General features: G+C 47.9%; 4 protein-coding genes and 1 pseudogene across 4 annotated transcripts; 2 read left to right on the forward strand and 3 right to left on the reverse strand.

Annotated features, from left to right (window-relative positions):
- Nucleotides 1-9081: 9081 nt before the first annotated feature.
- LOC131289172 (uncharacterized) lies at nucleotides 9082-10474 on the forward strand (annotated as a pseudogene).
- A 121-nt stretch (nucleotides 10475-10595) lies between these two features.
- Nucleotides 10596-11758, reverse strand: LOC131286922 (charged multivesicular body protein 2a). Its single transcript, XM_058315933.1, has 2 exons — nucleotides 11125-11758; nucleotides 10596-11042 (listed from the first exon to the last, which is right to left on the reverse strand). The coding sequence occupies exons 1-2, from the start codon at nucleotides 11674-11676 to the stop codon at nucleotides 10890-10892; spliced, it is 705 nt and encodes a 234-aa protein (XP_058171916.1). The 5' UTR covers nucleotides 11677-11758; the 3' UTR covers nucleotides 10596-10889.
- Nucleotides 11759-11952: 194 nt separating this feature from the next.
- Nucleotides 11953-15027, forward strand: LOC131289300 (integrator complex subunit 4). The gene is made up of 4 exons (XM_058318527.1): nucleotides 11953-12003; nucleotides 12065-12822; nucleotides 12889-14494; nucleotides 14560-15027. The coding sequence occupies exons 1-4, from the start codon at nucleotides 11953-11955 to the stop codon at nucleotides 14968-14970; spliced, it is 2826 nt and encodes a 941-aa protein (XP_058174510.1). The 3' UTR covers nucleotides 14971-15027.
- Nucleotides 15028-15363: 336 nt separating this feature from the next.
- On the reverse strand, nucleotides 15364-38102 carry LOC131289299 (FERM, ARHGEF and pleckstrin domain-containing protein 2). Its single transcript, XM_058318526.1, has 14 exons — nucleotides 37797-38102; nucleotides 37276-37606; nucleotides 37070-37193; nucleotides 36762-37005; nucleotides 36525-36685; nucleotides 36387-36461; nucleotides 34930-35042; nucleotides 33976-34290; nucleotides 17395-17840; nucleotides 17126-17320; nucleotides 16310-17009; nucleotides 16080-16237; nucleotides 15747-16006; nucleotides 15364-15673 (listed from the first exon to the last, which is right to left on the reverse strand). The coding sequence occupies exons 1-14, from the start codon at nucleotides 37995-37997 to the stop codon at nucleotides 15577-15579; spliced, it is 3420 nt and encodes a 1139-aa protein (XP_058174509.1). The 5' UTR covers nucleotides 37998-38102; the 3' UTR covers nucleotides 15364-15576.
- A 6555-nt stretch (nucleotides 38103-44657) lies between these two features.
- Nucleotides 44658-47871, reverse strand: LOC131289174 (replication factor C subunit 1). Its single transcript, XM_058318383.1, has 2 exons — nucleotides 47863-47871; nucleotides 44658-47804 (listed from the first exon to the last, which is right to left on the reverse strand). Exons 1-2 carry the CDS (start codon nucleotides 47869-47871, stop codon nucleotides 44658-44660), a joined length of 3156 nt encoding a protein of 1051 aa, XP_058174366.1.
- Nucleotides 47872-71221: the final 23350 nt, after the last annotated feature.

Consider the following 71221-nt stretch of genomic DNA (forward strand, 5'->3'; position numbering starts at 1 on the left):
AACCGGACGGCATCAAGCCGAAGCAATAATAACGTGCCGAAAGAGAAAGAAATTTAATCCCGGAATGAGATTAGCTTGCCAATAGTTTTGCCAGCGCGCGCTTTCTTTTGAACTTTCTTTCGCCCTATGCGTGACCCTGACTGTACACCCGTATGTGTGACTTTGACATGGGGTTGGTTTTTGTTTGGTTTGTGAGTACACCCTTTTGCCTGACACCCCCGCCCTCGCTCGTGGTGCTCGTGAGGGAGTTTGTTGTTTCGGATTATGTCTAATTTCGTTCGGGGAAAATAAAACCCAAAGCGCCAAAGCACCTTTCCGTGCGTGCGTGCGTGACATGCAAGAAACGTGGGGAACTCCTCCTCCCGACCTGCGGTTGCCGACATTCCCAAAAGCCCCTAATTTTGAGTGCACAGGTCATTAGAGATGTTGGGATACGAAGCGCGAAGATCAATGATTTTCTATTTTCGACACACACTAAACAACCGGAACCAACTCGACAAAAGATATTGGATTATTTAAATAGGTCAAACATGAACAAGAAAAAGGCTCAACTTTAAACTAATTAACATTTAAAGCCTTTGTTGTTCATATCTCTTAATTAAAAGTCAGTAAGCTCATGTATTTAAAATAAGCGCATGTTGATAAGGTTATGCAAAAAGGGCTCAACACGAAAGCATTATGGAGTGAATAATCCAAGGATGAGACACACACGAATCGACATTAACGAGAAGTGACATAAAACAACCCTTGGAGAGATAAATGGTAGCGAAAAGAAATAAATAAGACGAGTCACGAAAGGCAAAATAATGGCCACCCCACGACGGTAGTCCTAGAATTATGCAGAATTTTATAAAAGAACAAAACCCAAGACCCTGAGTACACAAATGTCGTTGAAAAGTCAAGGAATTCTCATCGACGAACGGATGTATCCTTCAAGGAGAACAACCGAAGGGAGCTGCCAACTCACCATCGTCGGCCGAATCCTTCCCGCGTGAGAGATGCTGTTCTGATGCGGACTGAAATCTCCACCGTAACCTATTTCTTCGCAAAGCGCAAGGCCACCCGACCCAACATCGTGTGCGAAGAGATCTTGCTCCCAAGAACTTGTTGCGATCGGAGGAAAAACGAACAACCAAAGCGGAACTAGCTCAACCCGTTTGCGCGCTCCGGATGGTGTGACGATCCGGACGAGGTTGTCTGTTTACGTTTGGATTACCGACACTGTCGTCGCCTTGCTTTGCGTTCAGTTTTCCGACCATTTCCGCCGGCACTGAAGTCCATTGATTTCACCTTGAGTTCCCGCAAATAACCACAACAAAAAAAATGTACCTCAAGGCTAAACGCAACCTCAGGAATCCCTTCCGGAGTGGCCGGATTCCGGTTCAAGGCTTTCAAAACTACTTTAAGCGACATTAACCAGATTAGGAGCCTCGTAGTCGGGTGCTTTACTTGTTTTCCGGTGCACAATTAAGGCAACGGACCAACCCTGAATGCGCGACTTGCTTTTCATACATTGATCTCGCTATTCCATCGCACTTTACCTCCACGAGTACATTTTCCACCTATTTAGAGTACGAACATATCCGAGGCTATCAGGGAATCGAGAGCTTCAGTAGGTTTTTAATGAACATTGAAAATAAACCGCCGGGCAATCCACGATTACCGGCAAATTCTTTCCCATGGAGCCCACGACCATGGCGGCCTCGCGCAATAAAACGTTTCTTTATTTTGTAATAAAATTTTCCACTGTTCCCAGATGGAACCCGACACCGGCTGACCCATTTTCTAGTCATCCAGCGCCCCTCGCGATCGTTTCGCGGGCGTGTGTGTACCCGATGACCCCGGGTTTTGGTTTTTTCACCTAACTTCTGTGTGTTGATTTTGCCTCTGAGATTGCGACAAACGAAAAACTTGCGCCAAGCGACGAACCCTCCCGTTTTTACTCCGTTTTCGTAAGATTGTGCCTGTTTTCCGCGTCGCTTCAAATGCATTATGCTCGCCTTATGATGTGGTCGTACATTTGGCGTAGTTTCTTTTCTACACACCCTTTTCCTATCCCCTTCCGCACGACCTTCAACAATGGCGTTGTCCAAAAGGGAAGCCCAAACCGGGTGGGAAATGTAGGAGGATCTGAGAACTAGACTGAAACTCCCGGTGCGGAAAAGGGACGGTAGAAGGCGGGATAAGGTCTTCGGTGAGGACGGGAAAACACAAGAAGAAGCAGAACCGACGGACACACTGCCTGGTGCGAGTGATGATGAAGGATGAAGTCAATGAAAAAGCGGTGTCTGGATTCAATCCCTCCCCATCAACGGGCGTCATGACTTTCGTCTGCTTCCTCCATCCATCCCGATGGAATCCCCTTCCCTCTCCTTCTCCCTCGTTTCTACTGCCAACCACTAGTCATATTGGGCCTATTATCTTCGTGCTTTGAGCGACATAGATCGATGACGGAGCGATACTGGGCCGGCTTTTGAACGTGAAATTTAAGCTACGAATTCTTCATCCCCTGTCGGAATGGCCCCCCTTTTTCCACCGGTGACCTAGTGCTGGACTTGGTCTCTCCTCCCCCTCACTCCTCTGTCGAGTGGTGTTGTTTATGATCTCAACGCCGCTTAATTTCACCCAAATGAGTACCCTACAGCAGGCTCTTCAGCCCCCCGACAGCAACAATCGTAGCCTTTGGGGGGGTTGGTGGGCAGGGAAATCTTTCGGGCATCCAACTCTCACACCTACCCACGTACTCCTTGGTCACACACACACGAACGCTGCTGCTTTGTTTCACCGGCAGCTCAACGTTAGCCCATGGGCTGAAGCTTATCACACGGACTTGATCTATTTCCTTCGCTGACTTCCTCACTCTCTTTTCGTGAGCCACCTTCCCGTGTCGGTGTTTCTGGCGTCGCGTTTTTCCAAAGGGATCGCGAGGCGCGTCCCTTTACCCATCTCATCCACCCACGTGCAGGTTCGTCGCTTGTCCTACCGTCCGTTTTGGCGCAAGCTCGAGAAGGAACCACTCAGTCAGAAGGGATGATGGATGATGGTGGGGGTTTGGGGGAGGTGGCAAGTGGTGGCAATCCTCATTTCCATTTTCATGGTTTTAGATCATCGAAAGCACCCAACATAAAAACAACCCCCCAACCCCGTCTTGAGGGGGAGTAAGAGATGGAAAGGTAGGGGAAAGAAAGAGGTAGAGAGAGTGAGAACACCTATAGCGAAATGGAGTGCGAGTAGAGCCGAACGCTTGGGGAAGATGAAATTTACCTTGTCACGCCGTTGAGGTCGCATACGACGACTTCGAAGACGACGAAGACATTGAAGGGGAGGCTTTCCAGGGCGGGAAGTGGGACGAAACTGTGCATACTCACATTGAAAACTCGGACGGAAGCTTTCGTGAGGGAGCACACATGGAAAAAGGCGGCCACAAAGACGAACGCATGAAACGCACTTCTTCGTCGCCAAAAAGTGTTTCCTCCCAAGGGAAAGCCGGGGGAAGGCGGGTTTCAGGTCGCACGCGCACGTTATTTGAAACTAATTAAGATTCTTGCGAGTGAAAAGCAGCAACACACATACACACACATAAGAAAAAGGCCACAAAAACCTCACCTACGTGCGCCGGCGGGAGATAAACATGAAACAAACAACATAAAAAAATCTTCTCCCAAAGAACTCGGGGACACGAAACTCGAAACCACCCCGGCGATGGAGGGTTGTTAGGGGGAGGGACGTGCAAAATAACAACAAAAACGACCGAGCTAATCCTAAACCGCAGCAAGGAAGGATTGGTTCGAGGGTAAAAAAACTTGCCCAAAACAGATCAGACCCGAATTCCCTCACAACGGGAAACGCAAGCACGCAAAAGTGATGAAGCCGAAGGCCGGGCGGGAGCAATTCGCAAACTTGCCAGGCAAAATACTGGCGGGAAGCTAATACAGCAGAAAAAGGAACAAATCTGCAAACGACTTCGTCTACAACAATCTACACGGCGACAAATGGCGCGACACGCGTAACTGAAGCGAACGCCACGGATTGGCATTTGAACCAGAAAAGCCTTGACCAGCATGGGTCCCGGCGGGGTCAGAGGTGCGCTGGGCGGACAACCAGGGTGGAGTCAACCCTCCTCCCTCTCCACCGCACGGACACGGACGGAATGACATGCGAGGTGCGTCAAGGTTGGCTATCACGGTTCGAAAGAGGTGATATTTTGGTTTCATTTCGATTCATTTCGTGTTGAGCGATGATTTAAAATGTTGGTTCCTTTTTTTTCCTTTTTTCCCATTTGTATCATTTATTTGTTTGGTTGTGTTTTTCCTTCTGTTTTATACGATCATTTAATCCACATGCGAGTCTCGCACATTTTTCTCGCTCGACTGCCTGTTTTCAAGATTCGTTTTTAGTGTTTTCATCCGGTCCGCGCCTAGAAATATAAAAACACCTTGGCTTGGCTTGCGTTTAATTACCAATCGGAAGGAAACGTACCACCTTCGCCTTCGCTGTGCCATTTTATACAATGTACATATTTTCGTCCACCAACCTCTTCCGCCAGCACCGCCGGAGGCGCGTCCTTGTGACTTTATTACGCCCCGCCGTTCGGCCATGTGTTTGCGCACGAAAATTGTCCCCGAACCGTCTGTGAAAAATAGTGAAAGTCGGTTAAAAAGCCCAGGGTTGCACCAGCCGAACGAAGCAGGTATCGTTTTCCACGCCGGGGTGGAGGAAAATCGCTGGGGTGGCGTCCAGAGGAGCAGGATTCCTCGTGGAAACTAACAAACCGAAGACAGGAGAGAGAGAAAATGTAAGCAACCAACACATTTCGCATGCGGTCCCGTTAGGATCCGGCGCACATAGTTTGCATCATTCATTCGCCGTGGTGTGTTTTTCCTGTCCTCCTCGCGCATGAAAGCGAAAATATAATAGAACGCGCTTTGGCGCACGCTCGCGATCATCCTCGAACCGGTTCCGGAGAGGGTTCGGGCTGCAGAAAATGCGGCTTGACAAGAAAATCCGCTTTATCCACACACATTCATGCACACGCAAGCTGGCTAATGCTTACTACCTTTCTTCACCGATGCGCCCGAGGCGGAAAAACATCCGCGCAGCGATCGCGTCCAGTTTTGTAGCCCCGCGATGACTTTTGACCTCCTTTGACGAAGGAATGCGGTGGACGGGGTAGGGAGAAAGGATAGGGAAAACTGCCGCGCATAGGGATGCTGCTGCTGTTGCTTAACCCACTTCAAACCCTCTTTCGGGTTTGTCCAGCACGCACAATTCAAAACAAACGCCGATTGTGGCGCTTGGGAATGGTGATGATTGAGGTTGTGAGTTTATCATGGCTTAACAATAAATCTACAGATCCGGCAATAAACGGGAAAGAAAATATGGCCTTACTGGCGCGTATCCTGATATGGTCGAGCCGCGTCAATCGTCGCGAATTTGAAGGGCTTTGGGGAGAAAAGCCTAAGTCAGGTCTCCGGTTCGGTTTAAACAACTGCTGCCCATTCGTGGCGTCGTCCGCCGTCCTACTTTTTTCAAGTGAAACCAGGCGCCTTTGATGTTAAATCATATTTTTAATCAATCGTGACATTATTTTAAAAATCTTTATTGTGAAATGTTCAATAGTATTTTGCCATATTAAACCACCTTAAATCTGTTGGCATGCAAAATAAAAATGGCAAACCAAAGTATTTCCAGTAGGAAAGACTAATTCAAACATTCTGCGATTGAAAGTAAAGTACGTAATTATAAAGCATCTTAATGCTTTAAACATTCAAACTCACCTTGACGCGGGCACTTTGCATAAATGCTTCTTTAGACAACGCGTTCATCATGCGAGATCCTCATAACCATTTGCCCACCCACATTTACACTCACACACGCTCGGAAAACACGCACCGAAGGGCTTTTCGGTAATCATGCATTCCACTCCACGCTCGACGGCTGATGACACCCCCGGGCGCACCGAAAAGCGCTCCAATTTTCCACGAACACGGTTTCACTCCACTAAACTGGCGCCGGGAAAAACTGGCCCTCCCTCCCTGGTTCATTATTTGCCCACCAACATCATTATTATTCATACATTTGACCGAAACACTCCGAAAAGGCCCCTTAAGAGGGACGGAGGCTTATGCTGCCCAGTGCCGCTCCATTTAGCCAGCGATCGCCGATGAAATGTTCCGAAATGCCGAAACGAGAAACAATGTAAATTAACTAATTGAATTACATTCACCAGCACTTTTGTTGGTAGCTTTTATTATGTTGGTTTTAGGGTGAAGTTAGTAGTCACTTCTTAGTTGTCTTAATTGAATTGATTAGTTTAATTTAAATGGCCCATGCGAACGACTCAAAAATATTAACACACACGTTTCACAAATCACCAATCAATTCAACTTTGGTTATAAGTTTTCTTACTTGTCAAACAACTTGCGCTTGCAAACATTTGTTCCAAAAGGTTCCACTTAAACAAAAATCACACATTCACTTTGCGACTCTTTTGCAAATTTCTTAACTCCATTTCAACTCACAATTTCAACAAAAAGATCCCTTTTGGCTCCAGACACCAATTTCCCAAGGTGATAGACATCGCCGTCGGTCAAAGTGATGCCACCGATAACACACAATTCCGGTGACAATTATGCAGAGGGAGAAGGAACATTTTCTTATAATTGTCGTGAGAGTGAGTAAGCAATCACCATCCAAATTCAACTTCATCTTCTTGTGGATGAAAATGAGGAAAGCTTTCTCGCGCATTTTGCCTGTCTGCCATTTTATTTTAATATTTTTCGCAACAGGCGTGCGGAGAGAGAAGAGGTTGCCAAATTAAATTACATTCACGCGCAGTCGTAGCGTCAGAAAACACTTTATTTTTACATAAACATTCATGCAATTGACTCAGCGAGTGACGATTTTCTGGCTTTAACTGGTTTGTTAAACCTCTGCTTTAAAAGCTTCTCTCCTCAGAAAAGCGATTCTTTAAAGTTCCATTCCCAATCAAAGATGAGCACGGCTCGTAGGTTTTTGATAGGTTGGTGATTATATCGAGTGAGATTTTTGCGGATAATCGTTTCGACCAACATCTTCTTTTGCGAGGAACCGGATCTTCGAGGGGGCTTTAGGCCTTCCAACGTTAGTACCTCGAAGTAAAACGGTACGTTTGTTTAATTTGCGCCTTTTGGCAGCAAGAAGTTGTGCAGTTGATCGCTGTTTTATCACAACACACTTGCCGTTATCGTGCGATGCACTCATGCCGTTCCCGAACTACAAAATTCCCTGCTGTTTGGCGAACTTGCTGCCAACCTCAAAATCGTCCATTTCATCGACCGGTTCAACGCACTGGACGCCCGGCCGGTTTTTGGTTGGGGCAACCGAAAACCCGCCCGTGACAGTAATGACCAGTAAACATTACCTTTTTATTCCCGCCCGTCAAAATTAATCTCGGGATCAGCAGCGGCGAACGAAAACCCGGCCGATGAATCCGCCGAAAGTGGCCAGTCCGAAGCTCCGGATTGCAGTTCCGATCGGCGACCAGATGCGTTGTGGCGAGCCCAAAAGGCGCATTTCTGCTGCATCCACACGATCGAGTCATCAATGTGCGATCGTCAAACTCATTAAGCTGTGAGTGTGCGGAAAAACAAAAAAACCTCCCCAAACGAAATGGGGATGTCATTCAAAGCTTAACGAAGTGACAAGATCAGCGGACGTGTTGATGGTTTCGATTGGATGCACATTGCGCACATTGCTATGCACCAAGGGAGCATGCCAGGGAGGTACTGGTGAAGGGGGAGAGGGTGGTGGGGATGATCGAGCTGATCCCTCCAAAAAGTTCAACTAACCCATTCTGGTGGGTCGGCTCGGGACAACAACATTTTGCCATGATCGCATCGATTCTGGGGCATCGATAAAGAGAAGTAAGTGGTTAAATTAGTGGACAGTCGTTCTCGTGTGTGTGTTTTTATGTGTGTGTATGTAGTTCAAATTTAAATTTTTGTTTCTCATTTTTTGTTGCAAATGATCGTACCGTTGTTCGCAACAAAGTTGCTGCATTATTTTTAATTGAAGCTGTAATAATTGAACTGAAAGTTTTCATTATTATTTCTTATAATTGGTTCAATACCAATACCAAACCAATAGAAACGTCATAGAATCTTACAATAATTAATTGTTATAATTTTATGACTATCCTAGAATCAAAGACACATCTTTTACACAAAAATCGCAAAGGTAGCACTAAGTTACCATCATTGGTCGAACACATGCTGGTTTTTAGAAACGTAACACATCTAACACATGTCCTCATTGGTAATCTAACCAAAACCAAACCGGGAACAGTGGCTCTTGGCTTCCCTATATGGAATTCCCGTCGAAGACGAACATCAAGATGTCAGTTGACGAATTTAAAGATAGCCCAAGTGCCAACGCAGCGAAACGACCCAGCCGGGACCTGACCATACCGTTTATCATTTGAATGCCATTCGAGTGGACGTTAACCATCCTCCTGGGCTTTGCTTCGGTGCTACCGTAATTACTTGCCTTGTTTCACGTACGCAACGGCTACTCAAGATGGCCGTGCGGTCGGTACGTTTCAATGAAAGTAATCATTGTTTTACGATCAATAATTGCTCCTCACGTGTGCCCCTCCTTGAGATGCGGCGAGGAGAGATGATCGTCTCGAAGCCCGGCAGAAGTGAAAAAGGGAGGAAAAAGTTTACGTTTACAATCAAAATGTTAAATACTAATAAACAACAATAAACACCATCAAGAGGACGGCTAGATGACAACTAACAAATGATGTGTAAATTATCACCGTCTAAAACATTTATTACGCCAACTAACGACGAGTGTCCACCATGTGCCGATGTGCTTGAGTGCCGTTAGGTGTCTTTTTAGTTTTCTCTTCTTTTATTTTGCATCCCTTCTCGACAACGACGAAGACTGGTGTCGGTTAGAAACACTTTTCCTCTTCAGTTAGCCTACGTTAGGACGCAACCAAGCCGCCATCGAACAAATGGGTAATGTTTCATGGCAATACTAATCTCATCTCGTCTTTCTTTGGCAGCTTCTTCCATCCCACCCGCCCGCATAAAAATGTTAACGGATCCGAAAACGAGGTCCGCGCTCGGGCTGATGACCAGCGGAGAAAATGCCATCAAGTGGGAACTTATCGATCCACTCAATCCCATCGGCGGAGGTTGAGGTAGGGATGGAGGTGGCCATCACCCGTTAGATGATCGACTTTTGGCGGGATCGTTTGGAGTATCCCGGAGTAAGGCTGCACTTCATTATCCACTTCAGCTTGCATCAAGCAAACAACCCCCTGCAAGGATTCGATCAGGTAATCTCGTGGCTTAGGCTGAGGAAGCGATCTTTTGGATCATGCACGTCTGAAACGGTAACACAGTTAGGTCCAGTCTGGTGTTCGTACCTTACCCGATCTGGATAAATAGTTTCGTTTGCACAAATTGCACTTCTCCGTATATCCGTGGGTGTGGGTGTTGGACCCGTTATTTCCCAGGCTGACCTTCATGTTGAAGATGCCACCGAAGGAGCCCATGATGTTCCCAGGGACGTAAAATGGATGTGATCTACAGATGCTTCCTCTAAGAGCGATGATGTAGTGCAACAAGATATACGAAGCGATCGCTAGAACACAACCAGAAGGTTTCGACCTTCCATATTTTACATCTCGTTGAGGACACTTCGTTCGGCGTCTCCTTGAGCCTCGGAGTGTTATTGTTTTGTACCCAGTCGCATACAACTCTTGACCAACACTTCTCTCTAACCTTTAACAATCTCTTCATCGCTTCTCAGATTTGGGGACCTTCACGTACGGACGGGATGAACCAACGACTGCACTCTTAAGTCATTGGAATGACGCCCTAATGGCCAACGTACGACAGTCTTCCGCAGCCGGCAGCTTCCACGACCGCTGCAGACCCTCCTCCAGCACCGAACTCGGCCGATGGTCAGATCTACACCCTCACTGTGTTACACGAATCGCCGGAGCATGGAATTGTCTGGTCGAACGACACGAATGCACTCGAGTCGCCCGTTCCACTTGCGCCCGACATCAGCGACCCAAGTGCCACGTACGAATCGACGGTAGACTGCTTTAACTTCGATAGCACCAACTACGATCTGGCCGATTACTACGCCGCCAAGCCGCGAAGTACAAATACCCCATCTCCAGCAGCAGCAGCAACAGACCAACGTCTCGCTGATAGGATCCTCCCCGACGGGACATCTCCCTCAGCAGCAGCAACAGCAACATCAGCCTGCATCGGCCATCAGTCTACACGGTACGGTCGAAGGTCTCCTGAACGAGATACAACTGACGAGCTTTGGAGAACGGGGTCCTCTCGTCGGTTTGCAGACCGCAACACCGGGTCACAATTTGTACAACGAACCCTCGTCTTATCTGTACGACACCTTCACTGTACCCGAAGTCCTTAAGGACAGGCGCTCAATGTACGTGCATTAGATGACAATCCCAAATATAGTTGAAAAGAATTATATAAATACAATTTTCGGTCGATCACGACCACGATATCAATATTTTTTCCCTGTGTACGTTATTTTCATTGGAGCCATCGAAATTTACTTTATACTATTTGACAAAGATTGCCAAATGGTACGAATCGTTTATTTTCCATATTTACATCCATGCATTGTTTTTGTTCACAAATTCGAAGCATTAATAGTGTTACAACTTATAATTTAACGAAATAAAAACACACTCTCAAAAACTCGTCCTTTTCAAGCCTGAATAACGCGGATCCTCTTGCAAGCTTCATACAAATCATTGGACTCTGCTTGAGATAAGAAAAAAATAGTGGGTTTCAACACGCCAGGCATGCGAAGTATTAGGCAGCTGGTTCTCCTACGCTCTACGACTATTATTCTCTTCTGAGATTATCCAGGCGAGCCTGAAGATCTGCGTCGGCATCCGATACGGGTGATCCTGCACCGCCTCCACCGGTTCCGCCGGCCGCTCCAACGGCCGCTGCTTGAGGAGTTTTTGCTCCGGCTACCGACAACGAACCAGACGCCTAAGGAAAGGGAATAATAAAAAAGAAGGTTAAAATCCCGAACTAAAAAAGTTTCAAGCGAAGCCATCAACATGATAAGCACCTGAGGCAGCCCCGCCAGCTGATCGTTCAGCTGCAGGCCCAATTCGTCCAACACTTGCGACACAATGGCATCGGTTTCCTCCTCATCGCCTTCGTCCTCCATCGCATCATCCATGGCGTCGTTGATCATTTCTTCCTTCATGTCCATAATCTCCGACTGCTTTTCGAACTCGTGCAGGATCTTCTGTATCTGTGGCAGGTTCAGCTGGCGGTTCATGTTGGTCATCGCTTTCGTGACGCCCTTCATGGCTTCACCCATCGCGTTCTGTGATTTCAGTGTTTGAATTTTCAGCGAAACGGCCTGAATGTTGGCCTTCATCAGCATGAACTTCTTCACGTACCGACGCGTCCGGACGAGGTCTTTGGCCATGATTTTCACCGCGTCCATCTGGTTTTCCTTCGCCAGCTTCTTGATGTCGGCAATGATTTTCTTCTCCTGCTGTTCCATTTTCATCTTTTCCCGATCCAAATCTCGCATCGCTTTATTGAGCGCCCGCTGGTTCTTGCGCATCATCTCGTCCGGCGTCATTCGCTTTCCGAAAAGCCACTCCATGATTTATTCTTCTTGAATTCAACGAGAAAACTAGTGAAAAACACTACCAAACACTAATTCGCTGCGATGGTCCGTTCGTGGTGTTGTTTTTATAACTACTTTGTTGTGACTCGATGAGTCATACAAAAGGGATGCAATATCAGGTGACGTTCGTTTGACATTCAATGGTCGTGACGGCAAGCTGTCAAACGATAGCAAACCGGATCGTAAATAAACAAGCAGAATTGCGTTGTTTATTGCAAAATTGTTGGTTTTTTCCTCGTTTTTCGCAGATTTATGGCAGTGACAATGAAAAGATCCATCGCAGAAGTATCAATATCCATACCGGTAAGCATAAATAAATGAAGAATGAGCTCAGCATGTTAATGGAACGTCTCTTCTCCGATAGGATACTGGGACGATACTTCCCCAGATTCCAACTCACCGGCTTTACAAAAGGATTCGCCGAAATGCCTGTAATCCGAATGGAACACTTACGTCCATCCTGTCCTACGTGAACTTGCTAGAAGAAGCGTCGAGCAATGAGGCGCTGCAGATCTTGCTTAAAATTACCGACTCGATGCACTTCGACGAAAATGAGTTTCCGGAAGCGATCACCAAACTCGCCGAACACTTTCAGCGCGAACCGGAATCGGCCGTTCGGGTGAAGATTCTTTCGCTGTTCGCTGACCTGGCAACCGAAACCGGCATGGATGGTCAGCAGCTGATCGACGAGGTGATCAAGCTGCTGAAGACGGAAAAATCGGCCAAGGTGATTTCGCAGGGTTTGAACGTGCTGGAGAAAATCGGAAAATCGTTCACTCCTTCGGTGTCGTACATCAACAAGATGGTTTTCTTCGCCAAGGTGAAACTGTTCTCTGCCAGCCACAATGTCCAGCGACACGCGATCCTCTTGCTCGGGGTGTTTGTCCTCGTTTCCGACGCGGAAAAGGAAAGCCTGGAACTGATCGGAAAGTATACCGATTCTCCGGATGCTCGGGTTCGCGCACAGGCGTTCCGTTCGATGCTTACCCTCGGGCTGCGGGGTGTACACTTGCCGCCATCTCTCTATCCACGAGCGTGCGTTTCACTCACGGACGATTACGAGTGCGTTCGAAAGGAAGCATTAAATATGGTGTACGAGCTTGGAGTACGACATCCAGAGGAGTGAGTACAACAAGAGCTTTATCAGTAAGAACTTATCTTACTCCAGAGGTTTCGCTTTTGTTTCAGAATGATCAAAGTACAAGACTCTGAACAAGAGGTCCGGCTGATCGATGACGCATTCGGAAAGGTTTGCTCCGCAATCTGTGACCTCTCGATGAACATTCGCACCCAAGCGGCGGAACTGCTCGGTGGCATGACGATGGTAAGCGACGAGTTTCTCCACCAGACGCTGGACAAAAAGCTCATGAGCAACATGCGCAAGAAGCGGAGTCTACACGAACGCAGTGCGGCTCACTTTGCGAGCGGCGAATGGTCGAGCGGAAAAAAGTGGGCCGATGATGCCCCGAAGGAAGTCGTCAGTGCCGACTCGGTGTCGCTCATGGCGTCGGGTGCTTGCGGAGCGTTGGTGCAAGGTTTGGAGGACGAGTTTCTTGAGGTACGCACGGCTTCCGTTAACTCGATGTGTAAGCTCGCGCTGAGGAATCCTCTGTTTGCGGTAACGTCACTCGATTTTCTCGTCGATATGTTTAACGACGAAATCGAGGAAGTGCGCCTTCGAGCGATCTACAGCTTGACCGCCATTTCGAGGCATATTATTCTGCGCGAAGATCAGCTTGAGACGATGCTCAGCTCACTGGAGGACTACTCGGTGGAGGTCCGAGAGGGACTCCATCTGATGCTCGGCGCTTGCAAAGTGTCTACGAAGGCCTGTCTGACGCTCGTCGTTCAGAAGGTACTCGATGTCCTACTGAAGTACCCGGAAGATCGCCTTTCGACGTTTGGATGCATGCAGCGCGTTGGTCAGAAACACCCGGAGCTTTGTATGTCAATCACACCGCAACAACTGCAGGATCATCCATTCTTCGACAGTGCCGAACGTGATGTGGAAGATCCGGCGTACGTGTGTGTGCTGATCATGCTGTTCAATGCCGCCCAACACCTTCCCGCGATGCTGAGTCTCTTCCCAGAAACAACAATCAAACATTACGCATATCTGCGTGATACGATGCCAAACTTTGTCCCTCGGCTCGATATGGGAGGGGACGCGAAAGAACTCAACTTGACCGGCTCAACCGGATCGAGGCAGTTCCTCGAGACGCTGTTGAGTAACATACAGCGGGCGTATTCTGCACCTCAGGCACGACAGGCCCTTCTAAAAGCGGCCCAGGACGATCTCGATCGACTCGCCGAGATCGATCCCGCATTCTCTGGAACTGCTAACTTTACTTCGGTCTTTTTCGGAGCACAGTTGCAGATGGAACAACTTCAATTGGCCGCCACAGGGCTTTCGATAAAAGCCCCCATCAAGGAGTGTCTTTTGCAGCTGATCAAAAAGTGTCTCATGCTGCAAAACCTGTTCTCCAACCTGACCAACGACGATCAGCTGCTCGTGAAACAGATGTGCCTGCGAGCCAGTGCCCTCAATTTGGTGCTGATCGTGAAGGATCGCTCGCAGAGCGCCCTTGGACCGTGCCAGTTGCTCCTCCACATTGCGAGCGATACGAGTAGCTTTCTGCAGGAGAACACGAAACTCATTGCGGACACATTTACTACCGCCATTCTGATCAAGCTGGCCACCGTTGGCGATCCGAAGCCGGGTCGTGTGTACCGGGAAATCCTTCCCATCGTTCAAACGGCCGCACCTGTTGTTATTCCGCAGATTAATACTAATGTAAGTAACATGAAAGCACGCTTTTTCTTCTTCCATCACCGCCTACTTTTGCCTTCCATTTGCAGATCAAAATGTGCAAGGCACGCATTATTGAACCGACAGAATCGTCCTACAGCGCCGATAACGTGATCAAGGTAACGGCAGGGCTGATTGCGGCCGTACCCTTCGTGGCGGAGTTGGAGAACCTTCAGCAAAGCCAGCGGCAAGATCTGCGCCTCAAAATCAAGTATCCGGATCAGAACGTGCACATCATCGTGCCGCGTAAGCGTGACCTCAAGAAGGTTATGACGGAGGAGGGTGAAAGTGAATCGCAGTGGCGTCTCCGGACGAAGGTTTTGCTTTCGCACGGCGTATGGACGGAAGCCTCGACCGTCGAGATAACGATCTGCCTCGCGGTGAAACCAAACAACGAGCTGGAGCTTTGTAAACCGGTGAAGGTGCACTTTGCTCCCAAGCCGGTCAAGAGGGGATTGTAAGTGTGTAACGTTAAAACATTGTACCTAAAATAAAACTTCTTCTAAATATTGTAGATCTTTTAATAATATAGTTTTATTTCCACCGACGTGAACGTCGGTTCCTTCTTTTTCAACGCTGTTATTTTATTTTTTGCTAGTAACACGATCTCTCTTCCACCATCACTACTAGGCACACTCTTTTTTTTTTGCTTTAGTATTGTCCTTAGTGACGTAAAAATTGTTCCTACATGCAGCTCAAAGTAAACATAAAAAAATACATAAATATAACTTCGTCTCTTTGCAACAATAATGAATATTTCGTTCGGACACAGATGTTCCTTTCCTATGTTTTCGCGATGATCCCGGACGAATTTTGTGAAATCTTTCCGCAGGTCCGCATCCATTAGTTCTGCGCCGAAAAATGATCGGAGGGTAGTTCTGTCTCATGCCTGTCGAATCTGACTCGGTGTCTTTCCGTGCAGCGTTATATCAATTCAATGGTGTGTAAATTTGATCGATTTTATCAACCATCCAATAAAGAAAGTGGAAAGATTGTGAAATAAATGATTAATACAAAGTGAAATGCGAGTTGCAAATGGAAAGACGATGCGGTGATTCCCGGGGTGATTATTTGGATCCATTGTTGCTGTTGCTATTTGAGTTGAGTGTTGGTGAAGAACGTGCTTCTTGCACTTGCGTAGCGCTTCGCAACACTTCCATCCATCTGTAAGGGCGCAAAAGGCAAAGAGAGTTAAGTAAAACAATCCGAACACTACCTTAACCAACAAAATGATTACCGATTGTAAGTGTGCTCGCTTTCGGCGCGGAAGAAGTAGGTATGATTTTTAAACGACAGCTTAAAGACGTACTCCTTCTGTACCGCGTCCTGCATGCCGGGCGGACCAACGGTGTACCCTAGCAGGGGTAGGCTGGCGAGTGCCGCATCGTCCGAGTAGCTCTTGTAGAAGTACAAACAGAACGACGTCAGCACGACCCACAGTTTCTGCCAGCCGGAACTGTTCTTAAACTTGCGCAACAGATAACCGGAAATTTGATTCTAAAAAACAGAAAGAGGAAATTACGACGGTTTAGTTTGGGTTTACTCGTGTGTGGGTGAAATGTTAGCTTACCCTTCCCGACCGCAGATGATCGTCCAAGCAGATCGTAACGCCACGATGCCAGCACACGTGAAGGGCCGTGTTGTTACGCGACGACGCTGGCTTCGTAGGAACCTGAGGCACGAGGGCACTGTTGAGTCCGCAGGCTTCAAGATTCTCCTCGGAAGAAGCTGATGAAAAATAAATTCAAAAATTTGTCACTAGAGGGGCCGTTTTCGGGGGGCGTTTTCGTAAGCACTTACTGCACGTTTTGATCGATACGATTGGCAACTGGGTCTGTGGTTTGTATTTCAAACTGTTGGCCGCCTTCGTTAGCTCTTCCAGCCAGAGCGTCTTCTCGACCGTGGTGCCCGCACTCACGGTGATCGCCCGCTGGCCACCGAATATCACAAACGCATTGTGCTCCGCGTTCTCCGTCAGCAAGGCGCGCACCGGCACGTGCCCCAGCACCTTGAATGTTTGCGTTACCGGCGACTTGACGGCGTACAGCAGCATGTCGGAGAACAGGAAGAACATGCGTTGCTGCAGACCGCGTTTGGAATGCTTCAGCAGGCAGCCCTGCCGGATGAGCTTACGGTCGGGCTGCACCAACCCATCGAACCCATCGATGTCGCGCTGGATTTCGCACAGCAGGCTGTGATTCTCCGAGCCCGTTAACTCCCGCCGGATGACTTCCGTCGTGCGCGTTAACATCATGAGCGTGCCGTGGCAGTCGGTACGATCGAAGTGGTCCTCCCCGTAGTGTGTGAGCAATAGATCCAACAGTAGCTCGTAGTGCAACAATCTATGCAGCGGCTTGAGGATGAAGTAGCTAATGGGCAGGTAGCAAACCTTCTGCTGCTCAAAGTCTCGGTACGTTTGCTGAAACTTTTCATCATTGTCGTACAGATCGTTTAAGCGCTCCAGTATCTCACGATGACTCTCCACGTATTCATCATAGATCTGAAAGGAGAAAAAAAAACGTTTAGGGCAATTTGAATTTTGTACAGAGTTTATTTTATGGTAAATCAAAGCAACTCATGGGACCAGCCTACTAAGTCAGAGTAAAATATACTTACAGGCAAAACGACCATATTCTTCAACATAACATCACCGATCCGATGAGTTTCGTGACCACCACGACCCTCCCATAGCAATATTCGATGCTCGAGGTCCCTCAGGAAGACACTGTGATGTTCCAACATCGATTCAAAATACTGAAACAGTGGTTGAAGATTTTCTAAATCCTCCGGCGTGAGCTCCTCACGGAACCACTGTCAAAATGGGAACAAAAAAAAAAGTGTTAAGAAACCTACACACGTGACTTGGAAGTGGATGCTTCCTATACCGTATTAATGACGTCCAGGTCTTTCTTGTACGTCCGCTCTGTCATGAGCAGCTCCTTCGCGAGGAAGTACGCGCGATCGGTGGGCCACTTCTTCTTGCGCATCTCCTCGTCCATCGAACGAAGCGTCCCACTATTGCCATTGCCCATCATCATGCCGGCCGCCGTTGATGGCTGCTGTTGGTTCTGATAGTTGTTGTTGATCATGTTCTCGTCCACCGTGTGCAACGCACCACCAACACCACCACCAGCGCCATTGCTGTGGCCATTGTTGGTTCGGGCCCGAGCCTCCGCACTGGTGAGATCGTACGATCCCGTTTCTCCGCAGGCCAACGAGTTGTTGTTCGATTTGTCTGCCGTGCCGAGTGCCAGCTCGTATCGGTTTGGTGACTGCACGATCTCACTGCGTCGGTCCAACGAAACATTCCCGTTGATGCCATGGTAGTCGTCTAGAGAAAAGACAATTTCGGAAAAAAAAGATGTGTTAGCAAAATCCGTTCCTTAATAGCTTTTCAAACTACTACCAATAACGATTAACAGATAGAATATGCTAAGTAAAAATATATCGCTAAAAAGACAATGTATATATAATGCCGCGAATTTGCATATTTCATGCGCGAATTTAAAGCTCATGTAATTTTTCTTCAACTTAAATTACTTAACTAGTACAACATAAAAGTAGTGCAGAGTAATAACTAACGTTTTTAACTTACATACTAAGAATTTTATACTAGAAAAGCATGCGAAACATGTAGAAACTTAAACTAATCTAACTTGAACATGAATAAACACGCAACAGTCGTCGCTTACGATCGTTTGTTAACTTACACTGTGTCCTAGGGCTGAAGGGTAAGGCGCTTTATCAAAGAATTAACCCAAACCCAGAACGATTCAGAAAAAATATTGGTTGGATTAATTTTGCCTTTATTTTCACCGTTACTTATTCTTCGTGGAGGACACGCGGAATGAAATGAAAAGGATCTTTTCCTTTTTCTTTTGTCGTTGCACCTATGGCTAATAAATGTGGCTTTGGGCTCTAAAATGCACTAGGAAGTCTGCGTTGGTTACCCTTTTCTTTATTAGGGGGAGAACATTCTCGTTTGGTTGCTCGCTATTTTTCATGTTTCACTATTTGGTTAATGCATATTTCAGAGATTACCCATAATAGTTGACGTTATGAAGTGTTGGCGCTGGTGTGTTGGAGTGTGATTAATAAGTGTGATAAGTAAAGTTGGCAATTGTTTGGCTGACGTTTTTGCTTGGTTTCTTTTGTTTAACATGCGGGTCGACCCGTGTCTACTTTTACGATTCTGTTAATCCTTTCTCAACGTGCGTTTGTCCCCTTTTCCTTCTCCATTGCATGGCACAATCATTGCACTTTCGTTCTGACGACTCTTTTCCCTACGCTGTCCATCGCCCAAAACTGAGATCACCATTCTTCTTCATCGTGTTGTAACAGAAGGTTTCATGTGTGTTTGTATTTATGAGTTACTTGAGTTTCGTAAATGACTTCCTTCTTTTCACTACTTTGTTGATTTCCTTTCTTTTATCTATCCATAAATGCTTAAGTAAACAACATTGTATCTGCGATAATAAAGTATTTCTTCATGCGCTTATATATGCTTATATATGTTTCGTGTTTCACTGAACTGGAGCATTGTTGAATCAAATAATTTCAAAACGTTGAAAATTCGTTATAAAACACTACACACTTTTTATTCCCATCCCACTTTTAGCTTTATGCCATCCGGGTTCGTTTTACTATAACACTGTTCGCTGTTTTCCAGTTCTATGCTTTTTTTTCTATTTGTTTGCCACACGGTTCCCACCCTCCTTCACGCATTTGGCCACTTCGTTCTATTTGGCTGTTTTTAAAATATTTCTGCGATATATAATTATATGCCTCATGTATTACGAATATGTATGTTTGTTTGCTTGCTTTTGTGTTCATATAATTTAAACAGATTAATTTATATTATTTCTTTTCGTTTGTAACTAACACGAGGTGCTGCTTGTTATTCTTTCAACCATAAAACTCATTTCATAAGGCTCACAAGGACATGGACCAACTACTAACGAACTTAGCGCATCTTAATCGCTCAAACAACGAAATAATTCTAATTCGCTAACAACGATAGGATCACAGGTAGAAAGTATAAGTTTCCCAACACACGGACATGGACAAACAACACTTTATCATAGTTCTATTTTACCCCGTTTGTAAATTGGATAAATTAAATCATCTTATACGACGCTGGAGGAGAAATTTCTTCGTGCGCATCCTCGAGGGTTTTTGTTAAGAAAATTGCAACAGGAAACATTTGGGGAAGAAAACGTAAAGGCAAAGTAAATAACATTCCCGCTTGCGTTTGCGACGCTTTTCTCCTGTGCCCCTTTCGTGGCATTCGTTCAACGATTTATATAATATGTATGATGCATGCTTACAGATCTAAAACTGTTATTGATTAGAACATTATGCGCTCACCGCGCGCGCGCGCTCGTCTCGCACTAAACTATGCTAATCGGTTCACTGTCCGTATCGACTTCCTCGTTCTAGCGGACCATTCTCATCATCCCACGGTTGTTTTACCGGCACGCGAATAAATCTACAACCGAAATGCGTAAAGCGACGACATCGACAAAAAATCGTTATTCTCCTTTACTGCTTGTAACGGTGGTTGTTGCTTCTGTTCCGGACTACGGATTAAACTACGAATCCATTTCGGTATTTCGCCTAATAAATGCTGATTATTCCCATCAAGAAAGCCATGGAAAAGGGAGAGAAGAATTGTCTTTCCGGCCACTACAGTCTGGGATCTATGACGACGCACTAAAGAGTATGCCTACTAAGATATCGTAGAGTATTGGACTTGTTTGGTAGAAAAAGTAACATTCCGAAAAGGTACGTAAAAATTCACATAGGTCAAACCAACAGGTACGTATAACAATTTTACCCTCTTTTTTGTCTTTGTGCGAGCACAACACAATCGCGAACACGCGGATGAAAGTGAACATGAACATGAATAAGTGTATCAGAAAAATAATGCACTGCAATCTTCTTCTAAAATTAACTTTGGCCATAGAAAGTTGCTCAACGTTTGGCGTTCCGGATGTTAAATAGATGAATTTATAAGTATAGAATAGAAAAGGAGGATTTTTCTTAAAGATTTGGCATCCAAGGTGTGTGTAAAGGTAAGTTTGTGGAAATTTATTTCCACCAAGATTCGTTGCAGATGATGCACAGTTGCGATTTCGTTCGGCTCATTTTGACGGCACACTTTTAAACGGCATTGTCCTGCTCGTCTTCGTCCTCGTCCCCTTCGTCCGGACCATGGCCACCATCTTCCTCTTCCTCCTCCACGTAGATCGGAGGAGGGAGCGTTTTCAGATCGAACTCCACCGCCGAACCGTCGGCACTTTTCTCCGACTCGGTGTACGGCTCGTGGTGAGGAGGTGGTTGGTGTTGCAGTTCCATCTCGACGTACCGATGCCGATCCTGCTCCATACGCCGAGCGTATGAGCACGCCGACGACGACTCGTTCTCGTAGTCGGAGAGGAAATCCGGATAGGGAATTTCGACGTTTTTCTGATACCGCGAGCTACTGCCGGCGTTCGGGCCGGTTCGGTTGTATCCCGCCGCGAAGCTGTCCTCGCTGGAGTAGCACACATCGTCCGAGAGACCCGCCTTCGTCTCGGAGCAGCTGCCACTCTCGGGCGTATACTGTACGCCCTGGTACTCGAGGTCAGCCGGATCGTCCCGCTTGGTCTGCTTCAAGCGACGCTGGCGGGCCGGTTTGACCGGCGGCGAAGGAGTGTCCGATTTGTAAAGGTTCGGGTTGGTTATGTGACCGAGCCGATCGTACCGCGGGAAACCCATCTCGTCGACGTTCTCCGTCATATCGAGACCCTCGAATTTGTTCGAGTAGGAAGCGCTCGGGTACACTCCGGCTCCGTTCCGGCTCGGTGTTACCTCGTCCTCGTCCGCACGGTACGTTTCGTCCTCGTAGTCCTCCGGGAGCTGCTCAAGCTCCTCCTCGAAGTCCGGATAGCGGTGGTACTGTGCCTGATCCATCATCACCGCCTCCGAGGATCCCGATTCCATCTCCGGAAAGTATCCCTCCGAGCACTCCGAGCTCTCCTGATGCTCAAGCGGTCGATCGAGACGACTCTTCTTCAGCGGAACCGTCCGTTTCTTACGATATCCCCGCGATCGTAGCTTCGGATCTTGGGCGCGATGATCGAGCGAACTGTCGGTGTCGTTACCACTCGGTGGGCTCTTCGGGACAAAGTTTCGCGGAAGCGAGCTCTTCCGCGGGGGCTTCTGAACCGGTGGCGGCAGCTGACTCGGTTGAATCGGTGGCGACTCCGAGCTGAGGCTGCTGGAGTAGTACGGGGAGCATCGCACGAGCTTCTCCGGCCGCGGGAACATAGGCGACGAGTTGTCCGTGCTCGTCGCCTCGCTTGTGTGGGTCGTCGTGGACGAGCTGCCCAAACTTTCCTCGACAATCTTGTTCAAATCCGACGACACGAGATGCTCGTGGAACGACTGGCTGTGGCGCATCTTGGAAGTTTTGTACTCGCGGATCTGCGACTTCGAGAGTGTCTTATCGTCGTAGCTGTGATGCTTCACCAGCGGCTTTTCGGCCATCGGTGTGGGGCTGGAAGAGGGTAGCGAGTCCCCGCGGGGCGGTTTGTTTGGTGGAGGTACCGCAGGAGGCGCAGCGGCGGCCGTGAACGGTGTAAACTCCTGACTTTGATATCGTTCCGTCAGCTTCTCGTTCTGTCCGTACAGTTTCTCGGTGAACGTTGGTTCCGTATCGGAGATGTCCTGGCTCTGGTACCGCTTCGACATCATTTCCAACGATTTCCGCTTCGTCGCACCCGAATCGGGAGCGTCCCCTGATCCTCCAGGGTTCGGTTTACCCTGAGGCAATGGTTGCTGAGTTACGGGCATCCTTTTCGGTGACTTTTCGATCACATCCACAATCTTTGGGGGAAGTCTTGTCGGTCGATCGGGGATCACGTCCGGTTGGGTGATGGTCCGGGAGCTTTCTCCCTTCTCAACCGGTACAACAACGTTTCTGGAGCCGGCCGGCTTCAGGTGAACGCCTGGCAGCTCGGCCGAGGTTGTGCCACTCTTTTTAACTACCTTTGGTGGTTTCAGCGGGACATACTCGAAGGTGCGCGTCGTCGAGCCCGTGGGAGGTGGATGACGCTCTCCGGAGGACCCTTTCACACCGCCCGAAGAAGAAGTGGTCCCTTCCAGCTGCTTCATCGCTTCGACTTGTGCGATCAGCGTGTTGCTGCTGCTCGTCGACCACTCCGTGATCGTCTGGGCCATTTCGGTCAGCGTCAGTGTCGTCGTGTCGTCGCTCTTCGTGCCCGAGGAGAACTTGGTGTCCGTCTCGGAGTTGCTGAAGGGTTCGTAGCGCGGCCCACCGCCCCCATTCTCCGACACGTTCTCCAGCGAGAAGCGCTTCCCGTTGGCGGCATGGTGCGCGATCGCCTGGTTACCGGTGTTACTGCTGGAAAAACTACCCCCGCTCGTCTTCTCGTCCAGACTCTCGGTCGACTTGTGGACACTCGAGCTGATCGAGCTCTTGGTGTGGTTCGACTTTTCGCTCTTGGCATTGCCGGAGTGGTTCGAGACGGCCGACAGGCTGTCCGAGCCGGACAGGTTCGCGTACTGCCGCACCGTGTTCGTACCGGTCGACCACTCCGAAATGCTAAGACCAATCGAGGTGTCCTCCGAGTGCGAACTGTGCGTGCAGCGCTTCTGCTGCAGGCCCATCTTCACCGTCCCGTCCAGGTCCGTGCCGAACGAGCTCGTTTCCTCCTCCGAGTGGGAACTGTGGCTGCACTTCTTGCACGACTCGTTGCTCAATCGGCGCGGCTCCAGATTGCGCAACCGAACCGTTTCCTCCATGTACGTAGCGCAAGACGTCGACAGCATGTCATCGATCGAGGTGTCCGAGTTGTTCGATCCACGCGAAAACTTTTGACTGCCATACTCCATCCCTCCGCTTCCTCCTCCTCCTCCCCCGCCACTGCCTCCTGCACCGGACGACAAAGGTTTGCTATCATCGGGCGAGATCTCAATCTTCACCGTGCCCGGCCCAAACACTTCGTCGTTCATGAAGAAATCATCGTCGGTAATGGGGCTAAGGTTTTGCGGGGATTTCGTCGGTTGCGAAATAATCACCCGATCCGGATTCGACTCCTTCCCACCGAGCCCCGAAGCCGTTCCGGACGATCCGGCCGTTCGCTGACTGGAGCATATTTCGAATGTCGACTTGAGGCAGCTGGTCGGACCGAGGCTGCTACTCAAGCAGGTCGTATTCTCGTACGTAACGGCCGCTTCATATGCCTTGGTCTCTTGCATGGCCGACATCAGATAGGCCGTGCTTTCGTACGGCACCACCATCGAAAGGGAGGGAGACGATCCGGATTTGCCGGAAAGTGATGAACCGGAGCATGAGCCGGAACCGGGATCCGTCGACATGGTATAATCACGCTTCGGTGGTTCCGGTATGTCATCCCCTGCCACTTCCGCGTAGTCCGGATCGGAATCGTCGGATCCACCGGTCGTCGGTTCGGTAAACGATTCCACCATCACCTGCGTCGGATGCTGCGGTTCAATGACGCGGAACATCTGCACGTTCTCTACGATCGGGGCGTGTTCGAGCATGCTGGAGGAAGGTGGCGTGGGCCAGTTTTCGGACTCTTGCGATTGCCTTGCCATCGCCTGCTCCGTCCAGTATGGTCGCAATGGTGCAGGCATCGCCATTCCTCCACCTTCGCACCGTTCCCCTGGCGTGTTATCGTACGGAATGTCTGGGAGAGGCCAGTCCTCCGAATCTTGACTACCTCCGCCGGCCGAGAGGCACTGCAGATCGGGCTTACTTTCAACCGGTTTTATATCACCGCAACCCCCAGCTCCAGGGGGACCAGCGCCACCCTTAGCCCCATCGGTAACGCTCGATACCGTGAAGCGTCCGTTCTTCACGACGTTGCTCTGATAAATCTCGGAAAGCCGCTCGGCTGCGGCCGAATCACACGGAATGTCAGGCATTTCGGCAGACGTTCGCCGGTCCGCATCGGAGATATAGGCGGGGTTCGAGTTTGAATGGAGATCGGAACTGAGGCTTGCCTGGTGTTCGCTGGAAATGACCGACTCATCGTGGACGCTCAAATCCTCGAGGCTCGATTTTTCCGCCTCGGCCACCTCTTCACCGCTCGACTTCTCCGAGTTTGTCGAACGCTCCGAAATGCGGGACAGTGTACGACCGACACCGAAGCTCGCTCCGTACCCAAGCACGTCCACCGGGTTGATGGCGATCCCGAGCGTGGAAGTCATCTCCGGGTAGCCGAACGTCGTTGGGAAATCGCTCAACTCGTCCTGTATATCCGAGTCACTTTCCTTCTGCTCGTCCGGCGACAGTTCCTTCGTGTCCTGGGCGGCAATCTTCTGTATCTCGATCGTTTCCGTCGCCAGCTCGAAGCTCTCGTAACTCTCCTGCTCCGGCGGCAGCCAATTGTCCTCGACGCTCGAGCTACCGGAACTCTCGATCGGGTAGGGACGCCAGGTGGACAGCTGTTCCTTTTGCGACAAGTCCCCTTTCCTTTGCGCGGCGCCGAGCGATCCCGAGCTGCTCTCGGTCTCAAACGATCCCAGCGAGCCCTTCGATTCGAGACTCGATTTGGACTCGAGCGAACTCCGATCGCCTCCGTCGGCACTGAGTAGCTTCAGCGTGCCCGACTTCAACTCGGCCGTGGTTTGTTGCGTTTGCTTTTCGTTCGGTTGCGCCGTACGGCACACTTTCTTGTGGAGGAGAGTGGCACGAACGGGTTTCACCACCCTTGGTTTTGGTGTCGTTCCAGAACCACCGTTTCCTGCCCCTGCGGTGGTTGTTCCGGGAGTTTGTGCCACAACTGTATCCCCAGCGAAGCTGTTAAAACGTGAACCATTACCGCCACCGTTATCGGAGCTAGATTCACTTTCCTCTCGCTGCAAAAGTCTCGATATGCGATCTTCCGTCGTCTCAATGTCCAGCTCGGACCCGGATCCCAAATCGACCGGATACTGCTTCTCGAGCGTCGGCGAGACCTTCTTCACATTCGCCACCACATCCTCGTCGTACTCTTCCATCTTCAGCATGGCCTCACGCAACTCCCGGCACTTCATGTGATCCAGCGAGTCCATATCTTGCGATATCCCCAGCGGTCGCGAGATGGAACAACTTACGCTCGATTCCTCATCGAGCGAGCCCTTCCCGCGCGGTGTACTCGAATCGTGCCGTATCGGGCTGGTCTCATTCTCGCGGCTCGAACCCGTATCGGAACTGCGCGATCGTTCGATCGACAGGCGTAGGAAATCACCCCGTCGTTGCGATGCGTGCTTCCTATCCTCTTCCGGGTCCGGGGCGTGCACTCTTCCGAGTTTTTCCCGAATCGGAGACACCGCAGTGTCCGGTTTCTTGTCCGGTACTTGCGGCAAGGGATGATCGAACGCCGACGGTGACGATCGGTTAGAAGATGGCTGCGTCAGCGCATCAGCCAGCGGAACCACCTCCGATTCGGGCATGGTTAGATCCTTCACGTCTTCGAAGGTGCCTTGCGATTCGACACGATAACGAGGACCCTGCTGATGGTCATCCTGTTGCGTACTCCCTTCACCTTCCGTGCCGGTAAACTCTTCGCAAGCGATCGTAACCCACGACCCGGTTTCATCGCTTCCCATTCTCTCCATGCTCAACTTTCCCGCAAATTCCTTCTTGTCACGCACCACCACCACCTCCACCGGTAACTCTTCCACCAATGCGTCGTCCTCCTCTACAACGTCTTCCTCCTCGATCGAAGGCTCCTCGTACTCGATCGTTGGAACCCGCACCGGAGGCGGTAGGTAGCCACTGTCCTGAACATCAGCATCCTTCAATTCGCTCACCTCCGTGAGGGATTCTTCACTTCCGGTTCTCATCGCCGTAGATGCTTTCTTTGCAATCGGTTCCTCCTGCTTCGTCGTCTTTACACCTTTCTCCGATGTTTCGGCCTCATTGCTTGGAGTGCCCGTGTCGAACGTTTTCTCCTCCGATCGTCGTTTCATCAAGTCCAACGTACGCCGTTCGGAGATAATGTCCTGCATGTCCAGTTCACCGCCGAACTCCGACACTGGCTGCGACAGGGCACGTCTTTCCACCGGCTGTGGTTTGTCTTTCCGATCGTTATCGAGACTTTTGCCCTTATCAAACCTCGACGATCCCGACCGCGGATCGTCGATCGATTTGCTGTCACTGTCGGTGGTCGACTTGCGACCTCGCGTAGCTCCCCCCGGCTGCTGCTTGTTGTCCGCATCGGGTGAATCCACCTTCGAGGGAGAGTGTACGTCCACCTTCACCACCTCCTGCTTCCTCGACATCGCCCCCGTCCCCGATTGACCAACGATGACGCCCTCCGAGTCGGGCGAAGTGGCATCACCTCCTCCCCCACCGTACGACGATCCGCTGCTTTCCGTGTAGTTCTGATCCAGACTGCGCGTCTTGTACTCAATGTCCAGGTACTGCGGTTCGGACTTTTTCTCCAAACTCTTCGACTTTCCCTCCATCCGACCCTTGTGCACTACCGATCCCTCGATCTTTTGCTTCAGCTCCTGGCTGCGGCTCAACCGTGTCGGACTCTTGATGACGATGCTACTCTCGTCCGCCGAGCGATCCGAGTGATCATCGAACGACTTACTGCGATCATCGAAGCTGCGGCTCGCCTTGTCCAGCTTTTCCACGCTCTTCTGGTCCTCAAAGCTGCGGCTTATCTTGGCCAACCCACAGTCCAGCTTCCGGGGAGCCTTCGCAATAAACACGTGATCCTCCGGTTTCGATTTGATGTCGGCATCGATGATAATCTTGTCACCCTCCGTCTTTACCGAGATCTTATCCTCCGGAGCGGGAAACTGTGGCAGCTGATCCTTCACCGGGCTGAGCATGTTGATCGTCTGCTTCATCGCCGACTCGTACAGCTTCTGCTGGCGCTCCTTACGCCGGGCACGCTCCAGTTCGCTTTCCTCCGTTGACTTGCGCTCCCTGCTTCCCAGCCGCTTCAGTTCCATCTTCTCCAGCGACTTGGATTTCTCCTTCGCACTCGAACCCTTGCCCCTGCCCAGCGCTTCCTGGCTCTTCGTGCGCAGCATATCGTTCGGCGAGGGAGATTTCTTCGCATCGTCCGACGATCGGCGCTTCGGTTGGACGAGCTTCTCCGAACCTTTCGGGCTGGTGGACTTGCGCTGCGGTTTGATGGCCGCCCCACCGCCCGTAGGCGTTTGCGTGCCACTGTCCGTCTTCTGGCGCGCCTTGCCCGTACTTTCCACGCTGCTTGCCCGGCTGATGGCGGGAGACGTTTTTATCGAACTATTGCCCGAGCTGAACGGTTCGAACTTGTACTTCGGTATCTCGAGGATCAGCTGATGGCCACTCTTGAGCTTTGTCTTGGTCTTACGCTTTTCCTTAATCTTAACGCCTTGCAGTTCGATCTTTTCAATGTACTTCAACCGATCGAGCAACTCCAGCTCGTCCGCTTCGATCCGCACGTGCTTGCGTTCCTCTTCCGTCGTCGACGTCTGGCGCGAGATGGTCGGATCGCGCACGACGATCGCATCGCCGCACGAGTGCACCGAGTCCTCCTGGTCTTCCTCCTCGATCACGGACGCCTTCGGTTTCTGCTGCTGGTGCTGCTGCAGTGGTTTCACCTCAAGCACCTCCTCTTCCTCCTCGTACCCAACCGTGTCGTCTTTGGAAGAGAACGCATTCATCGGGGGCAGCTTATGGAGTGAGATGACCGGCGTATCGAGACTTTTCGCCCGTCGACCGGATGTCGGTGAATCGAGGGTGGCTTTTTGTCGCTGGAGCGATGCAAATGCCGACCCTTCACTTAGGTTGAGACGGGCGTGGGCAAATAAAATCGGAGCGTGCCCCTTCGAGCGCATCACGATCGATGAATCGATCAGCTCTTCAATCAACTTTGTCCGCGAAGGGGACAACTTGGTGCCCGTCGTTGTGCCGTCCGTTGTCTTCTTCCCGCCCGCGTCCGCCGCCGTCGGCTGTTGTTTCGATGACTTGGACGTGGAAAACCCCAAACTCATCCCATCCTTGCGGTCCTCCACCTCGGATGCCTTCAGTTCCCCAACCGACTCGATGATCGGTGACGGTATCTGCTCCTTCAGGTGGTACGCCTTGGTCGATTCAGCCTCAACCTTCGACGAAATCACCGTCGGTTGCTTTTTGCCCTCATCCTCCGAGCTCGGAATGGAGAACGATCGTTCGGAGATGCGCCGTAGCTCCGTGCTGGTAAGCTGTGTCGTTTCGAGCTTGACCGTATGGTACCGGCTCTCCAGCTCGGCCAACCGACGGCACTGCGGTGGTGAACCTTCGATCTCCGTCGAGCTCATCGTCTGACCGCGTGCCCATGCGTTCGATGCCATCTTGCTCGATTCGTGCTTCAGAATCGGTTCGATCTCTTTGCGCGACTGGGGTGGTGAGAACTCCAGCTTCGTCGGCATCGCTTCGGCCGAACCGAACACGTCGTCCGAGTCCAAACTCTCGTCGTCGGACGAAAAGGACGTGATGCGCGTCTTGGCGTTCCGTTTCTTACCACACTTGGTCTTGATCGGGGCGACCCGCGTCTTCACCACACGCTTCGTCGGTACGGACAGTGCTTCGTTGGCCTTCTTCTCCACGATCATGTACGGGAGGTCGACCGGTTTCGGTTCGAATTTTCGCTGCTGATGTTGTTGCAGTTGCTGATGCTGTTGTTGTTGGTGGTGGTGGGCGGCATTGCTATCGGTTTTCGAACTCGTAGCTGAATCACTCTCGATCTGGCTCAGCTTACTATTCAGTTGCTCCAACATCAACGGGTCCATTCGCTTGGTGATGTCACGCTTCGGACTTCCGGCCAGCTGAACGGTCTGGACCGTTTTATCCACCTCGAGCGTCACCGGATCGACCTTCGAGAGATCGATGTTCTGCGTGAAAAGAAAACCGCCAACCTGTTGTCCATCCATCCCTCCTACCCCATGGTCACCCCCCATCAGCTCCGTGTCATCTTTCACACGCAGTAAGTTTTCCTTCGAACCACCTTCTCCTGCTCCTTTCGACTCGTTCAACAGCATCTTGGGTGATTTGGGAGACTTCGGGGACTTCGGGGACTTGGGACTCTTCGGCTTGGGGTAGCTACGGTGGGGCGTCGGTTTTCCCTCGAGCATCGGCGAAGGGGCCGTCCCGTTCATGATGTGCCGCTTGTGCAGCACGTACGGAATATCATCCTTCAGTACGGTTTTGTACGACGAACGACGCTCCTGGAAATCCTTGAAGAAACTCTTCGGCATCTCGAACCCATTGCGCGGGAGCTCCACGACATCCGGGATTACGCCCATTTCGTACGACTGCGGTAGCTCAAAGTGGCTGCCGTGGGATTTGCACAACGGTGGCGCGCTTGGGATCTGCTTGTACAAATACTCCTCCTCGCTCGAATCGGCCGGCGTAAGATCGATCGATTTCTGATGCATCAGCGTATGACGGCGAGAGTTCGGCCCCAACCGGGGCCGATTGGCGAGCGAGTTGGGATCCGATTTCGTCCGCTCGACGGTCGCATGGGCGTACGGTGGAATGCCACCGATGGCCGAACCCGTCTCCAGTCCCACCATCTTCGGGGTGTACTCTTCAAAGTGCGTTTTCGCCATCAACTCTTCCTTGCGCGTCTTCTTCGGTAGAATGTGCGGTGACTCAATCTTCTGCTTGTCGAACTCCGAAAGCAGCTCCGGGGTCAGAGGATAGTCCGGGCTTACCGGCTTCGCCTTCGCCTCCACCATGATCGCGGTGGTGGGCGTTTCGTCGTTCAAGCTGCTGGTCAGCGATTCGATCTTCTCCTTATCGAAGCTGAAAATGTTCTCACTGTCGGACTTTTTGCGGAACGCACGCGACCGATCGATACGCTGGCTCTCCGTGATGGTCGTCGGTAAACCCTCGATCTCTTCCGGCCAAATGTGGGTCGTTTTGGGCGGTTGCTTTTCGATCGGCTTCGGTACGGCGGGAGGTAGGACCGGTGAGGGCGATTTGTACGCTGAATAGCCGACCGACCGGGAGCTTCTTTCCAGCTCCACATTCTGCAGACTGATCGAATGTACGTGGGATGTTTTGTTGCCACCGGTGCCGCTTCCTCCAACACCACCACCACCGCCGTTCGAGGGTTTTGTTTGGGCGCTCGGAAACGTCGACGAGTAGATTTGATTGTCGTAGAAACTGGCCGACGTCGATGAGATGCCATTCTTGGTGATCACAAACTCATCGTCCATGTCATCGTCCGGAATCGTGTTTCGCCCACCGATCTGCTCGTCCGAGTGGCTTACCTTAGCCCGCGAGTAAATCTCATCCGACATCTCACCCCCATCGATGTCCAGCCCCTGCTGTTGTTGTTGCTGCTGCTGCAACTCACTGGCGTCGTAGTAGTCGCTTTTGGAATCCTGGCTCGAGTTACGGGAACTGCTATCGAACCGCTTCGACAAGTATTTCGCCTTCTTGCTCGTCGTCGTCGGCATTTCGTAGTTCTTCGTTAGCAGAATATCCATGCCACCGAACGATTCCTTCGATGAGTCTTGGCTGGATGCGCGCGAATTAAACCCTGATCCGGACTTGCTCTTCAGCGTCTCACGGGATTTCTTGTTGCTATCGGTGTGGTATACGCTGTCCTTCGATTTCTTGCTCGAGTCGCTACTCTTCGACAGTTTCGACTCGTAGTAATCGCTTCGCGACTCCGGACTGGACGTCCGCGACGATCCGCCCATGGACATTTTGATCTTTTTGTAGAAATTCCCATCCGATTTGACGCACAACTTCTCACGCGGAAGGTCGCGGGGATCTTCCATGAGGAACATATCGTCCAGGTCGTCCATGTCCGGGGCGCTCTTGCTCTTCGCCTCCAGGCTCGAGCAGTACTTGGAGAGCCGCGAAACGTGATGCACATGATGGTGATCGTGTTGTTGCTGCTGTTGCTGATCAGGCATGCTCTCGTCATCGGTCGGAATATAATTGCCTGAGTCGAGCGAGCAGGAGCGGGTGTGTGCTTCCGAGTTGCTCTTAAACTTGTAGTACAATTCGTCGTCCGACTTTTCCAGCAACTCGTAGCTATCGTGCGACAGATCGTCCTGCGACCCGTACTCATAGTTGGAGTAGAAGTTCTGATTCGTCTGCCGACGGTAGCTCGTATGATCGATCGTGTTGTACGTCGTGCCGGGATAGCTGGACGAGTACACCTTCCCCTCGTTGGCCAGAAACTCCTGGCTCACCTCCACCGAGTAGTTGGACTTCTGAACGTACATCGAGTGGCGCGAATCGTCATACCTCGTCACCGGGCTATCGATGCGATCGGACGTAAGAAACTCTCGCTCCATCAGCGAGAAGTCAGCCCGTCCCGTCGAGTCGTACCCATAGTCACACAGTTCCTTGCAGGAGCTACTTCTCAGCCACGCTTCCTTCGAAACGGCACCGACTCCTCCACGCTGACGCTGGTAGTTCATGTACTCTTCCTCCTCGAAGTCATCTTCATAGTTTTTGTACTGCACCGTCGAGTAGATGTTCGCGTTCGAAAGCTCATACTCCAACCGCTCCGAGGACGTCTTCTTACTATTCATCGGATCATCCGGATCTCCACCGGGACCACCGCCTTTCAGCAGCGACGAATAGTGCAGATAATCACTGGTCACCTTCGACGAACTTGGAAGGTTCGTCAGCGAATGATGCCCAATGAAATTATGATCGCTTACACCTCCTCCTGACCCACCGGTTCCACTAACCAGTCCTCCACCGCCACCGCCCCCACCACCACCGCTACCGCTATAGTTCGAGTCGATGGATTCAATCTTCGACAGCTGCGAATTGCGTGGCAGCGAGTGAGACGTTCGGGGATGTATCGGCGGCGGGTTGGACGACGAGTAGCGCTCATCGTCATCCGTCAGACCGTTTTTGTGCGTGATCGTCGTGGCGAGGGAGTGCGAATTCGGCGAGTGGGAGTAGTGCTGCTGGCTGTGGCTGAAGTAATCCGACGTGTCCGAGTACCGATTGTTGCCACAGTACTCGTCAAAGTGAGCCGAACGATTGTACATCTCACCGGCGCTGACCTGGGAGTTCAACGTGCCCGAGCTCGATTCGTTCAACTTGCTCGCCACGTTCGTGCTTATGTTCGTATGACTATTGTAGTTTCTTATGCTATCATCTATGAATTCGTCACTAAAATGTTTACCGGGGTAATGAGTATTTGTCTTGAAACTTGCAACCTGAACCTGAATGTGTTGTTGTTGCTGTTGCTGTTGTTGTTGGCGCTGTTTGTTCAGCTTACTTTTCCTATCCACTGTCGCGTACAGTTCGTCACTCGGAACGGACGGCTTTGGGGCATCCCCACCAACGGGCCCACCGCCGGTGCCGGAAGTCATCGCTTTGATCTGCGTCGCCGTCGCGTAACGGATATCAATTTCATCCTCATCGTCATCTTCATCGTCCTCCAGGTACGGGCGACGGATCGCATTCTCGTCCTCGACCTCATCCATTATCTCATCTTCCTCCTCTTCCTCGCCCACCTCGTCGGCATCCTCGTCCTGCCCCCCTTCTCCAGCGCGAGAACCGTCCGTGCCCGTACCACCGGTACCGGGCAGCTTCCGACGATGACGGTAGAGATCATTGATATCCGAGTAGATGACATTGTCCGGCACCTCGTCCGACAGATCCGTCCCGGTGCTAACCGACTTAGACATCGAATAGGTACTCGTATTGCTATAACGGGCTAGTGTGGCACTGTGGGATTGAGAGCTGCTGGCTCCCAGCCCCGTTGAGCCCGCCAGCGCCGCCGTTGATGCCGACGCCGCCCCCGGGAGGAGCGCCGAAGAGCGCCTGGTGCGAGTGTCCAGCGGCAATAAAACACTCTCCCGGCTGGTGGAGGAGACCGTTGTCTCCCCCATAGAACTGCTGCGATCCCCCGGTTGGCCCAGCGGCCCGGCTGAGGCCCGACGCTGCTGCTGCTGCTGCTGCTGCTGCTGCTGTTGCTGCTGCAGCAGCTGCTGTGGCTGCGTGGTAAATCTGTGGCTGCGATGAGTGTATTTGGGGGACATAGTGGCATAGTGGCGGTTGCTCAGACCTATGGGGAGTGGTGTGTGGGGGGGGGGGGGGGGTACGGGTTCACGGATGGAAACACGGATTCGATTACGATCAACATTCTAGCGTCCCACCAAAAACGAAAACGTTATCAAAACACTAGAAAAACTTAACAAAACCGAAGAGAGTTTCCAACGGAAAAAAAAATCGGCAGCTCGAATTGCTCGTCCGCTTCACATCCTGTCGCTAAAATAACTAAAAATCGGTTCACTTAACAACTAAAATTGGTAAATGGTACTTCGCGCATCATGTTGAAGAACATGTCCTCCCTTAAACCCAACAAAACAAACTTGTTCCAACGATCGAAATACAACACAAACAAAAGCAAATAGAAGTAACGAAACATACGAATACGTCGGCATCGGCATTTCCGGCGAACCGGACACCAGAGCGTACTCACCGGAACTGTGACCGTCTTGACGTGCACGAGCCCGATCGGCTTCGCGCGCATGGCTGCTGCTGTTGCTGTTGAGGTATGGCGAACTCCAGGTGCCCCCCGGGGACGCAGATTGGCTCGAGTCCTGGACCGAGGCCTCCATTCCCATTTGCTGGGTATAGCTCTTCGTCGGATAGGTCTCCACCTGGGCTTCCGTGAGCTGAGAACGACTGTGGCCGGTAGGACTGCTGGGTAGGTGATCCACCTCCATATCCACTTGCCTCCTCGTCTGAGAAGGCGTCCTCAAGACGTTGCTCTGACTGCGACGCTCCCATTCCGCTGGAAATGCAAAGTACCAACGTTACACATACACGCTTGCGATCGTTCGTTTCTGTGTTCCTCTCGAATACACAGTCGTGCAGACAGCTATAAAACCTTATCCTATCACCCGGATCTGTTTTCGTGTAATTTGTTCCTCTCTTAAGCTATGGAAATTATATGTTTCTTTTATTTCAACCAAACTAGATGCACACGTCTAAACAACAGGACTGTAAATTATAGAACAAACATTCTAAAACTGAACAGCATTTTTTATAAACGATGTATCTCGCCTTGAGCAAACGATATGTTTAATCGTGCATGAAACCATACTCAATTGAAACTGTACACAAACATCTAATGTTGAATTGGACACGGAACTTAAACTGTACTTGGATATTGAACAGCAAAACATTCATCAATCAACTGAACAAAGTTAACAGATCATGAAAGAAGTAAAACCTATCGCTAAAAACAATATCGAAAACCGTAACTAAATATTTTCACAGCCACAGTGAATTTGTGTAACAAGAACAATAGTGACACGAAAGAAAAAAAACAACACAATAGCAACAAATGAGAACCAGGAAAACGAGGAGGTGGATTAAAGGTCAAAATGAGATCTCGAAAGAAAATAAAAATAATAGAAATAATACAAACCGGTTTCGATCGGAAGTAAAGGATGAGCCGAGATGCTTTGATTCACATTACATGAAGTGCGTGATTGACTTCTGTTACTTGAATGTAGAGGACCCTGCCGAAAAGACTGAGACCTGTTTGTGATTATAAAACAGAGAGATAGAGAGAATTAAAGTAGAGGGAGGCATCGTGGGAAAGGACTCGCAGCGGTTCTTTGCCAGCTTCTGCTGCCTGCTTATGCTACACCTTATATACGAAACGAAATAAAAAAAAAGCTCACACACACACACAGAATTAAAAGCCACTTGGCCAGTAAATCTCGCTCGCAAACCGAAACAAACGCATTTGTTTTCATTAAAACGAAATTTACCAACGAAACGTTCATTTCACGAAATGATTTGTTTGAGGTGAATGTTTGTTTGCTTATGAAAAGCTGATACATCCTTTAAATTAACAGTCTTAAGATGGACAAACATGAATGAAATGATTTCGATCAAAGAAAATATGTATATGAGAAAACGTGGAAAATGTGTGTGAGTAAACAGAGCATAAGAAACTAAATCAAAACTGATTGACTCTCTTCTCTCTTTTTGATTGTCATTGGAAATATTTTCATATAAATTGCACAAGTGCAAAACGAGCGAAAAAGATTCACAAAATCGAACTCCGAGCATTCAAGGAGCAGTGAGCAAATCTGTACCCTGGCAATATGGGGGGAAAAAATGTTAAAAATCGTAAACCAACCGGTTTGGGTAAATCAATAAACTTTTACTAAAATAATGTTACCAAAATTAAAACCAACACAAAATTATACAAAATTGAAAGTAATTTATATCTAAAAAAAATCAATCACCGTTGCCAAATTCTACATGACCCATTGTACAGGTGACTTTATGGACAGAATCTATACTTTCAAGGAGTGGTATGGAACAACATCGTTCGAGTATTGTTGGGAAACTACAATTGGCAAAATCTACATTCCGTTCGAGGCACTCACGGAGAATTGGGTACAGCTCGAGCAAACAGAGTATGGAACGAATGAAAACAAAAACAAAAGTGCATCTACTTATATTCGCGATGAAATTTCTCATGAAACTCTCTAGGTTGGTAAGAGAGGCCCCATTTGAAGATGGGGCCCCTTAGAATGGGAAGAGTCAGGAAATAAGTACGATAAGAGAAAGCAAAACATTCAACGCAAAACGCAAGATGTAATGAAATGATTTTTTGAAGGGAAAATATTCTACTCGATGGAAAATCAATGCGAAAGAAAATCAACCATGGTGTATGATTTACTTGTATGATCGTAATTAAGTATGGTTGAAAACAAAGTCCTAAAATACTCCGATCTTTCATATAAACCATAAGCAGGATTTTGTTGTGTTGTAAAACATGTTTCAAATGACCTAAACCAAAAGAACTCAAGCACTGAAAAGCAATGGAATTTACAAAACGTTCATTCACCCACGAGCGATCCTTACCTTTGAAATGTTTGACGCTTCACATAATTATCCCGTACGAATTCTATTATTTGTTTCTGTGTTTTGCCGCTGTACCTGTAAAAGTAAAACATAGTTTTATTGACTTCCATACTTCTACTTATCTCTAATTCAACTTACCTAAAGGAACTTCCCCTGGACAGTACTCGCGCTTTCCTGCGCTGTATGTTTTGCACCGCCGTGCAACGGAAGAATCCATGGTTTTCGACGCATTTCTTCCAGAAGTTCTTACACTCATTGCGACCCTCGAAGAAGAATTCAACCGTATCTTTATGGTAAACCTGTAAATGATGGAGATATTTTAATGGTTAACACATAGAACTCAAGAAATCTGGAAAAGTAAATAATTCAACCAACATAGTTTTCCGGATGCAGTTTGATGAGGAAACGCTTGCGTTTGAAGGAAATTTTACGAATCTTTGCCCAGGAGAAGGTATTAATTCGTGTTATGCCTTGAAACACGGCAATACCCATGTGAGCGACGGCCAGATTCAACGGGACACCGTCGTGGTCTTTAGCTGGATGCATCTTCATGCCGTACAGCTCGCAGCGACGGGCCGTTTCCAGCAAATTGAGATCCGCTTCAGCTGGCGATTGTCCTCTGTGGGAGAGGGAAAAGGCAGGTTAGTAAGTTTTCAGTCGCTTGCCGACACGCTGACACATACACATGCTTCTTGTGATTCTCCATGATTCTCCGCTGCATCGTATGATCTTGCTGCGGTACAAACCGGTACGACGACAGATAGGTATGGTCCGGATAATCCTCAGCTGCGTAGTCGCCACAAGAAGCTACAATGGAGCAAGAATAAACAAGCTGTGAATGCCATCGACAATTGAATTGAGAAGCGATTCCCCTCCCCTCCCCCCGTACCCTGTACGATGTAGCTAGCCATGAGGGCCGCCGTGTTGTCGTTGCATTGCAAGCTGCCCGTGGCAAGATCGCGCTTCACCTGCAGACAGAACAGATAGCGCGTGTACTCTTCCTCCAGCTGCAGCGGGTCGGGAGTGTAAAACTTCACGCAAAAGCGCAGCACAGGTTCGACGAGCGACAGGCCGACCTGCCGGTTGAGCGGTTTCTCCAGATCCAACCAGTACTTGGTTCCGGACGGGGCTTCCTGGTACTCTAGCCCGAAGTAATCTGCCTCCAGCAGGTTCAGCTGCCGACAGACTTGCTCGAACAGAACTTTTCCAGTTGCTTTCGCCTGTGAACGATCGATAAGCATAATTAAATTCGTTGCACAACTGAACTAGAGCACAATTGTAAGGCGAACACGTGGAAAAGTCACGTGGTCCAATGATTACTAGATTGCTTGAAGCGATTGAAATTATTTGTAGCACTCATTTATCTGCATCATTACGCGCAATTGGTCCCGCGTTCCTTCTTCTACCTACCTGAACCTGAAACATGGTGACGGAGTCGTCCAACATTTGGATGCGTACGGCCAGCTTCTTACCGCCGCGCGAATGCGAGGCCGTCACCGTACCATCCACGCCGGATGGTGTGCTCAGCGAGTGGATCATTCTCGTGCCGGATAATGTGCCGACCCCGGAGCTTCCACCGCCGGCCGATGGACCCATCGAATCTAGAGACATTTTCGGTGTTTTATTCGTTTTCCTTTCCGCTGCTCGGCTTGCAGCACTGATTTAGTTACGGTTGTCTAGTTTTGTTCGTGCCACTCGTGTCGTCTCACTGTTGTTCGTTGTGGTAATTTTTGACACTGACTTCATTCACACCACTGACCACCAATCGCGTCACGTCTACACCAAGCAGCATTAAGCAAACACCGTCACCGACTTTGCCTCGCTCTTAGCTCCACAACACGCCGCGATCTTGATCACGGTAAACAAACACAGCCGATCGTTGTCGTCGTCGTCGTCGTCAATACATCGTCGTGTCGTGATTGTAGCAAAAGTTGCAGATGTTTGTTACGCAAACTTTAACCAAACAGCAGCAAACTGATCTCTCACCGCCCTCGTGTGGATAACTCGGAACTAAACCGTAATCTCGCTCAGAACAGATGATCGTTGGTAATTCACAAGCAACTCAATCAAACGAGTGATAATAAAAATGGTCAAACACGGTAAAACCTCTCATACGACAACGGAATAAAATATGGGGTTGCTGTATGATTAATTACAGCAACTCAAATAACGATATACGACTTGGTATTACATAAAAAACACTAAACATAACACTACGTTCAAAACATATTGCTACAGGAGGTCGTTCGTTCAGCTCAATCACGGCTTGCTTCGATTCACGGCTGGGAATGATTTCCTTCCAAACCGTACGTTGACGTTCTGCTGCCGTCGACGCTTTTGGTTGATACTGACTCTGATAGTGATGTGTGATCTTTGCTTGATATTTCTCATAACGTAACACGCATGGTTGTATGTTATATGTACACGGCAACTTCCAGTGCGACGAGTTACTGGGAAGCCATTCGGTGATGATGATGTTTTAGCCAGTTTCGGTTGCGTTTTGCTTGTTCATCGCGTCGGCTTTTCATAGGTTTTTATCGTTTATATTGCCCTGTAAGAAGAGATGTAGAAATATTCTATTAAAAAGATAATCATATTTATACACTACAGTTCAAGTACGATTTAATGACATATTTTACGATCATTGTTAACATGATCAATATATTTTTGATGTTGATTGATGAACTAAATTTTTCATAATATTATGTCAAATCAACCGAACAAACCATTTGGGTTCATGAGAAACCTTCTGATGCCTGCTGGTAATTGATATCAATTAAAGTGGATCAATTATCAACGATCTTTATCTGCTTTTTTTTCATCCCCCTTAATCGATCCCTTCGTTGGTATTCTTTCCCTTTTCCCGATGTCTGATGCACAAATGATGATTTATACCCAACTAGAAGCTCGACATTGCTCACTCTCTCTCTCTCTCGTCGTAAGGGAATGCGCCATTCCATTTTTCAAATTTATCACATATCAAACAATAAACCACCCGCGCCCTGTTCAATCGAAAGCTTTGACCCACAAAGTGCATCCATGCCTGACGCGATGCATTCCAGCTTAAGGCACACCACCATCATGACACATTGTCGCTGAACATTTCAGCGCACCCAAGAGTTCGCAAAAAAAAGATGATTTCCGTCGTGTACAAAGAGCGAGTAATGCTCGGCAAACTCATCACGAGTGGATGAATTTTTAAAATAGATGTCCGCCGAAACCTTCCCGGTGGAAGTAAACGAGTACAAGGAAGGGGTTGGAAGATTTATCGTCGCATCAGCACAGCACATTGCTCTTTCCAGCAAACGATTTCCAACATCCATTACACCATAAAGTAAATGAGTAATACAGTTCCACACACCGAACCATCGGAGGCAAAGCGACCCGGAGGACGCAAAGGCGCGACGACGCATCGAAGCGCGAAGATGGTGAGTAAATAAACATACCGGTTTCCGTGGCTGGTGAAAAACACTGATCATACGCAACGAATGCCCTCTCCACGATCGCGCGCGGTGCCGGGAACGCCAACGGGACGACGCACCCCGAATAGGCGTAGGATCGCGATCCCGGTGCCATTTATAGCTTCCCGCAGAACGATGGTGGTGCCAGAGAAAGGGTTCTTGGTGTTTTTCTCTATGCAAGAATTATGTGACTTCTTGTAGTAAGTTCTTTTTTCCTCCCTTAGTGGGCATGACTCATATGGGGAAATTGTCTTTGTGTGTCCAGTTACGCCGTTCTGTTCGATTTGATGTCGACTTTTCACCACAAAAGGGCCAACAAGAATCCATAAAATGATGCAGGGCATAGCAACGTAAAGCAGCAGCAATCCGCAACGGAACCGAGTGACACGAATGTAATCGTGCAAATTGTGTGGCAAGAGTCGTCCGTCGTCGTCGTCGTCGTTGTCTTTGTCGTCTTCTTCAAGATGGCTGTGACGAAAGAGGAAATGCACCTCCGCCGAAACATCCTCCCACGTCCATCCGGCTCCCCCCTCCCACCCCTATTCGCCCACATTAAAACAACAAATCGCTAAACCGGTGAAACCGGAGGCCTTGTGAGGGGTTTCGTAGGGTTTCTGGTTCTGGTCGCGTATACTCTCGCGGATACCGGAGAAGGCCGTCTTTGTGGTGATGAAGGTATTCCCTGCTCATAACGGAAAAGCAAGCGTACAAAACCCCATTAGCACAAACACACAAACATTAGCCACGTTCTGGCCGTTGGTCGGGGATCGTCGTCGCTGAAACCAAAAAGGAACAGAAGGAAAACCCGATTCAAACCCGTGTGTATACGACCAACGGCAGTGTGGTTTGAATGTGGCCGCGCGAGTCGAGTGAAAAGCCGCACCGGTATGAAAAGAGTTTTCCTTTTTCAAGCGGCCCGGCCACGCTCACAAAGGGGAACCCGTTTTCCTCGTTCTCGTTCGATTTGCGGAGCTGCTTTATTCTGCCGCAGTTGGGGGAGAAAAAAAATGGGAAAAACAAATCGTACCGCCGTACGACACATGGCGAATAAGTTCGTCCGACTGATGTTTCGTTATGCTCCAGTTGTGGGCTGAAGAATGTCCGTGATGAGGAAACGGGCATGGAGCGTGCATTACCAGAATTTCGTCTTCAAATATTCAGTAAGTCTTTTACAGACGCTCGTCCCGTTGGTCTCCGCCATCAATCATAGGAAGGGAAAACTGTCTCTCTTTCTCGCTCGCCCTTTTTGCTCCTTTTTCTTCACCCGGGTCTTCCGGTTGTTGGCCCGACTTTTTCCCTGCAGCAGACATACACCAGAGACCCATAAAACATAAACATAATGGTACTAAAATAAGCTACGCCTTTCCCTGGGAAAACTCCGAGCCTGGCGATCGATTCTGCTTCTCCGTTTAGGAGGGGCTATGCTGGTCAAAGAACCTGGCGTACGATGCTGGCCATAATGTAGTCCCAGGAAGAAGGCTCCGGGGTTACTAATGACGTGTTTGCATAGCTTACACAATGGTTCTTCATAATCTAGCGGCCGCCCTTTGGGGACGAAAAGTTAGCGAACGTGCTCTAAGATCGACCGTTTCATACACATTTTGACTACCCATACCATTTTCGTGTCCGAGTGGTTCATCTAGTAGCCCACTAGTGTTTGTGGCAAAACTATCGACTAATCTGAACTGTAGAAGGTAACGATAACAAGTTCTTCTTCCTTATCCTTTGTACAGTGTTAACAGCAGGCAGTGCCCCCCTTGGTCTCCATAAGTAAACGACGGGCATTGGCATTGAGAGCATCGGTCCGTCAGATGATAGTTTGTTGGTGCAAATTGCAAACACAATTGGCTCATCAATTTGCAAACCGAAGCAAATTTATCAGCACTTGCACGCTCCGGCTCTATTTCCATGGTGCGGTGGTTAGTGTCAATGTCTTCTTCAGGTGGTGTGTGTCGTTAGCATGATTACTTTCGAGCGATCCGATTTCACGCCAGCCGAAAACTTAAATTGACCCACCAAGGGTTGGCGTCTCTGCTGGAAGGATAAAAATATCAACCGTTGTTTCGGTAAATTGGACCGGAATCACATTTGTTGTGCGCCAAGATGATGCTGGAAAACTTCATCCTCCGTAGAATTCCAAACGGACCACACCATCCCAGGCGCAGGAAGAAACTAGGTCAAACCTCCAACCCTAGCTCCAATTTATTATTTACAACTCCGATGAACTCCAGCGCTCCTCCCCAACGGTGTTGTCTCCCACCGTCGACCTCGGGAGTTGCTTCGTCTTCGTGTGTGGTGACCTCCACCACCCCGTGCGGAATGTGGGCGATAACGCGTTCGGCGTCGTTGTAATTTCACGCCGTGCTTCCACTAGCGCCTAATCAAACTACATTTGAATAAGAAATGAGGCGGCCGAATAGTGTAATAACTTGCTCACCAGAACCTTGTGTACTAATGAAGACAAACTTAATTTCGGAACGAGTTTCTCCTTAGCGCGGTGTCAAAGGACGAATGAAAACGGGCGGGTCGCCCCATGCGGATGGTGAACGACCTGGGGCGACCTGGTACTTTTTGCTCCAGAAAATTTCATACCACTCCACCGTGCCCCTCAAGCCCATCGTCGGTCTTCCGTTCCGTCGGTCGCTCGTGAGCTCGTGTTTTCGTCTGCGCACGCACTTTCAAGAAGATGCTCGCGAATGGGTGTGGAATTTGGGCAGGATATCCGTTTGATTATTCATCGTTCCTGTAGCCAGCTCGGGGTGGGTTTTATAAACCCCATTAAAATCGTGCCACAGTTTTTTTTTGTTTTTCCACTGATGCTCAAATATCTTCCGACCCAGCCTTGGTCTTTGCTTGCTTGCTGTTCACTAATTCACACTGCAGAGGTGCAATCAAACGCTTTCGGAATCACGTACACGTACGGTGGTGTTTGTCGCACCCATACTCAAGTGCTTTCGTAGTATCCTGACGTGACACACTTTCGGCGAGGACGAACCGAATGAAATGGTCTGGTCGGGTAGTCGAGTTTCCTTGTTGTCCTATCCCGCACATGGCATTCCACCACTACTCAACCCCACGTCGCGCCCGACGACGTTCGGATAGGTTCGGGAATATCTAGGCTAGGGGTCAACAGTCAACTTGACGACGCTGGGACACGGGCAAGGGCGGGTAAGGATGTCGTTGCCGTTGGTTGCCCAGCGATTCTTCCGCCGTTCCGATTTGCTCGATTTTGTTTGCCTAGGAAAATTACTAGGTCATCCAAGTTGGCACTTTAGAATTTTCATTTCCCTATGCGAGACACGTACCGCAGAACTGCAAGTGCTTCAACATCTGGTTGGGAGCGTTTCACTTCCCCTAGGGGGAATGTTAGCGATTGAAATTTAATTTGCTTTGCTAATCATCATTATCATTATCACCATCTTACGAACGGTCAAACCTAATAGTTCCAGTGCGGGGTCACCTTTCGTAACGTCTTATTGCACTCACTCTGGGAACAAACACTTCGCCAGGTAGCCTGGTTCATCATTTTTATCACCATTAAGCCTTCCGCAGCCCATCCCGGGTGGCTCGGTGATATGTTTATCGAATTAAAATCACTACAAAAACCGTATGGTTCGCGGTCGCTATCTTCTTCCCCAGCGATAACGGTGCGCGGTGGTTTGACGTCGTCACTAAACTGTCCCTCCGCCCGTCTTTTTACATCATTCCCTGCCAAGCCCAAAACGATGGGATGTTTTCCTCTGGGACCGACTGAACCACCCCAGGAGCTGTGCAAAACTTCATTTTTCACAAAGAACTTTTCACACCGGACCGTTTCGCGAGGGCATAAACAATTCAACGCAGCCTATTTGTTGTAAATAATTGAAAACATGTAACATACATGTTTTTTTCACTCCCCTCATGCGTGTCAGTGATCTTTGTTTTCTTATTCTCGCTACCGAAAAGCGCACCAAAATAGACATTCCGCTTACATTACATGTTTTCTCGATTGAATCCACATTAACACACTTTTCACAGCACAAATCGTGTCGGAAAGACAGGAACTTACATTTTGCAAGCACTTTCTCTGCGGATCACGACGCGATTTTCATCTTTTCACGCCCAAAATGGCCCGTAGATTGAAGTGTTCAGGGCACTAGACAGAATTAGTGTTGGCAGCATCGGGATTCGGAAGATTCAAAGAATCGATCCCTACACGGATTCCAAAGATTCGAATCCCATTTGACGGATTCTAAAGACTTGATTCGATTGGGATTCGAATCAGATTTGATTTGTTTGGGATTCGAATCAAATGTGATTTGTGTGAGATTCGATTCAGATATGATTGGTTGGATATGAATCAGATGTGATTGGTTTGGGACCAGATTTGATTCGGTGTTAACTTGATCCGAACCTAATTGAAGTTGATGTGAATGTGAATATCTTAGGTTCGAGAAAAATTCATGAACCTATTTTTATCAAAGAAATGCAGCACAATGTCTATTACCTGAGGTTATCCCGCACTATTGCTACATCGTCTCGCGACTGTTTGATGGGTTGGGATTCGGATTTGGGGATTCGATTTACCCACCACTAGAACGAAGCTGCAGCGCGCGAAACTGACATCAACAAGCTTCAAGAACCTTGGCCACAACTTGAAATACTGACTAAAAACGTTAATTAAAATTAACAAAAATAAAATATTCAACAAATAACTACAAAATTACCTAATAGGAGGAATACATTACAAATTATTTTCAAGCCTTGTTCGCCTTGTATTTGCCAACTTTTATTCCGAAAATTAGATTCAAATTTAACAACCGGAAGGATTTCACTTTTTCTTTCCCTTTGCAGGAGCACTTGCTTTTGAAGTACCAGCTTTAGTGGATCCGCCGGCGGCAGGCTTTTTCTTAATTTTAATGAAAGCATTATCGTCCAGTTTGTCCTCTTTTTCCTCTTCGTCCGACTCGACCTGCTGAGGCGCTGCATCCTGTTCACCATCCATGTACAATCCGTCCATTTCATCCTGCCCGGCGTCGTGCGTCTTCTTCTTCACCGTCGCCATGGCGGAGTACGAGTACGGAGCAATGACTTTATTGTACGCCCTCGTGAGGGCCGCCTTAACCTTTCCATCCACCGAATCCATTGGGCTCTTGTTCTTCGGCCACGTACTGAGCTCCACCAGTGAATCGATGTCTTCCCTCAGCAAGCGATATTCTTTGATCACTTCCAGCGAATCGTTGACTCCTTCTGCTCCGCGCCGTTGAAGCGGCTGTACGATCGACCTCAGCAGATGCGGTGCATAGTCCAGCCGAATGGCAAGCCTCGATCCGGACGTAGCTACCCTCGTATGGTCGTGAATCTCCTGTGCCAACCGCTTGCGTTTGGTTGATTTCGAGTTTTTACCTAACCATCCGGGGAAGTTTATCTGCCCGGTAAAATGGCCTTCCATAAACTCTCCGGGCATCACCGAACTGTACATGGCCTGCACGGGCAGCAATGTCCACGCCATGTTCGAACGAATTCTTCGATCAACCATGTCACCCCTGCTTAAACTATCCGCCGTAAGCGCAATCCGATCCAGCCACTCGGTCCGGGGAGCTTTCGGTTGTACTTTCAAATAGTTCTCCTGAACAAACAGCGGCGCAATGTTGTAATCGTGAAAGAATAGGTCGGCTTTATCGTTCAGCGTCATGGTCTTGTGATCTTCGGCGGAAAACACCTTTCTTATCACATCCCACGGACCAATCTTAATGTCCTTCTTGGAGGAGTCCGCTTGCTTCTTGGCCGAGTCGACCGACATCGATGCTGCCATCGACTTACCAGCACTGTACAACGCCAGATGGTTCAACGTTTGCCGTACATCACCTCCAGTGCCGGTGATAATCTCCTCCAGCACACCCGGACTCAGTTTGAGCCCTTCCTTGAAACAAACCGACATCATGGCGCCCTTTATTTGCTCCACGCGAGGGCGGTTAAAGCGGAGATCGAAGCAATAGTTCACCAACGATCGGATCTTCGGATGGTTCCGATCGTTACACATGCAAATGACCGGAATGTGGCTGTCTTTAATCAACGCGATCAGCTCCTGCATTCCGCCCCGATCCTCGTTACCCGCCATCCCGTCCACTTCGTCCATCAACAGCACGTGTTTGCTGGAAACTTTATCGCTCTTGCCACCAAAGTACCCGGCCAGTGATTTGGTGTTCAGAAGCTCGGACACTTCCTCCTTCAGCAACCTCTTGCTGCGAGTATCGGAGGCATTAAACTCTACCGTGTCGAATCCCAACTCCCGGCAAACCAACGTGGCCGTCGTTGTCTTTCCAACACCGGGCGGTCCCGAGAGAAGCGCGGCCTTAAATGCAGCCCCAGAATCATTCTTGGCCCAAGGGTTCGGTTTAGCGTGCTTTTTCGTACCATCATTGTTCTTGTACCAGGTCGAAAGCCAAGTGGTCAACTTTTGTACGTTACTGCTTGCGCCCAGCTGCCCAATGATCTGTTTCGTGCTCGTCGGCTTATACTTATCCACCCAAGCCATATTATCCACACTTTGAATATCTTTCTGGTAGTCGGTCATTTCTCGTTTGACATTGGCAATTTCAACATCCGGTTCCTTGCGAGGGGACGGTTTCTTCTCGGGTTGCTTCACTTGCTTCGTAGGTGATTTTTCCACCTTTACCTTAACGGAGGCAGCTTCCGATTTTCCTGCATCGCCTTTGGGCTTACTTGGGGAGCGTGCATTAGATGGCTTTTCTACCTTTACTTTCTTCACTTCCTTCTCCTCCCGGGGCGACTCCTTGCGCTTCTTCTCGATGCCACTTTCAGATTCACTGGAAACCTTCTTTGGCTCCGGAGTTTTCTTCTGGCCCGACTTTTCACGAATCAAGTTAAGCAGCCCGTCTTCGGTCAACGTGGTTATTCCTAGATCTTCCGCTTGAGCAATCTTTTTTGGACCGGCATCGTCTCCGATAACCATGTGGGTAACCTTCTTAGATACGGCTCCCACCACCTTGCCGCCCAAATCTTTTATCACCTGCGCACATTCATCCCGCTCCATCGATTCCAGGACGCCCGTTATGACAAACTGTAAGCCCACGAGGCAGTTTGGCTTTCCTTCGGGAATTTCCTTCGAGCCCGGATTGGCCGGTCCTTGACGGTTTTTGAACTTCTGGTACAGAATCGCCGACATTCGCTTACGCTCGTGACGTTCCTCGTCGGTCAACACGGAATCGTTCGGATCTTTGACGGATTCGTTGAGATTCTTTTTGCTCTTGCTTGATTCACTTTTGGGAGTGGCCGTTGGTTCAATCGTTCTCTTTTTTTCCGGTGTGACATGCTTCTTCTTAGGCTCATCTTCTTGACTGGATTCCCGCTTGACAACTTTCTTTTCAATCGGAGACGTTTTCGGCTTATCGGATGCCTCCGGAATGACATACGTTTTCTTGGGTTCGTCTTCTCGACTGGATTCCCGCTTGACAACCTTCTTTTCAATCGGAGACGTTTTCGGCTTTTCCGGTGTCTTGTCGTTCCCATTCCTATCTTTCCTTTGGGACTTTTTCTCCGGCTGTGGAGTGACCGGGATCACATCCTCCTCTTCCGCTTCCGCCTGTTCAATAGCCACCGGTTCCAAGGTTTTCTTCTTCGGTATCTTCGGTAGTTCCACGCGTTTCACCGGTGCCGAGCTGAACACATCGGTCACATTTACCGGCTTCAGTTTTTCGAGCTTGGGCCTGACCTCGACGGGTTTCTTCTTTACCGGAGTTTTCTCATCATCCGAGTCGATCACACGTCGTTTCTTTGCAGCTGCCGTTGTTGATGGTGGTGCTTCTTTGTCGCTTCGTTTGATTGGACGTTCAGTTTCCTCTTCGTCGTCGCTGATGATAACAGCCTTTCGCTTCGCATTGGGCGTCTTGGCCGGTTCCGGCGCCTTCGAAGGCTTCGCGGCCGATCCGCCGCGGCCAAAAAACGATCGAATATCCTGTGAAAACAAGAAGTCATTAAGGAAACGACACCACCTTGCCAAACATTCTACGCACCATTGACATGTTCCTGCTCGGTTAAACACACGGAAATAGTTTGATTTATAGTACACTTTCTGAAAGATATTGGTAAATTAAAAAAATGTAGACTATTTCACACTTTAAATTCACAAAAACGCGGCTGCTATGCAAGAATATTTAGTTTGTTGACGACTGGGAAAATTTCGCGCGATTGAAAGCATTCGTATGACAGCGCTCGTTTGACAGCAGCTGTCAAAATGCTGAAGCCTCTTCCACACATTGGCAAATCGATTCGCATGACATTTGTTAATTCTTTTGAATTTTACTATAAAGAATTTTAAATAATTATAACATTTTTTTCCATAATTTATTATTTAACAGTTTTTATAACTAGCATTTTGTCTATACGTTGGCAATTGTGAAGCCATTGAACTTAATAGGTGTATTCAATTTCGAAATTTCGGACGTCACAAAAAAAAAAAAAGTTTTTGTAGTACAATTCAAAAAAGTATAGAGTTGGATCAATATTTTGATGAGTGAATCGCTAGGCTTTTTTCTACCGAACATTAGCACTAAACCATAAGCATAACCCAAAAAATCAAAGAGAAGTAGAAGCACAGATATTCCCGAAAAGCAATACGTTTGATGATTCGGTAGGTCCTGCCTAAAACATCCTGCTTATGAGAGATTTCGTTAGCGACTTGCATTAGCTGTGTGTGTATGTACTTGGTAGGTTTTTCCCTAGATAAAAAAGACAAACAAAAATTGATCGAACATTTATCTTCCATCCGTGGAAGACTTTCGAGATGGCGCCAGCGATTATGCGGGATGCGTGAACACAAAAACCAAATCAATCACAAACCGAGAAATGGGAAACATCTTACATGAAAAAAAAAAAAAATGATCGATACCATTCGATAATTTATTGGAAACAATTTTATAAATTTAAAGAATGCATAAGTCGCACATTCAGAGCGCCGGAGATGCGCACGGAAAGGGATCCCAATCGTTCATGTTTTATTCATAATCTCCTCCGGTGTGTGTGTTTTTTTTATCTATACCAAATCTTGAAGTAAAGCGAAATTTATTCAATGAAATTAGTTCTAATTATATTTCTTCAACCAACTCATAAGAAGCTTCATTTCATGTGAAAAAAAGGTTATGGAAGATAAAAATTACGCTGAAATGTTAATAATTGCATCAATAACTATGGATAAGATGTTAAAAATTTAATTGAAGCGATTCAAACTGCATAGTGTCTTTTTGTAGCTCGCAACAGTTGGCATGAAGTGGATCCGATGTTTTACGATAAAAAGCTCGTGTTTGAATCTTCTGCATTCCCACCGATCGCAACCGAGCTTTGCAAGCTCGAGGACGTACAGATGTTGCACATTAATATTTTTTATTTATTTTATGATCGTCCACAACTTCAACTCGATCACCCATCAATCAATGGGTTGGGACTCTAGAGACGAACCGATTTTTTAATGCTCCTTTGGTCGGTGGTAGTGCTTCCTATCTTCTCGCACGATCATCAGCCTTTAGACTGGCCCGCATGACAAACTGGCTGACGGAACAAGATTGGCAGCCAAAAATCAACCAGAACCAATCCGAACCAGACGGTCGGCGGGGAAATGGGAACTTGGGACAAAAACAGATCCACATACAGCCCCGGTGACATTTCGCGGTGGGCAGTCGGAGATATCTTTGAAGATAATCGAATTATAAGTCAGTTCATAAATTATTTCGTCTGCCAGTCTGCGCCGGTCGGCGTCGGTCCCGAAGCAGGGATTCGTTTGACTAACGGAGGACCCACGGAGACGCGGTGACATTATAATTGATATTCGGTCCAGTCGCAGATGCCAAATTATGATTTATTTATTGGCCACCATATCGAGCACGATCGAGTTTTGCTTGCGAAAGTAACGTAATGAAAAGATGCTTTCGATTTCTTTCGCGAGCCTATTTCTAGGTGAACCCTTTTCCAACCAATCTGACGCCCATTTGTCTAGCGCAAAAGCTATTTTATTTCGACCTCTTGAGTCCCGTTAGGCTTCAAATGCGTTCTTCAAATAGGCGAGAGCTTAGAAAACCAAACGAATAGTTCAGACAAGTTGAAATAAAAATAAACAACACACTAAAACGGTGCCGGGTCCTTGCTCCAGGTAGATATCGCTGGGCCACGGGCATTCCCAATGGGTAAATCACCGTGACCTTTCCCGTGAGCACCTTTTTGATGTTTCCCTTTTTTATTTCTACTCTTCCACATCTAACTGGGCAAAAGGATAACCAATAAAAAAATCAAACGATGAAACGAAACAAACAACCTAAACGCTCGGGCGCGTCCGTGAGCATAAGACCTTTAAAAAGTCATATATTACAATTTAACAAAATTAGCTATGCATTCAGTTGTGATTTCCGACCAGCCCCTCTGTTAGGGGATGCACTTGGATATTGGGTCTCTTGTTTAGCCTAGCCTTTTAACTGCGACCTTGCGTTGGCATTCGGATGCACCCGGGCGAAGAGTTAAAAAAGGCGATCGTATTTGCAAACCGAAGGAGTTTAGAGAGATTCCTTCGGGCAGGACCAATAACCAAAAAAAAAAAAGGAAGGATGACAAAGACCGTCACGAGACGGCAACGGCGAACGTCTGGAGCATAAATAAAACGATGGTCATTAATAATAAAATAAATATTGAAATACACGTTACACCTAATTCGTTGAGCTCACCCTCGTCACGGGCAAAAAGGCTATATATCGACCACACGGTATCGACCGGTCTAGATCTAATCCGTTTCCCGCACCCCCGCCTCCGTCCCTGTCCTGGGGAACTTTATCTCTCGGCTATCCGGAGATTCTAATCTATCCCGCACGCTATCACCTTGCCGACGCCGGCCTTGGGAGAAGAAGATCGAGAACACCACCTTTCAGATGCCATCCTTTTGATTCGGTGCTTTTATTCCGATTCGATTGCTTCTCTTCGTTAGCTCTTCGGACGGGTAGTAACGTTTTCTTCGCCTCTTCTTGCTAACCCTGAATACCAAGGGAGAAGATCGATTTAATTTTATTATCACTCACCTTTCGTCCGCGCACGGAAAGGATTTATCCGCTCGAGACGGAGCCGCGACGAAGTTGGATAAATTTATAAAATCCTTCCAGGAAAATTAGCTGCCCGTGGTCCGTCTACGCGTCGGTCACTCTGCTCTTTGACTCTTTCGCCGGCGATCGTGACGTACGCTTTCGTACTTCCCGAATGTAGGTTAGGAGGCTTCTTGGGAGGTAGCAGAAGAAGAAAGGGCCCCGGGGGCTACTTGTGGGTGCAGAAGCCAAACATCCAAACAGCCTCGGGGCTACGATTGCGATCATAATTCCAACGGACATTCTCGTGCTCGCTCGGGATCGGAAAACGGTTTGTGTTCGTGTGTTTTTTTTTCGGATTGTTGTTTGATTGAGGAGCTCGTCATCTGATTAGAGAGCTCCATGACGTGACGTTGGATGAACAATTTGTTTTAAAACACCAACCGAGATGCGATTGGGAGGTAAGAATGTCCGATTAGTTGAGTAGATGGAGGTGCCAAGATTGGTGGCAAATTTGTTGGTTGGGTTTTCGAAAACAGAGCAGTTCCCTTTGGATAAATTGAATCAGATAATCAGAACATTTTAGACGTTTGCGCGAACTTTTACAATGACATGAATTCTGCCCACCATAATCGGCTGACCCACGTACAATAACCCACTGGTACACTGAGTTCCTGCTGGTGCAACAGACAATGCAGATGCAGCTCATTGGAAAGGATAATAGTGAACATAACAAGCTTTCGCCATCCTTCATGCTATTGTACAATTTGTTAAAAATGTGAGTTTCTTCCAGTGCTTTTTTTAATGAATAAATTCGACGCCGAACGTAGTGAAGGACGGTGTCGGGTAGAATATCAGCCGACAATCAATCGCCTATCGCCTCTCAAAACGACCCCCCAAAATCACCACCAACCGTCTATTGTAACGCGAGATGCAATAAAAATCATGTGTGTGCACATGGGAAGCAGAAATGAAGCAAAAAATAAAATATGAAAAAACCTGGACATAAAAATGGAAGAGGTGAAAAAAATGAGAAAAACAGCACTTGCAAAAACAAAACGAATACATGTCGGAATGATAACAACACATTTTAAAATATTTAATTACGACAACAGTCACCACCAGTCGAGCCGAAGGGGCCAATCCGTTCCGGTGGCATGTAAATGGATAAATAATACTCCAATCAGTGCAGGGGTAGGGTAACGAGGGCAGGTGGGCAGGAAGCAAATTGAATTATATCAAACAGATTTTTACACTGGATGTTATCGAGTTGGTCTGATTTTTTACCTACTCTCTCTCTCTCATGAGCCTATCTTTTATAATGCTGTCGATTGTGTTCCTGATTGGGGTCGGCATGTTTTCGGTTGGTGTTTTCACTTTGCATGTCATAGTTTTATGTTTTTTGTTTGGTTGTTTTTTTTTCACATGATGCTCCATCGATTGAAAACTGGCTCTTTTTTCCTTTCCTATCGCTCCGGGAAAACCCCATTGTCAGTTGATCGAAAATCAAAAACATGATTTTTAATACGATTGCACCGATGGGAGGGCCTCGTGGTTGGGAATGTAATTGCAATTGCATTCAATTGCCACTCAATGTTGACACAGGCAAAAAAACTACTTTTTATCCTATTTTGGTTTCGATTGTCAGGTCGTTTAAAAATGATTGGCAAATGGATGAAAAACTAATTGACTCATCTAGAAAAAAAAAGAGATAAACTAATGGATTGTTGATTTAAAAAGGAAACAAAAAATGTAACGAAATTGACACTGGATCTTTTTATGCTGATATTTCTTGAACAGATTATGTGAACACGTGCCGGGCTGAGCTGAACGAACGTGCCATTCGGTGGCAGGTAATAAGCAAACGAAATCTGTGCCAACCACGACATGCCTGAGGATGAGTGAAAATGTAATTACCATCCGGGCAGATTCCGCATTTCCCTTTCGGTGGCTGCTTCTGATGGAGGATGCGCGTGATAAATAAATATTTTAATAAATGTAAGCAACGAAGGATTAAGTTTCCACCGTCAGCCCTGTGCGTGCAAACAGGGATCTCGGTGGCAAGGATTTCCGTATGCACGTGCCGAGCGGACGTGTTCGCGTGGTTCGCGTTTGTGGAATAGCGATGAAAAGTTTGTCACATTTGGCCGCACCGTGCGCACCACGATTGACTTTCGAAACTCATAAATTTCGTCAACAGCAATCGAAGGAAAGCGAGTGAGACCGAATAAAAAAGGAGCGCATAAAGGACGATCGGTTTGTCGATGCGGCCGGAAAAGGATAAAGTGGGCAAGAAGTGTGCCTTCCGAAATGTTTTACGTCCGAAGTGAGGGGGCGAGCGCGAAAATAAAGGGAGCGAGGGTGCAAGGATGCTACTTTATGATTCATAACGATGAACGCGCCAGTTATGAATCTCTTCCTGTTTCCGTCCCCGGTCGGACAAGGAAACCAGGCGACAAGGACAGGACGGACGCATTTTTCCCTCTTCGTTTTCCCGCCAGTGACACGAGTTTCCCGCAGCCCTTCAGCGGTTTCCCGGAAAAGCGGGTGCCCGTTGTTTGAATTGGAGTTTAATGATGCGTGATTTATTGAACGTGGGCCACGGACAACCACAAGGACCGCAACACTTTGCTGCTTCCTTTTGACCTTCGGAAAGACGTTATGCAATTCCCACACCATCACCAAAAACATTGACATTTTTCTTCCCGGCAAGATTAGGGACTCCGGTTGCCCACTTCGCGTCATTATCGTTAGCATCTCAAGGCGGACCCTTTGGCATTGAAGGACATTGTATTCCGATTGAATGTAACATTTTCCTCTACTTGCAGCTAGACCTCACACCACATTTACCGGTTGATCATTAAACGACTATTAACGAGGCGACACATCGTAGCGACCGCAACCTTCGTCTATTCGATCGAGAAAAATTGTGCATCGAGAAGAGAGTGATCCTTCACCGCTTTGATTGATGATCGCGTGGAAGATTAGTTTACGGTTGTCGTGGCCTTTCTCAGTCCCCGGGCAACAGGGACAAAGCGGCCAGATAAAAGGGATCCCGAGCACGTTGGTTTGTTGGAGAATTGTACATTTTCAAGCACCACTGGACGATGATTCAAAAGGACTCGATTAAGGACACCTTGCGGAGGAATGAAGAGTCCTTGGGAAAATCGTAAAGAAAAGAACCATATTTATCGCTCAAAACAGGCTCATTGGAATTGAATGCGAAGGCCCAACAATTGTTACCTCGAATCATAAACAATAATTAATCTAAGTTTTGATCACATTCTAGAACAGTTCTTTTTTTTACACAGTTTTCACTTCCCATTGGACAAGAGACTGAAGAGATGAACTTTTCGTAAAATATCCACAGCGAACACAAAATAGTTTCACACAACATATCTCACAAATCCTTCCCAAATGAAGGTAATCCACTATGGAAATGATGGAGTTTTTTTTGTTATAGGAATGCCTTTTAGTGCTAAAGTTTAACACAGTTTGCGTCGAGCAACTGTGGAAGTGGAAAATCCGCAACACATAGAAATGGAGATCAAATCTGGTCACGTCGTAACTCTTCCCTCCCCAAACGGCATGCGCTTCGAAATCGAGTGAGGATACATAAATTTGGCAATCTTTCTTACACTTTTTTTTTTGGTTACGAAAGCTACAAACTGCGATGTTGTGAAGGGAAATTTTCCCAACGTGTTTGCATTTCCCTTTTTTGTTGTTTTGTTGGCTATCGTGTGTTGCCGTTTGACAGCAGGAGGCGCGAAAGCCTCGTCACCCGAAGGAATGTTCGCGTTCTGCAAAAAAAAAAAACGGCGGCAGACATCCTCCCGGGCGAAAATCACCATCCGGGCTGATGGATGAGGAATGAGCTCGGGCGAACGGAAATGGAACAAAAAAACACACTACTTCCTTCGAGAAAGAGGAACGCTATCCAACTTGAGAAGATCTACTATCGGATACTTCTGGTTATTGACTCAGCAATCCCCGGCAGCAAATGGGACGACTTTTGGGCTAAAATATGTACAGCACTCCACTTCTCCAACATCATGATGTCGATGCGTAGCAAGAACGATGCGACCATTCTCCCACCGGAATGGTGATGATGGGGGGAAAAAAAACCATTTCCTTCCAGCGAAATATCTGCACCGTGGCGGACGATACGTGGCGGAAATCACCGGAAACAATGTAGCACTAGTAGCAGTTTTCTCGTAAACCGTTTTTGGCAACAACTTGCCTGCGTTTCGTGGGACGCTTCGTTCTGCCGAAGATGCTACTTTAAAAGCGCATTAAATGTAATGTACTCCACATGCAAACTTACCACCCCTTATATCGCCATCCCCGGGGTCGGGGGAAAAAGAGAGAAGTCCACCATTTTGACTTCTTCGGCAAACAAAAATGCGTGTTCAAATGGAAAATCCGAAGCGATCCGGAACGAAAGTCAATTAAGTGCGCGGACTAGAATCTATAATCTCAATTAATTTGTTTTTCGTTTCCATTCCGGGGGCAGCAAGGTTGTTTGTTTGTTTGCCGTCTTTGTTTTTCCCCCTTCTATCGCTCCGAGCTGCGGAAAGGTGGAAAACGCGGCGGTCCAAAGCTGATTAGTTTGCAGAAAAATGCGTTCTCCGGGTCGCCGGGTCCGAGCCGCTCGAGCTCGTGATTCTGTGATCCTAGTTTATTGCTTGTTTTGTCACCCGATTTTCCATTCAACCCCATGCGGATTTGCGTATCGATTCCGCGCCGGGTTTCCGGTGTTTGATGCCTTTTCCCATTCATGCTTTTCGGTCGTACGGTGATGGTAGTTTTTTGTCGTTCGTTTGCTCGAACTAATCCGATTATCCGGGGGACCTTGGCAACAGTTTCTGTTCCGATTGGTTTCATTGAGACGCACGAAAGGGCCACCTGTGACTTCATCTGATCACCTGATCAAACAATTTTCCAATCAATCCGCTTTAATTTGCTTATATGACAGGGTTTGCCATAAACGTCAAGTACTGTTGGAAAATCCATTCGAATGGAAACGTCCAGTGTGGCATCCCGCGAGTTTCATGTTGGAAAAGATCTAGATGATTTTCTCTCTCCCTTGAGAATCCGGCCTAATATCCGAAACAAAATGTATTCTTTGTTCACCGTTTTTCATCGTCATGCTGGTGATAGTTGATTTCCTTTCTACTTTTTTTCGTTTTGTTGTATCATTTTGACAAATGGTTCACATCAAAACAGCTGGAATGGTCAGGAAAATAAAGCGAGCCCATAACGAAACCATCCCCGAATGGTCAGCCCTTGTTTTTGTGACAGACAAAATGTTGTCTAATGGAGTCGGGAACAAAACCGATCACAATGCGCTGGGCATCGTTATTAATTGTTATCTCCTGAAGTAAAACGCTTTTCTCACTAAACAACACAAAAGAGGTCCTTGGAATACTATAACCATCATGGTGCTGTTAGAAAATGCTTAATGTTGAATTCTTAGAATAATCCCTAAAAAGTTGATATTCTTTCCCTGTTTATTCGATTCTTATAATTTTATAATGGCAAATACGTCACAAAACCTCAATAATTGGAGTCGCGTAGACATGAAGGAGCCTGTTCGGGATACAAAAAAAGAAACGCCTTATGTTATCGACAACAAACATAAACAATCTCTTGGACCCTTCAGAGTCAAACAAACCCCCTAATTTCTCCTTTCCGGGACGGGCCAGGGATTGAAAATGAACCTCCGCAATGGAGTGACGCGTTTTGAAAACAAACTCATTCCAAAATATCAATAAAACAAACAGACTAATCGGTCATTGTACGATCACTCGTTCGATCGACGTGGGGTTTTGTGGGGAACAAAACTTCGAGAAACCGAATCCAAGGCATTATCTAAACAATCTGTCAAACAAAGTATTTCTGACACGGATCCTCGGGTTGGAGGACGTGGCATTTGGGATGATGGAGACCTTCGACGACGGCGAGCAGTTCCGATCGAATAAAATGGCTAGCTCGGGGGTGATCGTAAATCAATCAGCCGGAGGCCTCGGAGGTCCCACTCCCGGTCGCTACCATTGCCATCGCATACGGAAAGCCTCAAACACTGAAGGCGTGAGGGAAAAATCCTGCTAAATCAAACTTTATGCTGCACTGATTGTTGATCTCTCGATCATCTCCCGGGCCCTCACCTGATATCGAACGCATAAACCAGGAAGGACGCCTCACAACCTGTCCGCTGAACGGGGCGCGAGTAATCGAGTCCACGCTCGTCAAGTGTGAGATCATAAATCTATCACCTGGTTTCCGATTTCCTGCCTCGAACCGCACTCCTCCTCCTACAGTGCCCGTCTCGCTCAGCCCGAAGGGGAGGTTGTTATTGTTGGACAATCTTCGTACTAATAAAACCTAAGAGAGCGCGCTGGCTCTGGGCTAAGAAAGTTGCTGCACCGACCGCGACAGGAAGTCTGAGGCAATTAGTTTTCAATCGTTGGGTTAACACATCAAAAACACACACACACACACACACAAACCAACAAATCCCTACCCACGGCCCACTTCCAGCAGTGGAGCGCATAATTCATTTTATTCATTTATTTTTGTTTATTTATGTTTGTTTTAACTGCTACTCGAGAAAGTAGGTGTACCAGGGCTAGTGCTAGGCTGCGGAAACCGAAGAGAGTCACTTAAGAAATCTGGAAGTAAAGTTGTTGCGAGACACGAAGCAAAGAGGCGGAAGAGGGCACAACTGTTGCGCTAACAAGCAATCGATCCCGCCCAATCTCACTTTCCACACTTCGGTGGGCAGAAGTTGCGAGTCGCGTGCGTCCCAGCCAGTGCTCTAGATTCCTCGTCCTCGGCCGAAGCATGCAGCATAAATATTATTATGTTTTCAGCGTGCCTCCTGAAGAAGAACCTCCGCTCTGCATCTGGCTGCGCTCGGGAAACGGAACGGGAACGGGAAAACAACAGCGACCACAGACTGTATGTCTGCTTTATGTTTTCAGAAACCTCTCGTGGATGTCGATAGGGGTAGGTTCGTGGTTCGAGGAACGGGGGAAACACTCTGCAGCAACTCCCGGAAGAACCTCAGGCTCAGCAGCGTCGATCGACATCGCCGGAGGGGGCGTCCCGGGAAGACGATCGCTCCTACGGGGGACTCCCGGCTGGATGGCTGGCTGGCATGGGCATGGGAAGGAGGCGGTCATCCTCCGGGAGACCTTCTGGCGACGGGCGAACACCCGATCCCGAGCGATCCCTGCCAGTCACGGTAGACTGAGCGTCTTCGCTGAGCGAAACCCCGTTTTGGCCCCGGGCATCAAAGGAAGATGGCGGCATCGGTGATCATCAACCGGCCTCCATCATCCTCATCCTCATCATCACCATCATCCACCATCGAAGTGCAGAAAATGAGGCGAAGACAAGAACACGGGCACACGTTGAAAGGCGCAGATTGGGCGAACGGGAAAACATCCATAAAATTAATAATACACCAATTCGTTCTGTTTCAACGCCCCCTAATGGATCAATAATTGAACAATGGGTCAGCTGCAGGGAAGCAGCGCGTTCCGTTCCTTCCTTAAGGGCATGTTCTCTGTGATGGGGCAAGCATAGTCCCTCTCTTCTCGTGCGCTTTTCTCTATGCTTTCAAGTGTTTCTTTTCAAGCTCCAATCGATGGCAAAATGGACCGCGCCGAGAAGCCTCAAACCAATTTAGCACCATCATATTTAGATGGGAACGAAAGAAAGAAGCCTGAAACATACTTCCCAAATGTGATCAACGAGTGTTGAAAATGTTCGTCCTGCAGTCTTACATAACTGAAGTTTTAAACAAATACAAACTATCGATAACTGTCCCTCGTGGCTATTAAAATGTAAATATTGTTTAAACCTATTTCAAATGACAGCATCACACAACGATTAACGCCTTGCGATAAACCCAAATGATTGAACATGTCCTTTCGTTCCCCACATGATGTTATCAGAACGCCAATGACAAACGGGTTGCGTCCCATTTAGAAATCAAATGATCAATGTTCAACCAGTTTTATTGCTCGCAAACAAGCGCTACGCGTACGCATTGTTTTTCCCCCTGCCCGGGGACGAGGAAAGGGACAATTTTAAACATCATCAATCAAAATCATCGTGTCACGTTGGGGCGTGTTTCGGGGGAAACTTTAAAAAATCTAAATGAAAAAAGGAGGGGGGAATAAGCTAATATCGCTCGTTCAATCTACAGCACCTTAACACATTTGTTGCGCACACGCACAAGTGTAGATTGATCTTTCATCGCGGGCTGGTGGGCTTTTTTCTATTTATCATCTCTTCAACGGGAACGAACAATTGTGGCTTGTGTTTTTCGGTTTCTATCCTCGAACAACAAACCGCGAAGGTGTTGCGTTCTGGGAAGCAATTAGATTAGGAAAGTATCTCCAATTCCTCCAACACTCATCCCCAAGGTTGGCCATTGTAATGTTTGATTTAATTCTAGTTTTCCCCTCGTGCCGACTCCACCCCCTTCCGCTTTCACAGCATCACCTGATGGGGAGAGACGCCCCAAAAAAGGTGAGCGAACGAATGCCACGAATGTCATGAATGTCGGGGACTAGTCGTGGTCGCGAGATCGCGATACTGGAAAGCACAAAAAAAAAAGATACAACCTAAAGGGAAAGATGGGAGGAATAGGGAAAACATGGACAAAAACTCACCCGCTCATAAAACGGCCACCCGAAGGGGTTGGCTCGGAGTGAAACCCAAGTGAGGGAAGTGCGTGCGATGCGACCAGCGAACGAAGTGAGCCGGTTTTCCAATAAATCATTGTCAAATTCACGAGCAGTTTATTAAAAGGAAAACCCTATAATTTAATTAAAAAACTTAAACAACGCTTCGTCACATGTCCGCCCGACCGCAGGGAGGATGCGTGCGTACCGGGGTGGTAATAAAAAGAGGAAAACAAAATAAAAAAAGCCCAATTCGCGGGTAAATATGTACGCAAAGCGGGGCGGGTGAGCTTAAGCCAGTCGGCCCGAAACACGTGTTGAACGCCGTTCCGTACTCCGAACGCAGACAAGGACGACGTTTTGTGGCGCTGGAAATTGGGAATAAATCAACTCATTTGGTATTGCTTGCTTTCGCAGGTCTCTGACCAGAACTGGAACAACGAGGGAGAATTTTCATTCGTAATAGATCTTCGTTTCTTCATAAAATTCGGGTACCTTTACAAACGAATAAAGATACTTTCTAACCCTTGCAAGGAGTCTTCAATACTTCTCTTCAACTACTTCCAGAGGAATGACGACATAATGGCAGTAAGAGTAAGACTACTTGATCATTATCATTACACTACGGTTAGACTCATTAAATTATAAGAACGACTTGAGGCATCGTTTTTCCTTTTGGCCCGGAAAACCACCGAAAATTAAGTTCAGATTTTCACCACCAACGGATGCAGCACTGAACGGGAAGTGGTTTACCACCTAACCCAATAAGGATAATGAGTTTCCCTCGGGGGTTGTTTGTTAGCCAGTGTTGTGCGTTAGGGGATGCTGCAGGACGTTGGTCCGTTTGTGAGAAAACGGAGGTATAGAAATGGAGGGGTGATTTTATTACTTTGCAGTAGTAGTATGCGTTTTTCATAAAATTGTTAAGTAGAATGTTTGACTAGCATCGTTACGATGATGTTAAAGCAAAAATGTAAATTTTACCACAAATACGTAACTTACCAGATGACAAATATTTTCATAAATTTTTACTACTTTTTCTTTGGAAAGTAAAGAAAATCTTTATCTTATCTCCCTTCAAGAATGATAACGAAATTTAATTAGCGTTTCCCTAAACAACTCCGAGACTTCATCCGATTTTGTGCACCCTCCCCGGCACATCGGGACCCATGAAAACCGAAATAAAACTCATGTTTTGACACAGCATTTATCGGAAAAGTTTATCATCGCCGGCCTTTGCGCCGGTAAATCCCATCACGCTCCCTCGATGCCCAACAAGGAAAGCTGGCAGAAAGCAAATCAAATCAGTGTAAAGTGAGTAGCATACGTTTCAGTGTGTTTTCGTCCCTTCGAACACGTTCGAACGCCCTCGTTCGTAGGAGGGAAACTCTGACTTCCCGAGGGGTTGAAGTTTGCACTGACTTTTCCCACCGACAAGTCGACCTTTTTCTGATTTTGCTGTTGAGGTAGGGATTTTAGGGAACTTTGCATCAGCAGCGATTTTGCCACAAAACAAACCGAGAAGCGTAATAAACAGGGTCATCCCCCGGAGGTTTTTGTGTGATATAAATTTCCGATCATTTAGCGTATCTTTTGCATGTTGTTAATAGAATTCAGAAAATTTATGGAAATCTATTCGATTATTGACGAGTTGGTAGAGAAAATAACTAACCAGATTTATTCAAAAGAATCCAATTCTGTTTCACTAAACAAAACTCAGGTTGGCAATTATTTTGTCGAACATTAATCATAGTAGCATTCCAACAATTGATGCAATGCAACAAACGCTACCATTCTTCTATTATGATTTTGCAATCGCGACACAACAATGAAGCGAATGCACAAGCGAGAAAAATACCTTTTTTCTTGCGCGAATAGCCCAAGGGCATCAAAACGAAACCTACCGCATAGCCCACCTTTGGCGGAAAAGCGGGTCTGCTTGAAACGGTGGTCTAATGAACTCCCAACCTCCTCACTATTTGTGCGATCGATTGACTTCGCGAGCCTCGGGATGGTGCGATGGTCCGAGCTGACGGTCACTCAGTTCGAGCCGCCCAACCCAGCCCCAAATCGATCCGTTCGGAAAAGCAATCGCACCCAGGGAGCGACAGTTGGAGATGGTGGTGGTGAAAAATAATTTATTGTGCAAAATAAAAATGCCTACCCCCGGCCATCGATCAGCATCGCCTGTCCCCATGGTCGGTACTCCTCCTCCTCCGAGAGGGAAAAACCTACCGATTCTCGTTCTGGTCTTCGGTGTTTGTAGCGAAGCGAAAGCGAATCGTAAAGCGAACGACATCGAAACCGCCGATTTCGGGGCCAATATCGACCGGAGCGAGCCGGCCGCGGAATGAATTATTTATTGCACGTACGAAAGGCGGGACGGCGCAAGTTGACGGGTCTCCAATTCCAACTCCAACTCGCCAACATTCAATGACGGGGAGGTCCAGTTCTCGCCGATGGCCCTTCCGAACGAGAGGACTCCACGCCAAGCTCGGGCCGCCATTCGATCGTGAGTCTCTAATTAATTACGTCAAGATCGCTCCCAAATGCGACTACCTCGGGGCGACTCCTTGGAACTTCGCTGGGCAAAAACGGCCAACCATGAAAGGCCATGTACGAGTTTTTCTTCTTTCGGGCCAGCGAGGAATGTCGCCGCTCAAACGCTGTGGCCCGCGCGCGCGCGCGCGTTGGTGGTCATTCGGACTCCGTTTAATCTTCCCGCGAAATAACAACTCGCCGGGTTGCCCGAAGAGGGAGCGCGCACTTTTCCCCGGGCCATTTCAGGCCGCTTATCATCGCGGTAATTAATTATCCCACGAGCTTTAACGCATCCCAGCCATCCATCCATCCAGGCCGTCGATAGGAAAATTCGTTACGGAGATAGAGAGGGAGTCACGGTAGACTGTCGGACGTCAATTGCTTCAAAGAATGCGCGCCTTCCTACGGAGTTGTGATTCCGAGGGTTTTCCATCCCGATAGAGCTAAGGTTGAAAGCACCTTTTGAGGATCAGACGGCGTTTTTCTAGTCGAGTCTATTTCGGAACTAGTCCGGGGCGGGGAACCAGAAACAACGGGCATCGGTTTCAAAGGACAATATTCACAGCTTTTGCTGGTCTCACTTACACAGCGCGGAAGTTCAGGTGCTGCCGAAGTTAATTAGTACCCATAAATGTCTTAATTGAATTCACGGTTGTGCGTAACGGCAAACGGAGCTCGCCTTATTATCGATTGAAAGCGAGGCCCAAGAGAAACACCCCGGGATATCTTTCACCCCAGTTCTATTGATTTGGTATCGATCGCCGAATCTCCGTAGACTCGGAGTCTAAAGGTATGATTAGAAGTCCCGGTTAGTGGGAAAAAGAAGAAAGAAGTAGGCGAGTTTGTTTTAATTAAATTTAAAGTCGTCTTTTCTGGTTTAACACAGTCTCTTTGGTTGGTTACTCCCAGTTTAGGTAGTAACCAACCATCACAAATTGACGCAACCTGGATCTCAATTCCAACGAACTTGGTTTTCTTTGCGACATTAGAAATAAGGAAATGGAGAAACACTTCCAAGGGAACCCCTTTCGATATCGAAACACGATGGACCTAATAATGAAACACCCTTCGGTCGTTTGAAGCTGTCAAATGTATTCTTTAGACTCCTTTTCAACTCCTTTCCCAAAAGCAACCTTTCCTGGAGAGAAGAGGCCCCTGTGCGCCAGGGAGTGTGGAAAGATGTTTTATTCATCGCTCGGCATTCGGCGTAAATTGACAAGGAAAAGACACACGATCGTTCGGGACGAACAGGGAATGCCACACAGGGACAAATTCCTTTTCACCTTGCTGAAACACCTCCACGACTCGTCAGCCAAAAACTAAGTATACCAACAAAGTGGCTACCGGGAATTTCCAGTTGACTTCCGATGACGAGTATTTGGATGCAGAGCATATATTTTCAACAAGTTAGACATCGTCTGGAGTTTAAAGGTGATGATTAGTCGTTTTTAATCCTTCCCGGTTAAATGGCAACCAAAACCAATCAATCATCCGCTCGTTGCCAAACCGGAAACGGTCGATTTTATTCCTGCTCCCTTTTTCAGCTGCACCATTTACCTTTCCGTGGCGCCCGTGTGGACGAAAGGGCTTCCGCATTGGAACTTTAGGGAAGCAGAGAGATAGAGAGAGAGGGGAAAAATAAAACCCAACTTTGCCCCCGGATCGATGTAATCTCGATAACTTTCCGCAGGACACGACACACCGGACCGAACGCTGGAGCGCTTGGAAGGTGACACTTTATTCAGATGCGCGATAATCTGTTTGTCACTCACCGACCGTCTCTTCGCTCCTTCTCCCCTTCGGCGTCGGGTGGAAATGAAATGTAAAAAAGGAAAGGATATAGCCACCTGAAAACCGAGCACCATTTCATCCATCCATCTCTCCGATCTCGGGTCGGTTCCGCGTGGCGTGCGGATGGGTTTAGCTTATTTAAATTTATTGCCTTCCGATAGAGATCTGTCGTAAAACATCTTGTCTGACATTGATCGGATGTCATCATTAGTTGCGATACCCGATGGTGGTAGGAAAACCGCGCGTGGCTGAGGATCGTCTCTTGGCGGGAGCCAAGCTTCTTGTTCTTCTTCTACGTTTCCTTAACGATGGGCCGTGATCGATGGCGAGCAGGTGCTAGAAAGCGGGAAGTAGATTTCTTTAATTGCTGAACTAATCGCTACACGAGGGTTGATTGATAATTTTCAATAAAATGCGCTTTTTCCATCGTAGTGTGGAATGTAAATGATGGATTGTGCATATTTGTGGATTGAGTTGAAACAACAACACACACAAACACGACAATATTTAATCTACTGAAACCTAATAATTTCTGTTCTTCACTCTTGAGAGTTAGTTGTTTACAAATTATAATTTAAATTGTCATACGTTGTAAATATATTCCCCTACCTTACCAACGACGGTGTTTAGATTATATTGAATATCTCCATGCCAACAATGTCAAGCATTTTCGTTAAAGTACACTAGAAAGAAAACATACCCAATACTGTGTTTCCTATTTTCTCAACGTTCAATTAAAACAAGATTAGAAATTTATTACCGGTAGTATGATGAACATGCACGTTCGACTAATTGAAGCCCGCTGACAAATCGCTGTCGAACTAATCCCGGGCCTTTTTCAATCAAATGACCCCCGACGGCGAACCCTGGACCGAAAAGTCCCGGGAATGGGTCGTCTTATCACGGGACCGCTCAATCAATCTCACACCGAAAACACACGTTCGATCCATCGACATCGGCACCGTTCCCGCTCGGGCGCTGTAAAACGTTATGTTTCTCCAACGTGTAACGTTGCATTTTCTTCCTGTCACCGGCACACACCGTCGCATTTTCCCTTTCGCAGTGTGGAAGGAAATTCGATCATCCCAGGCGCAACCATCAGTAACCAAAACAGAAAGACAATACTGATGTGCAGTTATTTTTACACCATCGTACGTTCCATCGACCGTCTCGTGTGGGAGTCCTTGTCGGTCATCGTTCTCCCGCTACTTCGCCATCGGGTCGAGTGTTTGCTGTCGTTCCTCGCGAGAGTGAGATTTTCCTTTCCATTTTCCGGAGGATCGCGCTGGAATCGCAAATGCGGTGCTGCAGCTTCTGGTGACGGGCAACACAAACATACACTACGCCTCCGACGCATGGCACTTGTTGTCGTTGTTGTCGTTGTAATTCAGGACGGCGTTGGTAGTGGTGTTTTTGTTGTTTCTTCGACGCCCCCGAGAATGGACCCCGTTTTGCACCTTCTAATTGAATGTGTTGCGGTTCTGCGCTCCCCTCGTGACTGACAGTGATCGATACGATGCAGGCTTAGCTACCGAAATTTAAAAGCCTGTCACCTCCCGTCCTCTTCAGGGCCATCTTCAAACCTCCCTCGTGGCCGAGGCCGGCGTGAAGGAATTCTCGAAGGTGGAACGGGCATGATATCGGCCGCTCCGATCGAACCGGTGCTATCGGACGAATCTTTTCCTGCATCTCGCAGCACACAATGTTGCGTAACGCGCCCATCGGTGCCGGACGGCGGAAAAGCTGTCACCGGCAGACCGGCGGCCAGTGTGCTGTGCCGGTGAAAATCCATTAGCATTACACCGCCGCCTCGCATTGTTACGCGGGTGTTTGCGATTGTGTGCCCATTCTGTTACGGCGACAGCGAAGAGGGAGGAGAAAAAAGGAAAATCGATATCGTCAAAATGAAAAGATGCCTACAACAATATCTCATCGTGGAGGATAAGGGGGAGGGGGGGACCAAAGAAAGACGTCAATGAACGACGACGATGAGATGACGAGAACGGTTATTATATTCAATTCAAAATGTAACATTTTCCCTTAACCTCACCGAAAACCTTCATCGAATCCTCGTCATGTAAGATTTCGCGCGCGGTGACGTGGATTCAGACGGAAGGCTGATTCAGTTTTCCCCACAGCCCACAAGCGCTTCCCGATCAGACAATAATAACGGCTTCACGGCTCGACCTCTCACACAAACAAAATGATTAATTCCCGTGTTTGCTGTTGATAGGGGCCACACGTCTTCCGCGAAGAGCACCCTCTCTGTTCCCAAAGGGATGCGTCTGCCTCGGCTGCTGCCGGTAACGCCTCCCCGATCAACTGCAGCGTTCCGGTTGCGGAAGTAAATTACAGGGATCGCACTACAACACCACACACGCGCCGTCCTGACGTCAGGTTTCCTTCGGTTCGGTCGGTCGGAAGTGTTCATCATCGTCATCATCGTCATCATCGTAAACTTTCTTCTTCCTTCTGCGATGTCGAGCGAACGCTCTAATCCCGGTCCGGATTCGTTATCTGCTGATGAGTGTTTTTCCCGAACGTCACCAATTGCAACACGGCTAAAGGAAAACGCAACGAGCGTCCGGGAAGCTTCGCGAACCGTCGAGCGACGTTTTCCAATGCGTGCATTTGACGTTGGTTTGCCGTCTTTCGGTTCGGGAAGTATTTCGGGAAACGGCTTAGCGCGAGGGTTTATCGGTTTTTTACAATCAAATTGTTTTAATATTTCCCGATAAGCTGTATCGTTTTTAGATTTTCAATATTTTCCATGATAGCTACTTTGGCAGACAAATAAATAACACTCATCACAACATGTTTTGTCCCTTCTTTTTATATCTTGCAAACAATTTGTGTAAAATGACGTCCTTTATTGCTTCTTGTCGAGCGAATGCGTCATCCGTCGTTTTGGTTTTAAGTCGCAACAGTCCGCTAAGGCAATCGCTTATAACAGTTACTGACAGACGTTGGTCTTTCGGTCTTTATAAGGAAGGTGATGGTGGTTAAATACAGATATGTTTTTTTAAATCTGCCCACCCTAAGGATGGTCCTCCAAGCGGTTCGTTTCCACCCGAATTCCTCTGATTCATTTTAATTTCGTTGCTGCATTCCGTTTCAATTTCCGGTGACAGTTCTAGGAACTAATGTTGGATTAATTTTTTTGTGTTTTTCGCGGAAGTGAACACATTGCAGTTGTGTTTAATCAGAACCCTTCCATCATTCGAACAATTTTGATTTGTTTTTTTCGTTCGTTGATTTTCGATCGAGGTAACGCTTCCAAAAAGGCGTGACGCACCTGGGACTATCTTCATAAAGCTAATTTATTTGTGAGTAAGTTTTTATATTTTATTCTTCTCTTTTTTTTATCAAATGCTTGCGAAACGTTAACAAGAAGTTTGTTGTTTTTTTTTCTGATATGGTTCAAACAGGAGGAACGTCTCCACGGCTAACTCCTCCAGCGAGAACGAGCATTTAACGAACACCTTTATTCATAAGTACCTGTCATCTTGAAGATTCGCCCTGTCCGAGAGGGATGGAAAACAACTTAGAAACGAAAATAACCACCATCCCACTTTATTATTCAACGATTCATTAACGATCGTTTCGAAAACTTGGGGCTGCTCCGGGAAAGGTTCCAGAACGGAATCACTACTTCCACCCCTTCTCCTCTCCCCTCACCTCCTCTCACAAACCCGTAACATGCGCTCAAACGACCATTTCATTCATTCCCATTCATAAAGATTAGTTTCAGCGTTTTATTGTGACTCGGTGAGTATAAATTATAATCTCGCGATCGCACCACACCGAGCCCGGACCGCTTGCTCGGGCGACACGACCGAAGACCCGGCCAGTATCTGGCGCAGGAAATCTGATTCCTAAACGGGAGTAACGACTCCAGGGGGAAAAAAACAACCCCGGCTAGGAAACCTATAAGAACCGGCGGACGGGTTTAGCCTACTCCAAAATCCAACCTCTTCACGATCAATCGATGGAATAAGTTATTTAAAATCCTATCTAAAACACGTGTTCCGCGCAGGATTAGATTACGCTTATCGAACGGGCTCATCGAGGCGACGCCACAATCGACGACAAATCATCGACAAGTCACCACTACCGCCACCACCAGCACCAGACTATCCGCGCATTTTCCAACGATCGTTTCCCTTTCGGGGAGGAAGAATTATGGAAATTGCTTTCCAAATCTAATGGCGCACGGTGATACGGTATTTGCGGTTTTTTACGCTGACGCACTCTAGCGATCCCAGCATAATTTATCTTCCGTAGCGTAGGTAATCAATTATCGTAGGCGCAATGGCATCGATCGATCCGCGCAATCGCATTCGCAATCCCCGCGCGCAAAACGGTCAAAAGGAGACATCAATTAGCCGACAGTTCAATAAAACTGTCAATTATTTCAATAAGAGAGATTATGCGCTCCGCGAGACCGCAATTCGCTTTCGTTCGTTGCGAGCTTTCGTTCTTCCTCGTGCGGAAGACGGTCCGATCGCGAAGCGGTATAAGACCTTGAGGATCTCCCATCCGACGGTGCAACGAAACGGCATTGAATGCAAGTTATGACCATTCGAAGTACATCTAAATATCACGGAGCGACGCTCGCCCGCCGGAAATCGGCGAGCATTATGGTGCGGACGCTTGAGGACAAGTTAATTTCACAGGTGTCTGTCGTCGATCCACTCCGATGCAAACCTTCTGGCCGCGGCGGCGGCAGTTGAGGCTGTGGCAAGCAAATTTATTGGACAGTCGAATTATAATTGAAGTTGCGCAAGCTCGAAGGAAACCTTTCGATTCCGCCTTCGGTCGGGAGGACGACACACTGTAAGCGATAGCCATTCATATTCCTTGACTTTCGTCGACGACTAACCTCAGCTTGTGGAAAGGGTGCAACGATCAAACCGGCGACTAAACGTAGCCCTGGAAGGACAAAATGTGGTGCAATCAGGAGCGCAACATAGCGTTTATAATAACAAATTTGTTCCTATCCTTCTTCCGTACGAGGGAGGAGAGATTTCAGCAACATCACGCAAGATGTTCGATCAACGGTGGGCTAGGGGGTGGCAAACTTTTTAACATTACATGTGTGTTGCTGCTGCAGTACCGGGTTATACATTTATGTAAATGCAGGCTTTCGCAAGGGATGAGTCAAAATCTGGGCAGCTCTCAATCGCACAATGGGCACGTTGGAGATTGAAGTAAGATGTTGAAATTTAAATACAATCGTTCAGGAGATTTATGATTCGCAGATTTCATTCACATACAAAACCTACAAACTTTTTAAGTCCTATACGAATATCCTAAAGTTCGTAATAAATGCTTCGTCGATGTAATACTCCATTTGCCCATAGTGCACTGCAATTGCAATCCGCTTTTCCCGAGCCACAACTGTTCACTGTTGCAGCAACAAGACACCGCGAGCCTTTGGCCCTTTGCACCAATCCCCCGGGCGAAGAATGGTTGACAATTTGTGCCGTTTCGAAATACATCTTACTCTCGGGCAGCTTCCCGGCCATCTTCTCGGGACGACTCTCCTTCTCGTTGCGGTTGCAAAACACGTCTTAAACATACGGAGATTGCAACAGAAACGCTGGGCTTGGCCGAGACTTTGCCGACATTCTTTTCCCCGTACTTGCGTGTGTACTCACGGGATCCCAGACATTGGGGTTTTTTCTTTCTCCATCCTACGAGGCAATTATTTCTACACAGTAAACTACCACCAGCTGCATCAAACAGACGAGCAGAGTTAATAAACATATTTTACTGTTGCATGTGTTTTCCTACTAGGGGTGTGACTGAGGCGTTCGTTATTCCTTATTTCCACCGGCTTCTCGGTGCTGATTGATAAACATTCTCCATGATACGATTATCGGAAAATCAACAGCATTTTTATAAACTGTTATCTTCAACTGTTCCAACCATTCTATCTCAACATCTTTCGAAGTCCATCAGATTGTCGATCCGGGACTCGACATATTCATCAACAGAAACGACTCCTAAGAGCGCTGTTATCCTTCGAATCGAAACCCCATTCGCGATCGGCAGTAAAAAAGCAAGAGCGTAAATTGTTACGCTTGTTAATCTCGTAAAGCAGTCATTGTTTAAAGCGAACACTCCTGATCGTTCGTTCCGATGCCTTTCCGACATTCAAGAAACCCACATTAAAAATCGATTTTCCCCAATAATCCAACGTTCGAACGGTCCGTCCGATGCGAGTTTTACGAGACATACGTTTCCCAGTCCATTCAAAAAATCTAAGTCCACCCCGAGCTGGACACTTCCAAACCCTCCATCTGCAAAGTTCCCCAAACTTGGAAGTGACCAAGTGTGTCTTTCAGTCTCTGTTCGAACTTGAAGGAATCAGCCAGAGGCGAATGGTGTTGGATCTATAAAACGAGGAATTTATGAGCGTTTGATAGCTCGCCGTAGGGTGGAACTTTTGTCTCCACTTTGTTTTCATAGTTTTTTTTTTGTTGTTTTTCTTCGCGCCTGCGGGAAGGTTTTATTTACCCCTCTTCGCCCATTTTGTATCTCCCAGACCGTCGCGCTTCTTCTCCACTCCAGAACTGCTTCGTTCAATAATTCGGCGACCATTGGAGAGCGGATCGCCGCTGGTTGTTCCTGGTTTCCTTGGAGGAACTTTTATTTTTCCCTTCGACGGACAGTATGATTCCCCCCTTCTCCTTCCCTCCCATATCTCTCCTCTCTTCGTTCAGCGTTTTATGTATGGTGTATACAAGTCGTTTTGATGTTCACCATAAAAATCGTCAATAAATTTCCACTCTTCAACGATGTCGACGACGAGTGTGACGACGATGCCGGTGGATGATTGGACAGAACGCGTTCCCCTCTCGGGTTCTGTGCAACTTCCGGCTCTGGTGCGCCACCTAGTAGAGCAAAGACGAACAAACATGTCCGCTCCAGAATCCGCAGACATCGAATCCGCTGACAAACAGCAGGACAGAACGACACTTTAAACAGCCATAAAATGGTACTTTGCGGTGAATCTTCGGAGTGTGGATTTATTCGCTGACAAAGACGCTGATTCGGCAGTTCGCACAAGTTCGCTGGAGTTCTTGTGAATGGCCGCTCGCCTTCCATTGAGTGTGCGAAAACTTATCTATTACAAAAAAAAAGAAGGAAAATAGCGCTTCACAAGACAGGACAAGACCGATGAATGGAGGATGGATTAACAATCAACAATCAACAATCAAACAATCGCGTCTGGGGATAGAACCATTTCCGTTCGACATATTTCATTGATGTCTTTGGCGCTT

This window comes from Anopheles ziemanni, chromosome 3 (genome assembly GCF_943734765.1).
Source record: "Anopheles ziemanni chromosome 3, idAnoZiCoDA_A2_x.2, whole genome shotgun sequence".
NCBI classification, from domain to species: Eukaryota; Metazoa; Arthropoda; class Insecta; order Diptera; family Culicidae; genus Anopheles; species Anopheles ziemanni.

Excerpts from the sequence above, each read along its gene's own strand:
- LOC131286922 (XM_058315933.1), bottom strand. The coding sequence starts at position 11,676 with ATGGAGTGGCTTTTCGGAAAGCGAATGACGCCGGACGAGATGATGCGC. Across the intron at positions 11,043-11,124 it reads AGCTGGCGGGGCTGCCTCAG|GCGTCTGGTTCGTTGTCGGT; the intron begins GTGCTTATCATG and ends CCCTTTCCTTAG.
- LOC131289300 (XM_058318527.1), top strand. The coding sequence starts at position 11,953 with ATGGCAGTGACAATGAAAAGATCCATCGCAGAAGTATCAATATCCATA. Across the intron at positions 12,823-12,888 it reads GGAGTACGACATCCAGAGGA|AATGATCAAAGTACAAGACT; the intron begins GTGAGTACAACA and ends CTTTTGTTTCAG. Across the intron at positions 14,495-14,559 it reads TTCCGCAGATTAATACTAAT|ATCAAAATGTGCAAGGCACG; the intron begins GTAAGTAACATG and ends TTCCATTTGCAG.
- LOC131289299 (XM_058318526.1), bottom strand. The coding sequence starts at position 37,997 with ATGTCTCTAGATTCGATGGGTCCATCGGCCGGCGGTGGAAGCTCCGGG. Across the intron at positions 37,006-37,069 it reads GAGAATCACAAGAAGCATGT|AGGACAATCGCCAGCTGAAG; the intron begins GTATGTGTCAGC and ends CCTCTCCCACAG. Across the intron at positions 16,238-16,309 it reads CGTATCGATCAAAACGTGCA|CTTCTTCCGAGGAGAATCTT; the intron begins GTAAGTGCTTAC and ends ATTTTTCATCAG.